General features: G+C 45.6%; 1 long non-coding RNA gene across 1 annotated transcript; it reads left to right on the forward strand.

The window, feature by feature from the left end:
• The first annotated feature begins 7,793 nt into the window (after positions 1 to 7,793).
• Positions 7,794 to 38,156, forward strand: LOC139263841 (uncharacterized). The gene is made up of 3 exons (XR_011593225.1): positions 7,794 to 7,964; positions 28,292 to 28,400; positions 37,330 to 38,156. It is a non-coding gene; the product is annotated as an uncharacterized lncRNA (long non-coding RNA).
• The last annotated feature ends 28,759 nt before the right edge of the window (positions 38,157 to 66,915 follow it).

The following is a 66,915-nucleotide window of genomic DNA, read 5'->3' on the forward strand; positions in this document are numbered from 1 at the left end:
GTTAGCCTGACATCAGTAGTGGGGAAAATGTTGGAATCAATTATTAAAGATGAAATAGCAGCGCATTTGAAAAGCAGTGACAGGATCGGTCCATGTCAGCATGAACTTATGAAGGGGAAATCATGCTTGACAAATCTAGAATTTTTTTGAGGATGTCGTTTCACAGTGATTCCTGGTTATCTGTAGTTCGCAGTTTGGTCTGGTCCAAATGTTTTCTGCATTTGCCCAGTACATGGTTTCACGATCAAACGCTCCATTTCATCACACACACTCCATTCCCCTCTTTGGCTAATACAGTGCTAGCGGCCCATCTGGGGCCTGAACATGGTCTATATCATTTATTCTGATGTCGCGTGGAAGAGCCGTGTAATCATGGTACATTCTCTGCTGATAGCTTACAGAAGGTTCGGTTCTGAGTGATTCTCTCTGGTGACTGTGTAGCACCCGGGATAGCCGGGTCAGTAGGGAGTCTACCGTGACACATGTGGTGCTTGGCTTTGTGATTTGGACTGCCCGCTCTGGACTATTGTCGCTGACCCTAAGGTCTGGCAAGCCTCGGATGGTCGATATGGCCTTGAGACTTTCAGTAGGGGCAGGAAGCCTCGTGGTCCCCGTGGATCCTGGGCCCCGGACCACCCACTGTTTGTAGCCTCCCTGCTTTTCTTTGCAACGTTGCAGGGTTGCCCCAAAGGGGGTAATCTGATGGGATGAGTCTTTCGTCTTTGCAACCGGATAAGCTGCAACATCCCGTCTAGCGGTTCACCGTTGGCAGGCGGTAACGTGGGATCCTGGCTGGTCCGGGTCCTAAACTGGGGTGCTGTTATGGTTGACCCCTCGCTTTCTAATACTTCCACGACAACAAGTAGGTCTGCAGGCTATGCCATTTCCATCCCGGTGGTGGGCAACGGTTGCCAACTGAGGGCATTAGCGCTGTTCTCAGTGCCTGGCCCATGGTGGATCATGTTACAGTGCACAAACAGTGTTAGACATTCTCAAAACAATGCATCGATAATGGTGCCTCTGCTCTTTCCAAAATTGTTTGATGGGCAACTTGTCTAACTCGAACAAATAATGGGACACTCTTTGATATGTCTCTTTTGTCCCGTGAACCCAAGCTACTGCCTTGGTTAACTTATTGGATACATGTACAACTGGTTGGGGCTCACCCGCTACTTTGGCTTGCTGCATAACACGCCCGACCCCGTGTGATAACATATCACTTGTTATAAGTACTTTGTCAGGTACATATACGACCGGTTGGTTTTCGCCCGCTACTTTGGCTTGTTGTAAGGTACCCCCGACCCCATATGATAGTACATCATTGGCCGCAAAAGTACGCTTACATGGGTTACATAGTGCAAACAACTTATTGGGACCTAGTGAGTTCCTGGCCTTCTCAGCGGCCGCCCCTTTACCTTTACCCCAAAACCAGTCGTCTTCCTTGCTGGGCAACACATGCCTCTGTTTCGTTGTGGCAACATCCCGTGGTCTGGACGTTCTCTCGTCCCGTGGTCTGGACACGCTTTCTTCCCGTGGTCTGGACGCACTTTCGCCCGTGGTCTGGATGCATTCTCGCCCCGTGGTCTGGACGCACTCTTGTCCGTGTCCATGACGCCGACTGCCGCGATCTTCCCCCTCAGCAATTTTGCCTCTGGCATCAGGAAGATGCATTTGGATTGTTTCAGCTGGAGTTCCACTCTGCATGGTCGAACTGGAGCCTCTTCCAACGTAGCAAAGAGGTCGTCGGCTTTGGGTGGTGGGTACTCGCCTGTACCGCTGCTCGGTTGATCTTCACCTCCTCATGGTCGTGATGAGTGGCCTGTGCCTCGGGGATTTGCAAATGGATCTGCATTTCGATGCCTGGTGGGGCTTTGCTCAGCCTTTGAGCAAGGGAGACGTCGTTCGCCGGAGAAGATATGCAGAGGTCTTCCCAGTTCCATCGAATCTTCCCCATCCACCTTCTACCAAGCAGCATTGGCCCATCACCTGAAACAGTGGTAAATCGTGCACCACTCCCCCATGGGATACTCTTATGTCCGCACTACCAATAACTGGTATCAGTTCCTTGTTGTAAGTGTGCAGCTTTGTCTGAATCGGGATCAGCTTGAATCGTGCTCTGACGCCTCACAACCTCTCGAATGCCTTCTGGCTCATTACTGATTACTCTCGTTCCATGGAGACTGGAGTGCCATTGATTTAACTTTTAACATTATCAGAGAGCTTTTGGTGGTGAAGGTGTGTATCCCATATACTTCCTCTTCATCCTCAGGTTGAGTTGCCTCTCCTGCTCATTCCACATGATCCTCGGTGGATTGGTCGTCCTCTCCTGACTCTGCTACGTGGTGAGTCACAGGTCATTTGCACATTCGCTGGAGGTGCCTCATTGTTCCACAGCCCTTGCACACATAGGGCTTGAATCGACATTGATGAGCTCTATGACTGCCCCCACAGCACCAACATGGTATTAATGTATACGCATTCACGCCCCACGGCGGACTCTGAATCACTCTCAGCCTAGGTCTGGCCTCTGCGGTCGTGTGGGCCCTGCCCTGTACAGTTCTGCCTGCTGCAAACATTATTTTATGCACAGTACTTTCCGGTGAGCTTCGATTCTGTGAAGATATCTGTTTCGTGTTGTCGTTCGTGGATATGAAGGCATGGGCTATCGTGATTTCCTTGCTCAGATCTAGTGATTCGGCAGACAGCAGTTTGCGAAGAATGATCTCATGGCCAATTCCAAGCACGAAAAAATCCCGCAATATTTCCCCCAAGGATCCTGCAAATTCGCACTGTCCCGCAAGGCGTCTTAGATCGGCGACAAAACTCGCCACGTCCTGGCCCTCGGAGCAATGGTGCGTGTAAAAGCGATACCTGGCCACTAAGATGCTTTCCTTCAGCTTGAGATATTCCCGAACCAGCGTACAAAGCTCTGTGTAAGTCTTGTCCATTGGTTTGACCGGTACCAGCAGACTTTTGAGGAGGCCATCTATCGAAGACCCACATACGGGGCCCAAGTTTCCACACGATAAAAAACGGGTGCCCCTCCGAGCTGGACGCCCCTTTTATCGCGCCTAAAACGGCGCCTAAAAAAAAAATTGCGATTCTGGAGCATTCTGCAGCTCCTTGTCTGCCTGGCGCGGCACCCAAGGGGGCGGAGCCTACACTCGCACCGATTTTGGAAGTGGGAGGGGGCGGGTACTATTTAAATTAGTTTTTTTCCTGCCGGCAACACTGCGCGTGCGCGTTGGAGCATTCGCGCATGCGCAGTGTGAAGGAAACATTGGCACTCGGCCATTTTTGTAGTTTTTTGTAGCTGTTTAATTTTTGAACATTTTTTAATAAAAGCACATTGCCATCAGCACATCAGCACTTGCAGCCTTCTCACTGTCTCCTTCTCCACCCCCCCCCCCGCGGGAAGAACGGGCGCCTCCTCCCCCCCCCCCCTCCCGCGGGAAGAACGAGCGCCTCCTCCTCCCCCCCCCCCCCCCCGCAGGAAGAACGGGCGCCTCAGGCTGACTGCAGCATTCTCCGTGCCTGAAGCACTTTCACACAGGTAGGAAGATGGTTTATTAAATCTTTTCTTTGCTTATAAATGTTTATTCAGGTTGGATTTATTTGTATACTATTTGTAGAAGTCTAAATAAGGATTTATTGTCGAATTTAATGACTTCCCTTCCCCCCCCCCTCCCCCACCACCTCGTTCTGGACGCCTAATTTGTAACCTGCGCCTGATTTTTTAATGTGTAGAACAGGTTTTTTCAGTTCTACAAAAATCTTCACTTGCTCCATTCTAAGTTAGTTTGGAGAACGTTTTCACTGTGGAAACTTTGAAATCAGGCGTCAGTGGCCGGACACGCCCCCTTTTGAAGAAAAAATTCTGTTCCAAAGTAGAATTGTTCTACCTGACAAGAACAGCAGAAAAAAAAATGTGGAAATTGCGATTTCTAAGATAGTCCGTTCTCCACCAGTTGCTCCTAAAAATCAGGCGCAAATCATGTGGAAACTTGGGCCCATGATGAGGAGAATCACCCTGCGCTTGATCGCCGTCTCAGACTTGTCCAGTTCGTTGGCCACGAAGTACTGGTTGATGCGCTCAGTGAAGGCTTCCCAATCATTACCATCAACAAATCTCTCAAGAATACCAACGGCAGCCATTACCGCATGAAGATTCGTAATCCCATCCTCGTCGCCAATTTGTTATTGTTCAGACTAAATCCACAGGACTGTATTGTAAGCTCAAACTGTTAGAAACATAGAAACATAGAAAATAGGTGCAGGAGCAGGCCATTCAGCCCTTCTAGCCTGCACCACCATTCAATGAGTTCATGGCTGAACAAAAAACTTCAGTACCCCCTTCCTGCTTTCTCGCAATACCCCTTGATCCCCCGAGTAGTAAGGACTTCATCTAACTCCCTTTTGAATATATTTAGTGAATTGGCCTCAACTACTTTCTGTGGTAGAGAATTCCACAGGTTCACCACTCTCTGGATGAAGAAGTTTCTCCTCATCTCGGTCCTAAATGGCTTACCCCTTATCCTTAGATTGTGACCCCTGGTTCTAGACTTCCCCAACATTGGGAACATTCTTCCTGCATCTAACCTGTCTAAACCCGTCAGAATTTTAAACATTTCTGTGAGGTCCCCTCTCATTCTTCTGAAGCCCAGTTGATCCAGTCTTGATAGGTCAGTCCCACCATCCCGGGAATCAGTCTGGTGAATCTTCGCTGCACTCCTTCAATAGCAAGAATGTCCTTCCTCAAGTTAGGAGACCAGAACTGTACACAATACTCCAGGCGTGGCCTCACCAAGGCCCTGTACAACTGTAGCAACACCTCCCTGTCCCTGTACTCAAATCCCCTCGCCATGAAGGCCAACATGCCATTTGCTTTCTTAACCGCCTGCTGTACCTGCATGCCAACCTTCAATGACTGATGTACCATGACACCCAGGTCTCATTGCACCTTCCCTTTTCCTAATCTGTCACCATTCAGATAATAGTCTGTCTCTCTGTTTTTACTACCAAAGTGGATAACCTCACATTTATCCACATTATACTTCACCTGCCATTCATTTGCCCACTCATCTAACCTATCCAAGTCACTCTGCAGCCTCATAGCATCCTCCTCGCAGCTCACACTGCCACCCAACTTAGTGTCATCCGCAAATTTGGAGATACGACATTTAATCCCCTCGTCTAAATCATTAATGTACAATGTAAACAGTTGGGGCCCCAGCACAGAACCTTGTGGTACCCCACTAGTCACTGCCTGCCATTCTGAAAAGTACCCATTTACTCCTACTCTTTGCTTCCTGTCTGACAACCAGTTCTCAATCCACGTCAGCACATTACCCCCAATCCCATGTGCTTTAACTTTGCACATTAATCTCTTGTGTGGGACCTTGTCGAAAGCCTTCTGAAAGTCCAAATATACCACATCAACTGGTTCTTTTTGTCCACTTTACTGGAAACATCCTCAAAAAATTCCAGAAGATTTGTCAAGCATGATTTCCCTTTCACAAATCCATGCTGACTTGGACCTATCATGTCACCATTTTCCAAATGCGCTGCTATGACATCCTTAATAATTGATTCCATCATTTTACCCACTACTGAGGTCAGGCTGACTGGTCTATAATTCCCTGTTTTCTCTCTCCCTCCTTTTTTAAAAAGTGGGGTTACATTGGCTACCCTCCACTCGATAGGCACAACTCCGGTGAACATTGGGATGATGCATAAGACATGAACGGCAAATGATGATTCATATATTTTACTGCAGCAAAGTCACAAAAACTCCCCCTTGCCAAAATAAAATTATACAATATACAATGTTATGTTGCGGGTACTGTTAAGTATGTATGTAAACCTCACCAATATATAAGGCTTGCCACTAAGAGACCTTAGTCTCTTTCTTCAGACTCCAGAGTGGAGAAGCAGCATGGTGAATCACCTTTTGTACCTGCTTGCCCCAGGGTGCACAGGTGAACCTTAGGTCTCCCACAGGTGTGCCCCTTAGGAACAGTGATACATTTCCAGACAGGATGGTGTGTGACTTGAAGAGGAACTAGGAGGTGGTGGTGTTCTCATGCGTCTGCTGCCCTTGTCTTTCTAGGTGGTAGGAATCACGGGTTTGGGAGGTGCTGTTGAAGAAGCCTTGGTGAGTTGCTGAAGATCATTTTGTAGATGGTACACACTGCAGCCATGGTGCGCGAAGGAGGGAGTGAATGTTTAAGGTGGTGAATGGGTACTAGTCAAGTGGGCTGCTTTGACCTGGATGGTGTTGAGCTTCTGGAGCTGCACTCATCCAGGCAAGTGAAGAGTATTAAATCACACTCCTGATTTGTGCTTTGGAGATGGTGGAAAGGCTTTGGAGAGTCAGGAGGTGAATCACTTGCTGTACAATACCCAGCCTCTGACCTGCTCTTTTAGCCACAGTATTTGTGTGGCTGGTCCAGTTAAGTTTCTAGTCAATGGTGACCCCAAGATGTTGATGGTGGGGGATAAGTTGCCACTGAATGTCAAGGGGAGGTTGTTAGAATAGTCATTGCCTGGCACTTGTGTGGCATGAATGTTACAAGCCTAAATGTTGTCCAAGTCTTACTACATGTGGGGACGGACTGCTTCATTATCTGAGCAGTTGCTAACTGATAACTATGCAATCATCAGCAAACATCCCCACTCCTGATCTTATGATGGAGGGAAGGTCATTGATGAAGCATCTGTACCTGTTTGGGCCAGGGACACTGCCCTGAGAAACTCCTGCAGTAATGTCCTGGGGCTGAGATGATTGACTTGTAACAACCACAACCATCTTCCTTTCTGCTAGATATGACTTCAGCTATTGGAGAGATTTCCTCTGATTCCCATTGATTTCACTTTTACTCGGGCTCCTTGATGCACACCCATCCAAATGCTGCCTTGATGTCAAAGAAAGAGAGAAAGAAAGTACGACTTGCATTCGTATAGCACCTTTCATGATCATCGGACATCTCAAAACACTTTACAGCCAATGAAGTACTTTTGGAGTGTAGTCACTGTTGTAATGTGGGAACTGTGGCAGCCAATTTGTGCACAGCAAGCTCCCACAAATGGCAATGTGTTAATAACCTGATAATCTGTTTTTGTTATGTTGATTGAGGGATAAACATTGACCAAGACACTGAGGATAACGACCCTGGTCTTTGAGATAGTGCCACGGTGCGCGGAGGAGGGAGTGAATATTTAAGGTGGTGGATGAGCTGCCAATCAAATGGGTTGCTTTGTCCTGGATGGTGTTGAGCTTTTTGAGTGTTGTTGGAGCTGCACTCATCCAGGCAAGTGAAGAGTATTTCATCATTCCTGACTTGTGTTTTGTAGATGGTGGAAAGGCTTTGTAGAGTCAGAAGGTGAGTCAGGAGGTGGATCTTTTACATCCACCTGAGAGAGCACACGGGGCCTCGGTTTAATGTCTCATCCAAAAGATGGCACCTCCGACAATGCAGCACTCCCACGGCACTGCACAAGAGTGTCAACCTAGAATTATGTGCTTAAGTCTCTGCAGTGGAACCTGAACCCACAACCTTCTGACTCAGAGGCGAGAATGCTACACTTAAAAAATATATATATTAATATTTATTGAACATTAAGAACAGTTACAACATCGTGATCACTCCATTGTATCATACTGTGATGTCTGTAAGTGCTGTAAACCTGTAATGCTTGTAGCTCCATACTGTGGATGTGGACGTATTGTGTACTGCAGCTGCAGAGTTATAATAAACAGACAGGCAGCTTCCGGTAGCTTCCAGATGAGAGCCTGCCATCTTAAGAAGCTGTGTGTGTGTGCTCTGTGAAGACATGACAGTTGGCGACTGAGGATGGAGATTTTTCGGATGTTTAAAGCTTAAATTTTGTTGGTGAAGGATTCAGCCAGCCAACAGAAGACTTTGGAAGTTTCTGTCTTTGAAAAAAAAGCTACAAAATCCGAGGTAAACTAAAGCACACGGTGAGAACAGCTAGAGATTAAAATGGCAGGTGTAATCGGACATTTGGGGAAATATAGACACGACCAGGAGCGTTTTAAAGAGTATGTGGATCGGATAGAAATGTATTTCACTGCAAATAACATAATCGAAGTTCCAGACAATGCAGTCTAGAACTGGGCTGTGTTGGAACGTAAGAAAGCGATCTTCTTATTGGAGGCAGGTCCTGCATTGAACGAAACCCTTGTAAATCTGCTTGTGCCTGACGAGCCAAAGGACACAATGCTTAAAGAGATTTTAATTAAGCTGGAGCAGCACTATAACCCCAAACCATCAGTCTGGTGAAACTTCACTGCACTCCCTCGATAGCAAGAATGTCCTTCCTCAAGTTAGGAGACCAAAACTGTACACAATACTCCAGGTGTGGCCTCACCAAGGCCCTGTACAACTGTAGTAACACCTCCCTGTCCCTGTACTCAAATCCCCTCGCTAAGAAGGCCAACATGCCATTTGCTTTCTTAACCGCCTGCTGTACCTGCATGCCAACCTTCAATGACTGATGTACCATGACACCCAGGTCTTGTTTCACCTCCCCTTTTCCTAATCTGTCACCATTCAGATAATAGTCTGTCTCTCTGTTTTTACCACCAAAGTGGATAACCTCACATTTATCCACATTATACTTCATCTGCCATGCATTTGCCCACTCACCTAACCTATCCAAGTCACTCTGCAGCATCACAGCATCCTCCTCACAGCTCACACTGCCACCCAACTTAGTGTCATCTGCCAATTTGGAAATACTACATTTAATCCCCTCGTCTAAATCATTAATGTACAATGTAAACAGCTGGGGCCCCAGCACAGAACCTTGTGGTACCCCACTAGTCACTGCCTGCCATTCTGAAAAGTGCCCATTTACTCCTACTCTTTGCTTCCTGTCTGACAACCAGTTCTCAATCCACGTCAGCACACTACCCCCAATCCCATGTGCTTTAACTTTGCACATTAATCTCTTGTGTGGGACCTTGTCGAAAGCCTTCTAAAAGTCCAAATACACCACATCAACTGGTTCTCTCTTGTCCACTCTACTGGAAACATCCTCAAAAAATTCCAGAATATTTGTCAAGCATGATTTCCCTTTCACAAATCCATGCTGACTTGGACCTATCATGTCACCTCTTTCCAAATGCGCTGCTATGACATCCTTAATAATTGATTCCATCATTTTACCCACTACCGATGTCAGGCTGACCGGTCTATAATTCCCTGTTTTCTCTCTCCCTCCTTTTTTAAAAAGTGGGGTTACATTGGCTACCCTCCACTCCATAGGAACTGACCCAGAGTCTATGGAATGTTGGAAAATGACTGTCACTGCATCCGCTATTTCCAAGGCCACCTCCTTAAGTACTCTGGGATGCAGTCCATCAGGCCCTGGGGATTTATCGGCCTTCAATCCCATCAATTTCCCCAACACAATTTCCTGACAAATAGGGATTTCCCTCAGTTCCTCCTTCTAACTCGACCCTCTGACCCCTTTTATATCCGGAAGGTTGTTTGTGTCCTCCTTAGTGAATACCGAACCAGAGTAATTGTTCAATTGGTCTGCCATTTCTTTGTTCCCCGTTATGACTTCCCCTGATTCTGACTGCAGGGGACCTACGTTTTTATTTACTAACCTTTTTCTCTTTACATATCGATAGAAGCTTTTGCAGTCCGTCTTAATGTTCCCTGCAAGCTTCCTCTCGTACTCTATTTTCCCTGCCCTAACCAAACCCTTTGTCCTCCTCTGCTGAGTTCTAAATTTCTCCCAGTCCCCGGGTTCGCTGCTATTTTTGGCCAATTTGTATGCCACTTCCTTGGCTTTAATACTATCCCTGATTTCCCTTGATAGCTACGGTTGAGCCACCTTCCCATTTTTAATTTTATGCCAGACAGGGATGTACAATTGTTGTAGTTCATCCATGCGATCTCTAAATGTCTGCCATTGCCCATCCACTGTCAACCCCTTAAGTATCATTCGCCAATCTATCCTAGCCAATTCACGCCTCATACCTTCAAAGTTACCCTTCTTTAAGTTCTGGACCATGGTCTCTGAATTAACTGTTTCATTCTCCATTCTAATATAGAATTCCACCATATTATGGTCACTCTTCCCCAAGGGGCCTTGCACAACGAGATTGCTAATTAATCCTCTCTCATTACACAACACCCAGTCTAAGATGGCCTCCCCCCCTAGTTGGTTCCTCGACATATTGGTCTCGAAAACCATCCCTTATGCAATCCAGGAATCCTCCTCCACCGTATTGCTGCCAGGTTGGTTAGCCCAATCTATATGCATGGTATTGTCATGATGCAAGCCATTGCCAGGTCTCATGTATGGTGGCCTTGAATTGACTATGATTTGGAATCATGTGTGCATCAGTGCAACACTTGCATGCAGCTTAGTAAAGCGCCAGCGGAATTGCCGCTGAATCTGTGGTCGTCGCCATCTAAACCATGGTCCAGGATCCACATCGACTTTGCAGGTCCCTTCCTGGGAAAGATGTTCTTAGTTGTGGTGGATGCTTATTCCAAGTGGATAGAATGTAGATGAAGGAATTGAATGTAATATCTCCAAGTTTGCAGATGACACTAAGCTGGGTGGCAGTGTGAGCTGTGAGGAGGACGCTAAGATGCTGCAGGGTGACTTGGACAGGTTAGGTGAGTGGGCAAATGCGTGGCAGATGCAGTATAATGTGGATATGTGTGAGGTTATCCACTTTGGTGGCAAAAACAGGAAGGCAGATTATTATCTGAATGGTGGATCGACGAGGCTTATATTCACTGGACTTTAGAAGAATGAGAGTGGATCTCATAGAAACATATAAAATTCTGATGGGATTAGACAGGTTAGATGCAGGAAGAATGTTCCCGATGTTGGGGAAGTCCAGAACCAGGAGTCACAGTCGAAGGATAAGGGGTAAGCCGTATCGGACCGAGATGAGGAGAAACTTTTTCACCCAGAGAATTGTGAACCTATGGAATTTTCTCCAACAGAAAGTTGTTGAGTCCAGTTCATTTGATATATTCAAAAGATAGTTAGATGTGGCCCTTACGGCGAAAGGGATCAGCGGGTATGGAGAGAAGGGGTATGGAGAGTGGGGTACTGATCATATTGAATGGTGGTGCAGGCTCAAAGGACCGAATGGCCTGCTCCTGCACATATTTTCTATGTTTCTATGTTTCTATGAAATGTTCAACTCGGGAACGGGATGCCCTGGCCCATCTCAATTTGTAAAAAGACCGTTATTAATAGCTTAAAGGGGGATATTGTCATGTATGTATGTCTGGTTTTACGAGCTACCAAGTGGCGCCAATGTCTGAGGTCATTAGGCTGTGTGTATGTGTGTGTGGCCCAGGTATAAAAGGCCAGCCATCTTGTAATGTAATCACTTTGGGCCTTAATAAAGTAGAGCCAGGGTTATACCTGTTCTGAGTTTACAGTATTCAGTCTATTGAGTTATTGCATACACAACATCGACACAACAGGTCAGTGCCTTTAAAACACTGCAACAGCTGCTGCAATTTCTTGTTCCCCCTCAGTCCATTCACATTAATTAAGAGCAATGTTATCATTGCTCCTAATAAAAGAAATGTGCCTGATAATGGCCCTATCATCATTTAATCTCTGGCCCTTCCCTCCTTTCATGCTCCTTCCCAGCTTTTGGGCAGCTGTTGCTTTCTCCTGCAGCCTCCGGCTTTTTTTCAGCACCTGTTTGAACTTTCTCTGCAGTTTCAGCCTCTTCCTTACATTAAATTTAGGCCGCAGAACTGCCCCTTCTCCCTCCTTCTGCCCCTCACCAACCTTTGTCTTTTGACATGATGCCCCCCCAACTCCCAATTCCATGTCTCCATCTGCCTCTGACTCCTCACTCTCGACTGTAATATCCCGTCCCTGTTCCCTGTCAGATACAGAGTCCCCCTTAGAAAGTCCTCCTGCTAACATGCTTTCTCCAACAGTGTCACTTCATTCGGCCTCACCTCCATCGCTGACCCTTGCTCCCCATTGCTTCTCCCTCTGGGATAATGGCGCATCTCCACCCAACTTGTCACCTTTTGGCATCTTTGTCCCCCTGCTCCTGTCCTGCTGCCCCTTTAAAGCTCCTGCAATTTGCACCCTCTCCTGGACTTGCCTCCTCCTGCTCTCCATGATGTACAACTCCCCGTCTTTCTTTGGAGTACTTACACTTACCTCGCAGCCCGCATATGCCTCTGCTCCCCCCACGGACACCTGAAGGTGAGTCATATTATGGCTCAACTCTGTCCCTGACCCGTGATGTCCTCCACTGACTTTGTCCTTTTCCACCGCACTTGTGTGTTTTCTACCATCTCCATCTTGTTTTCTGATCCACAATTTTCTGCCTCTTCTTGCGCTCTTTTCTCATTCTGTTCGGCAGCTGTGTCCTACCCCTGCTCCACTCTTCTGATCACTCCGCTCACACCTCCCGCTCCTTCTCCCATCTCCTCGTCGCTCAAGGAGCTTCCTTCTGCCTCACACTCACAGCGGGTGGGGCCTTTGCCACAAACCGCACAGCTCTCTGCCTTGCAGTTCCGAGCAATGTGTCCAGACTGCACAGTTATAACAGTACAGGTCTGGACAGCGTCATACTAAATGGTCGTGTCCAAGACAGTAACAGCAAACCTTCAGCTGGTTATCATGCAGAACCTGGAAGTACTGCACTCCTTCCATTGTCTCGAATTTCATGCAGTAGGGTAATAACTTCACCCCCTCTGGGAACCACACTTTTACATAACGGGTTCCATCACCTACCCGCGTTCCAGGATAGTATTTCCTCCATATTACTGAGCAAAGTTTAATGTCCCACGACTCCATTTTTTCAGCACATAGTTCGCAACATAAACCAGCAGATTTAAGAATTAAACTACCACCTCTTCAGAATACAGCAAAGATACATCCAAGTACTTCTCACCAACCTTCAGGCTCAATAAATGTCTTTCCACCTCCTCTCAGCCACTGATCGTCGCTTCAAATCCAACATTCAGCTTTGGTCGGCAAGCAAAGCAACTTCCCTCACCGCAGTACTCTTGTACTGCCTGGAGGATATCCCAAGCTTGCATCTCCTTAGCTGACAGTAAACCACCACTCTGTTTTCTTTTCCAAACCTCCTGGGGTCTCGGCTCAAATCATTGGGCCTTTTATTCTCCCTTCTCAAGACATTCTCTCCCCTGATTAAATTCACACTGAGAACATTGTCCTCTGAAGGGCCCCTCAGCAGCCATCTGGCTGATGTTTATGGGCCAAAAAGGTCCTAAAATTGAAAAAAAAAAACTAGAAACCCACCACCAACTTTTTACAAACTCACTTCAACTCCTGCAGTAATCAGCAGCACCTGCTCACTCCTCGCCCCACCCACCTGGAGAGTGCTACCCACTGAGCCACAGCTGACACTCTGGGACAGTCACTCTCACTTCACCTCTGGAATTCAGCTTTGGTCCTTGTTTGGAACCCATCAACATAGGCAGTCCCTCGGAATCGAGGAAGACTTATTTTCATTCCTGAAGTGAGTTCTTTGGTGGCTAAACAGTCCAATACGAGAGCCACAGACTCTGTCACAGATGGGGCAGATAGTCGTTGAGGGTAGGGGGTGGGTGGGACTGGTTCACCGCATGTTCTTTCCGCTGTCTGCGCTTGATTTCTGCATGCTCTCGGCATTGAGACTCGAGGTGCTCAGCGCCCTCTCGGATGCACTTCCTCCACTTAGGGCAGTCTTGGGCATGGAACCCAACTGAGCAACGGTGAGCAGGTTATTGGTGAGTCTTGACAGCACTCTCAATTACACCTTCCATCACGTTGCTGATGATTGAGAGTAGACTGATGGGACAGTAATTGGTCAGATTGAATTTGTCCTACTTTTTGTGGACAGTTTTCCATATTGCCAGGTAGATGCCAGTTTTGTAGCTGTGCTGGAACAGCTTGACTAGAGGCGCAGCTAGTTCTAGAGTCACTTAGAATCAACAAAGTTGGGGGTTTCCATCTGCAGCTCTAGACAACATTATCTCTGTCTATGTTATAAAATAAGCTGTGCTGACACTGGTTTGAGACCACCAGGCTGAAGCTATCTTGTTCCTATCTATAGAGTGCTTCCTACAGTTTTACTATCAGTACTTGCAAAGAGGTTTGCCAGCCATTGGGGAAGTTAAAGGATTAAAAGTAAATTGCGAGTTTGGAAAATATTTCAAGAATTGCACATGTGCGAGCCACAGCTCTTTTGTTTGCATACAATTTTGTTTTCAAAAATCTATTTGCTGTGGTAGCAAAATAAAGTGGAAGCTGGCAAGGATGATGGTACCACATGTAGGTGGTTCCATTATAGAACTTGCATTTATATAGTAGATTTAGTGTGAAGAAATGCCCTAAAGTGTTTCACAAAGAAGCACAAGGAAAATGGATGCGATATTAAGTGGGGTGACTGAAAGCTAGGTTGAAGAGATAGGTCATTAGCAGGTTTTTAAAGGTTGTGAGGAAGGGGGAATGACAAAGAGATTTAGGGAGGAGGTTCCAAAGTAACCAAAGTGGCTACAGGCTTTCCCAACAATGGTGGGGTAAAGGGATAGAGGGGTGCACACAGCAAGAATAACTTGCATTCATATAGAATCGTTAACATAGAAAAATGTCGGAAGGAGCTTCACAGTCGTAATCAGATACAAATGGATGCTGAGACAAAGGAGCTATTAGGAAGAATGACCCAAAGATTATTAAAATAGATGATTCTCAGGTCTAAGGTGGGTCCTAAAGGACAGGAGGGAGATGGAGAGATTTAAAGAGAAAATTTCATAGCATTGGGACCAAGATTCTATGTCTGGAGGTACGGCCACCAATATTGGGCTGAAGGGAGGGGGTGATGTATTAAATGCTACAATCAGAGGAACAGAGTGTTTGTGGTGGGGTGGGTGGTGGGGGGGGGGGGGGATGAGTTGTACAACTGAAGGAGGTTACAGAGACAGGGAAGGGTGAGGAAATGAAAGAACTGAGATACGAAGATGAAAATGTTAAATTTGTGGCATTGTGAGACTGAAGTTAATGTAGATCAGTGAGCATGTGGTAATGGATGAGCAGGACATGATGCAGGATCGAACTTTGGATGCACTGAAGATTATGGAGGCTAGAGAATGGGAGCTGCTCAAAGGAGGAGAAGGTGCTGAAGAAGCAGTGTAAGAGGCTAGGGTAAAACTTGATGGTGAAGATCACACCACTGCTTGATGCTTTGGCCTGAGCTGGTGGTGGAAAGTGCAATCGTGTTGGCAAGGGACTTGCCACACAAAAGCCATTTTTCGACCAGTGTCAGAATACCAATAGAATCATCTACAATGAGGCTGTGAATGGTCGGGCCTTGTTAGAAAGTGAGTGAACATTCTGAACTGATATATACATATAGAATAATGCTGATTGTTGTTCTGCTCGCAGGGTCAGAGGATGGCAGTAAGAAGTGATCAGGTGAGGGAGCAGATTGGAGAGAAACCACTCAACTGTCCAGTTTTAAGTGGGATTTCTTGATATTCATTACTACAAGGAGGGGGTGGGGTGGTTGTGGGTGGTATTGTGGAGGGGGGGAAGTTACAGTGACATTCAAGACCCCCTCATAGCATCATCATCATCATCATCATCATCATCATCATAGGCAGTTCCTCGAACCGAGGATGACTTGCTTCCACGTCAAACAGTTCACAGGTGTTTCAATGATAGACCTAAAATTGCAGGTCTGAACTAAATCTTGAAGGGTGGAAGATGCCTGTGCTTGGATTTTTTTAATGTGTGGTGACAGTTGCACACCAGCCACTACACGGGCTTGACAGAGCTAGGTCTTGGTCCAGTAGCAAGGATTAACCAAGACGACTGGAGACCTGCTCTGCTGCACGGACCTAGTGCCCACACATATTGCAGTGTGGGCTGGCCCACGCTGCCCCTGGGCCCTCGCCTCTTCTGGGCCCCGAACTCGCGCCTCTCCTGGGCCCCGATCACGTCCCTCTACAGTCTCTCGCTGCTCCTTCGCCCCGATCTCGGCGCTCCTGATGTACCTGCACACACTCCAATCACCGACCTGGACCTTGGTGACATCCCTTTTCATTGCCGTTGCTCTCCTGCTCCAGCACGTGCTGCTCCCTGGAGTGGTATGTTGCCACATTGCTCCTTCCGCTCCCGGCCTGCTCTGATGGTGCTCGCAGGCTGGAGGCCATGCAGACTGCAGGGCTAGGCTGCCACGCTGCACCACACCTCATAGCACAACGCAGTTGAGTTCCTGGTCTACAGAAAGTGCACTCCGACTGTTGTGTCTCTGCAAAGCATGCACTCCCATGTTCCGCCACCAGGGAGCTCATCCCCTGAAGTTCCAAGGGATCCCAGCATCCCAGCATCCCTCAGGAGCACTGTATATAAGCTGGCCCCTAAGGCCTGTTCCTCACTCTGGAGTGTCTTATTAAAGACTGAGGTCACTGTTACTTTAACCTTCCAGTGTGCAGCCTCATCTGTGTTAGGAACACAATAACTGGCGACGAGAATACGAATCCAACGCAAAGACGCAGCAAACTGTGGGCATCCTGGAGATGTTCTCGGAGGGTGAGGACTGGGAAGCCTATGTAGAAAGGCTAGACCAGAACTTTGTCGCCAACGAACTGGACGGAGAAGGAAGCGCTGCAAAAAGGAGAGTGGTCCTCCTCACAGTCTGTGGGGCACCGACCAACAGCCGCATGAAGAATCTTCTGGCTCTGGTGAAACCCACAGATAAGTCACATGAGGAGCTGTGTACATTGGTTCGGGAGCATCTTAACCCGAGGGAGAGCGTGTTGATGATGAGGTATCGGTTCCACATGTGCCAGCGATCTGAAGGTCAGGAAGTGGCGAGCTACGTCGCCGAGCTAAGACGACTTGCAGGACAATATGAGTTTGATGGCTACCTGGAGCAAATGCTCAGAGACTTTTTTGTACTGGGCATTGGCCACAAGACCATCCTACGAAAACTTTTGACTGTAGAGACACCGACCCTCAGTAAGGCCATTGCGATAGCACAGGCGTTTATGTCCACCAGTGATAACACCAAACAAATCTCTCAGCACACAAGTGCTAGCAATGTTCATAAATTAACTGGAACTGTGTTTGTGAGCAGAAATGTACAGGGCAGAACCCACGAGTCTGCAACTGCCAGCAGGCCTCAGGTGACCAAGACGACTCTGGGTCCGCAACAAAGGATGAATGCAAAGCAATTCACACCTTGTTGGCGTTGTTGAGGCTTCCATTCAGCCTATTCATGCCGTTTCAAAGGATATGTTTGCAAGAGCTGTGGAACAATGGGGCACCTCCAATGAGTTTGCAAACGAGCTGCAAGCTCTGCAAAACCTGCTAACCACCACGTGGCAGAGGAAGATCGGTCCATGGTGGATCAAAGCAATTTCGAGCCTCAGAGAAAGGAGGCAGATGCTGAAGTACATGGGGTGCACACATTTTCAACGAAATGTCCACCTATAATGCTAAACATAAAATTGAATGGCTTACCCATAGCCATGGAACTGGACACTGGCTAGCCAATCCATCATGAATCAAAATATGAATGAGAGACTGTGATGCAACAAGGCATTCAGACCAGCCCTGAGCCCCATCCACACGAAACTGAGAACGTACACCAAAGAGCTTATCACTGTCCTGGGCAGCGCCATGGTCAAGGTCACCTACGAGGGCACGGTGCACGAACTGACACTCTCGATTGTCCCGGACGATGGCCCCACACTGCATGGAAGGAGCTGGCTGGGCAAAATCCGCTGGAACTGATATGACATCTGAGAGGTATCACATGTCGATGAGGCCTCGTGTACCCAGGTTCTAAACAAATTTCCGTCCTTTTTTGAGCCAGGCATTGGAAACTTTTCCGGGGCGAAGGTGCGGATCCACTTGGTCCCAGAGGCACAACCCATTCACCACAAGGCTTGAGCGGTACCTCACATGATGAGGGAGAGAGTGGAAATTGAGCTGGACAGGCTGCAACGCGAGGGCATCATCTCCCCAGTGGAATTCAGCGAGTGGGCCAGCCCGATTGTTCCAGTACGCAAAAGTGATGGCACGGTCAGGATTTGCAGCGATTAGAAAGTAACTATTAATCGTTTCTCGCTACAGGACCAATACCCGCTACCTAAGGCAGATGACCTATTTGCGACACTGGCAGGAGGCAAGAACTTCACCAAGCTTGACCTGACTTTGGCCTACACGACGCCGGAGTTAGAGGAGTCTTCGAAGGGCCTCACCTGCATCAACACGCACAAGGGATTGTTCATCTACAACAGATGTCCATTTGGAATTCGGTCGGCTGCAGCGATCTTCCAGAGAAACATGGAGAGCCTACTCAAGTCGGTACCACACACGGTGGTCTTTCAGGATGACATATCGGTCATGGGTTGGGACACAGCCGAGCATCTACAAAACCTGGAGGAGATCCTCCAGTGACTGGATCGCATAGGGCTGCGGCTGAACAGGTCGAAATGCGTCTTCATGGCAACAGAAGTGAAGTTTTTGGGGAGAAAGATCGTGGCGGACGGCATTCAGCCCACAGACGCCAAGACAGAGGCTATCAGGAACGCGCCCAGGCCACAGAACATCACGGAGCTGCAGTCGTTCCTGGGGCTCCTCAACTATTTTGGTAACTTCCTACTGGGGTTAAGCACACTTTTAGAGCCCCTACATGTGTTATTGTGCAAAGGTGAGAACTGGATATGGGGAAAAAAACCAAGTAATTGCTTTTGAGAAAGCCAGAAACATTTTATGCTCCAACAAGCTGCTTGTATTGTATAACCCATGTAAAAGACTTGTGCTAGCATGTGACGCGTCGTCGTATGGAGTCGGGTGTGTATTACAACAAGCTAACGTTGCAGGGAAGTTGCAACCTGTTGCCTATGCTTCCAGGAGCTTGTCTAAGGCCGAGAGGGCTGACAGCATGATTGAGAAAGAGACATTAGCGTGTGTGTTCGTGGTAAAGAAAATGCATCAGTACCTGTTTGGCCTCAAATTTGAGCTGGAAACCGATCACAAGCCCCTCACATTCCTATTCGCTGAAAACAAGGGGATAAATACGAATGTCTCAGCCCGCATACAAAGGTGGGCACTCGCGCTATCAGCGTATAACTATACTGTCATGTATTTCACCATCTTGCAATGACTATAAGTATGAAACTGTAACTCATGCGTACTGTACCTTACCCTTGTAATGCACAGGGAGTGAGCTCCTCACCTGGGCTTCCAGGTATAAAAGAGGAGGTCCCACCCAGGATCAACACTCTTCAGTCCTGGAAATAAAGTGAAGGTCACAGAGTGACTGTGTCTGATATATTCATGCCTCGTATGAGTTTGTAACAAGGTGCAGAGACACTACATCTGGCGACGAGAAACGGGAATCACTGAACCACGAGGATGGCCACCGACAGCACAGAGGAACGCTACTGTGTGAGTGAGGACTGGGACGACTTTGTGGAAAGATTCCAGCAGAGCTTTGTCACAAAGGACTGGCTGGAAGAGGCAGCGGCTGACAAGCAGAGGGCGCATCTACTGACCAGCTGTGGTCCACAGACGTATGCGCTGATGAAAGACCTGCTCGCACCCCAAAAGCCAGCGAAAAAGTCCTTCGAGGAGCTCAGCCAGCTGATCAGTGAGCATCTCAAGCCGGCAAGTAGCGTACACATGGCCCGGCACCGGTTCTACTCTTACCGGCGTCGGGAGGGTCAAAACATCTTGGGGTTCGTGGCGGAACTGCGGCGTTTGGCCAGTCTCTGTAAGTTCTCCGATGCCTACAGGGGGGAGATGTTAAGGGACTTTTTCATCGAGGGCATTAATCATGCCAGCATTTTCAGGAAGCTCATAAAGACTAAGGATTTGACTTTAGAAGGGGCGGCATTGATAGCTCAGACCTTTATGGCAGGGGAAGAGACGACCAAGCGAATCTACGCACACAGCCCTGGTTTTAAAGTTGCGTTGAACCAGGGAATCAATGTTATAAAAATGATACAGAACCCCACAGACAGGCAAGGGTAAATCGACACTGTCCAGGCAGGCAGGCAAGGGCAATTCGACACCGTCCAGGCAGCTATTAGTTCCAGTAGCTCCAGGGTGGGCCTGCAACGGGGACAATGGAAAGGGGATCGGCAATTCATGCCATCACGAGGAACAATGCAACCTGTGATGGGACAATTAACACCCTCCATTAGAAGGATTAGAAACAGCCAAATGGGCCATCAGAGAGGAATGCCTGGGAATAGTCCTTTTGTTAACAGCAATCTCAGCTCTTGTTGGAGATGTGGGAGCAGGCACACTGCAAAAATCTGCAGGTTCCAACTGTACACCTGCAGGATTTGTAATGTCAAGGGACACCTGGGCAGGATGTGCAAAAAGGCAGTAGCGAGGCTAGTCTGCGAGACAGACGAACCAGACGAGAGGTCTGAAATGCAGGATGAGGCCTGGGGAACAACCATGGATGCTGAAGTTCAGAGAGTTCATGTGGCCAACGTCCACAGCTCATACATCAAAACGCCACCCATGATGATGAATGGCATTCCGGTGCACATGGAGCTGGATACCGGAGCTAGCCAGTCCCTCACGAGCGCCCAACAATTTGGGAGACTATGGCCACACATAGCTAGCAGGTCCAAATTGGAACGCATTTAGACGCAGCTACGTACATACACCAAAGAGATCATCCCAGTGCGAGGCAGTGCAAACTTGTTGGTAACGCATAATGGATCACAGAACCGGCTGCCACTCTGGATTGTTCTGGGAAATGGCCCTGCACTCTTGGAGAGGAGTTGGCCTGCTGAGATGAATTGGAAATGGAGGGATGTGCACGCTATTTCATCGGTGGAGCGAAGTTCATGCTCGCAGGTATTGCAAAAATTCGAGTCACTCTTTCAACCCGGTGTCAGAACGTTCAAGGGCACCAAAGTAGTGATACGCATCATTCTGGACACCAGACCAGTGCACCACAAAGCCAGAGCGGTGCCGTACGTGATGCGTGAGAAAATTGAAAGTGAACTGGACAGGCTGCTCAGAGAGGGCATAATTTCGCCCGTTGAATTCAGCAACTGGGCAAATCCCATTGTTCCCGTCTTCAAAGCAGATGGCTCGGTTAGGATTTGTGGCAACTACAAAGCCTCCATCAACTGAGTGTCGCTGCAAGACCAATACCCGCTTCCGAGAGCAGAGGACCTTTTTGCCACGCTGGCAGGTGGTAAGCTGTTCACGAAGCTGGACCTCACTTCGGCCTACATGACTCAGGAACTGGCTGAAGAATCCAAGTTTCTGACCACCATCACGACACACAAAGGATTATTTGTTTATAATAGGTGCCCATTTGGTATTCGTTCGGCAACGGCTATCTTTCAGCGAAACATGGAAAACTTGCTCAAGTCCATCTGTGGAACGATCATGTTCCAAGACGACATCCTAATAACGGGTCGAGACACTGAGGAACACCTCCGCAACCTGGAGGAGATGCTACGCCGATTGGAACAGGTAGGCCTGCGGCGGAAAAAGGCCAAGTGTGTGTTTTTGGCCCCAGAGGTCGAGTTCCTGGGCAGGAGGGTTGCCACAGACAGGATCCGGCCCACTGAATCAAAAACTGAGGCGATTCGCCGGGCGCCCATGCCCGGTAACATGTTGGAGTTGCGATCATTCCTGGGACTCTTGAACTATTTTGGGAACTTTCTGCCGAACTTAAGCACAATGTTGGAGCCGTTACACATGCTCCTCCGTAAAGGTTGTGAATGGTCTTGGGGGGATTGTCAAGAATGGGCTTTCAATAAGGCGAGGAACCTGCTGTGTTCCAACAAACTGTTGACTTTGTATGACCCCTGCAAAAAACTGGTTTTAACATGCGATGCATCATCCTATGGGTTTGGGTGTGTTTTGCAGCAGGGTAACGATGACGGCCAACTCCAACCGGTGGCTTACGCCTCCAGGTCGCTCTCCCAGGCAGAGCGTGGATACGGCATGGTCGAGAAGGAGGCACTCGCGTGTGTGTACGGTGTGAAAAAGATTCAGCAGTACTTTTTCGGTAGACGGTTCGAGCTCGAGACGGGCCACAAGCCGTTAACAACACTGTTGTCTGACAGCAAGGCTGTCAACGCTAATGCATCAGCTCACATACAGTGATGGGCCCTCATGCTGGCTGTGTATGACTACACCATACGGCACCGGCCAGGCACCGAAAATTGCGCTGACGCACTCAGCAGGCTCCCACTGGCCACCACCGAGGGGGCATCGGAGCAGAGCACCGAGATGGTCATGGCCGTTGAGGCTTTTGACACTGCGGGCTCCCCCATCACAGCCCGCCAGATCAAACCATCGACCAACAGGGACCCCCTCCGATCCATGATAAAGAAATGTGTCCTGACTGGGGACTGGGCGCCCGCACACAGGGCGTGCCCCGAGGAAGTCAGGCCATTTCAGAGACGGATGGATGAACTCTCCATCCAAGCCGACTGCCTGTTATGGGGCAGCCGGGTAGTCATGTCCCAGAAAGGAAGGGAAGCGTTCATCTGAGAACTCCACAGCGAGCACCCTGGCATCGTGTTAATGAAGGCCATTGCCCGGTCACATGTGTGGTGGCCGGAGATTGACTCATATCTGGAACACTGGGTTCGCAGGTGCACGACGTGTGCCCAGCTGGGCAATGCCCCCAGGGATGCCCCACTCAGCCCGTGGCCCTGGCCCACCAGGCCATGGTCACATATTCACGTGGACTATGCAGGCCCGTTCATGGGAAAGATGTTCCTGATCGTTGCCAATGCATACTTGAAGTGGATCGAGTGCATCATATTGAACTCGTGCACAACATCCATCACTGTGGACAGTCTGCATATGGTTTTCACGACCCACGGCTTGCCGGACATCCTGGTCAGTGATAATGGCCCGTGTTTTATCAGCCATGAATTCCAGGAGTTTATGTCGGGCAATGGGATCAAGCACGTCCGGACAGCGCCGTTCAAGCCGGCCTCCAATGGCCAGGCAGAACGGGCAGTCCAAGTCATACAGCAGGACATGCTACGCATCCAAGGACCCTCCCTTCAGTACCGCCTATCGCGCCTCCTGCTGGCCTGCAGGTCCCGGTTACACTCGCTCACGGGAGTCCCACCAGCGGAACTCCTCATGAAACGCAAGCTCAAGACGCGGCTGTCCCTCATTCACCCAGCCCTGTCAATCATTGTTGAGGGAAAGCGCCAGTCCGAAACTGAGCTCTGTGATCGAGGCTCAAGGGGGAGATGTATCAAAAAAGATGACCTGGTATTTGTTTTTAACCATGCTTTGGGACCCAAATGGCTTGAGGCACCGCAATTGGCAAAGAAGGAAACAGGATCATGGTGGTCAGACTAAACAATGGGCAGATATGCCGCAAACACTTGGACCAAGTAAAGACAAGGTTCAGTGCAGACACGGAGGAACCGGAAGAAGAGTATGATGAGATAGCACCCACACCACTGCCAGTGCACGAGCAACAAAGACAGCCTTCAGCATGCACATTCCCTGCGGCCAGCCCGGACAGGCTGGAATCACCTCAAGTGACAGAGATGCATGCTGAGGCTCAGCCACCAGAGTCACAACTGCGGCGCTCCACAAGAGAGTACCGACCACCCAATAGACTTAACCTCTGAAACTAAAAGACCTCAGGGGGGAGGTGATGTCATGTATTTCACCATCTTCCAATAATTATAAGTATGCAACTGTAACTCATGCTTACTGTACCTGTACCCTTGTAATGCACATCCTGTCCACAGAGAGTGAGCTCCTCACCTGGGCTTCCAGGTATAAAAAGGGAGGTCCTAGCCAGGATTAACACTTTTCAGTCCTGGAAATAAAGTGAAGGTCACAGAGTGATCGTGTCTGATATATCCATGCCTCGTGTGAGTTTGTAACAAGGTGCAGAGACACTACATATACCATCCGCCACAGGCCAGGCACCGAGAACTGTGCGGATGCTCTCAGTCGGCTACCATTGCCCACCACGGGGGTGGAAATGTCGCAGCCTGCAAACTTGTTGATGGTGGCACAGCCTGCAGACTTGTTGATGGTCATGGAAGCATTTGAAAATGATAAGTCACCTGTCACGGCCCGCCAGATTAGGACTTGAACCAGCCAAGATCCTCTGCTGTCCCAAGTAAAAAACTGTGTACTGCATGGGAGCTGGGCCAGCATCCCCGTTGAAATGCAAGAGCCAATCAAGCCGTTCACGCGGCGAAAGGACGAGCTGTCCATTCAGGCAGACTGCCTGTTGTGGGGTAACCGCGTAGTGCTACCAAAAAAGGGCAGGGAGACGTTCATCTCGGATCTCCACAGCACACACCCGGGTATAGTAATGATGAAAGTGATAGCCAGATCCCACGTGTGGTGGCCTGGCATCAACTCTGACTTAGAGTCCTGTGTACGGCAATGTAGCGTATGTGCTCAGTTGAGCAATGCGCCCAGAGAGGCACCACTAAGTTTGTGGTCCTGGCCCTCCAGACCATGGTCGAGGATCCATGTCGACTATGCAGGCCCGTTTCTCGGTAAACTGTTCCTGGTGGTGGTGGATGCTTTTTCAAAATGGATTGAATGTGAAATAATGTCGGGAAGCACTGCCACCGCCACCATTGAAAGCCTGAGGGCCATGTTTGCCACCCACGGCCTGCCTGACCTACTGGTCAGTGGCAACGGGCCATGTTTGACCAGTGTCGAATTTAAAGAATTCATGACCGGCAATGGGACCAAACATGTCACCTCAGCCCCATTTAAACCAGCCTCCAATGGGCAGGCAGAACGGGCAGTACAAACCATCAAACAGAGCCTTAAATGAGCCACAGAAGGCTCACTCCAAACCCGGCTGTCCCGAGTACTGCTCAGCTACCGCACGAGACCCCACTTGCTCACATGGGTGCCCCCGGCTGAGCTACTCATGAAAAGGACACTTAAAACCAGACTCTTGCTGGTTCACCCCAACCTGCATGATCAGGTGGAGAGCAGGCGGCAGCAACAAAATGTAAACGATGGTCGTGCCACTGTGTCATGGGAAATGGATCTGAATGACCCTGTGTATGTGCTGTACTATGGACATGGTCCCAAGTGGATCATGGGCACGGTGATAGCTAAAGAAGGGAATAGGGTGTTTGTAGTCAAACTAGACAATGGACAAATTTGCAGAAAGCACCTGGACCAAACGAGACTGCGGTTCACAGACTGCCCTGAACAACCCATAGCAGACACCACCTTTTTCGAGCCCACAACACACACCCAAAGGATTAATGATACCAAGCCGGACCAGGAAATCAAATCCATCACACCCAGCAGCCCAGCAAGGCGAGGCTCACCTAGCAGCCCTGCAGGGCCAACGACACGCCAGCCCAGCAAGGGCACAGCCAACACACCAGAACAGACACTTGTACCAAGACGGTCCACCAGGGAAAGAAAGGCTCCCGATCGCCTCACCTTGTAAATTGTTTTTACTTTGACTTTGGGCGGGGAGAGTGAAGTTGTGTATCTGTAAAGCATGCACTCCCATGTTCTGCCACCAGGGAGCTCATCCCCTTAAGTCCCAAGGGATCCCAGCATCCCTTGGGAGCACTGTATATAAGCTGGCCCCTAAGGCCTGTTCCTCACTCTGGAGTGTCTTAATAAAGACTGAGGTCACTGTTACCTTAATCTCCCTGTGTGCAGTCTCATCTGTGTTAGGAACACAATACCTACCCCATGTACTAATCTGAATTCTATCCTTTCAACATATTGCAGGTTAAGGTGCAAGGTACCATCATTTTGCTTCCATTCTTACACAGCTGCTTCCATAATAAAGGGACTATCAGTCAGTTCCTTCTCCATTACTTAGTTTTATTGGTGATTTACTACATATGCCCTAATGATTATCACAGCTGTGATTAAACAGCTGATTATGGTAAAAATCACATTCGCAACAAAATTACTATCCCACTGTCGTAACTAAAATGTTAAAAGTACCACCGATAGGATGATTTCACCACACTTTTTTTTGGGCATTGGCTTTTTTTCTTGGAAAGAATGGACATGAGGATGGTGAGTGAAACACAGTTTTCATTACTCTTTTCCCCTGGTCTCCAGTAATTCCTGCTGACAAACAATAATTGGCCCCCAGATTCTCAGGATGAACGAAGAGGTCACAGACCTTGTAACATCAATCAAATGAACGCAAAAAAAAGAAGAAAAGAAAAAAGGCTCAGTGGACCTAGTTAAGTTTGTCTGATCTTGGACAGCATTTGTTAATCTTTATATTTGATGTGATGTGCCTGCTGCTTTCTCTCTTTCTGCAGGTGTCTGTGGAACGTACCTTTCTATTGTTTGAAAAGACTTGCTCTTATGTAGTACATCCCATGATTATACCTTGGTGTCATTAGTTCCTTTGTTTCTGACATCCAGATTTCTTTATCACTGGGATAATCCAGTGCACTGACCCCAAAAAATCAATAGGGACAAGCCACAGCCGTTTGTCAATGCCCGTTGAAAAAAGGAAAATACAGAATATTCCTCACAATGCCATCCTTCATCCTTACTTCATTATTTATAATTTTTTTGTACTGAGATCTGGGAATACATAGCAGCATTTTAATCATCTAGTCAGAAACTTTTTCTGCCTGTCTCAGATACTTTATAGATAAACTTTACAGTTGATTGCACCAAATTGTGAATCTGATAATTGCAAATCCCTGCTAATTTAATTCATCAGATTATTACTAATCTGTAGTACTGTATTAAAATGATCCCCTTGACTGCATGCCATTTCTTTGGTTGAGAGAATCATCATGCTGTACACTTCTATTTTCTTTAACAACAAAGCTTATTCTAATGTTTTAAGAGCCTATTAACCAGCAAGCCACACATAAAGAATTCAACATTTCACATTAACTTCCGAAGGGTGTTTCTGTTATGTCATTTTTTTGAAGTTGCACATTGTGGAAAGTTGTCAAATCTAAAGTGACATGAGTGACACTCATTCAGTAAACTTAGCTCAGTTTAAGCACTCTCACTAAGTGTTCTACTTCTGTGGGCTCATAAACTCACCCTTTATCAAAAGTACAGCAGGCAGCTAAGAAAGCAAATGGCATGTTGGCTTTCATAGCAAGAGGATTTGAGTATAGGAGCAGGGAGGTCTTGTTGCAGTTGTACAGGGCCTTGGTGAGGCTACACCTGGAATATTGTGTACAGTTTTGGTCTCCTAATCTGAGGAAGGACATTCTTGCTATTGAGGGAGTGCAGCGAAGGTTCACCAGACTGATTCCCGGGATGGCAGGACTGACATATGAAGAAAGACTGGATCGACTAGGCTTATATTCACTGGAATTTAGAAGAATGAGAGGGGATCTCCCAGAAGCATATAAAATTCTGATGGGATTGGACAGGTTAAATACAGAAGAATGTTCCCGATGTTGGGGAAGTCCAGAACCAGGGTCACAGTCTAAGGATAAGGGGTAAGCCATTTAGGACCGAGATGAGGAGAACATTTTTCACCCAGAGAATTGTGAACCTATGGAATTCTCTACCACAGAAAGTTGTTGAGTCCAGTTCGTTGGATATATTCCAAATGGAGTTAGATGTGGCCCTTATGGCTAAAGGAATCAGGGGTTTGGAGAGAAGGCAGGAGTGGGGTACTGAGGTTGCATGATCAGCCATGATCATATTGAATGGTGGTGCAGGCTCGAAGGGCCAAATGGCCTGCTATTGCACCTATTTTCTATTTCTATGTTTCTATATTTCTGCACTGATATTACTGATGGAGTGAGATTTGACATACATATTAGCCTATTCTGCTGGATTGACATTATTTACAAAAATAATGTAAATAATTGTCTTCCATAACTCTACAAAATGCTGTGTGATTCTGGGTTGTAAAGTTAAACTGCATTTGAGAATATTGCATATCAAACTGGAAATGGCATAGTTAAAATGGCAGCCACATCATATTGTAATGCTTTCTGTGCAGGCTAAATCTCTGAAACATAAAGGAACATCTTTCTCAGTGAGCAGTTAATAGACTATCGGCTTTCAAACTGGGGTTTCTGGACCTTAAGGGAGATCCCAAGGTGTCCCTGAGGCCAACAAATTTTTGTAAGTCTGTGAACAGTAACAACTTACATTTATATAGTGACTTTAACGTAAAACAAGTCTCAAGGCATTTACAGAGGAGAAGAAAATCTGTCATTGGATTTTTGAATATTTTTGTATTTGCTGACTTACCAGCTTTTGAGTTATTTTGCGGTATATCAATAAAAGAATTTCTGCAATTATCACACTGCGTTCCTTTCGACAGATGACATTGGCTGGGAATTTCCACAGAGTGTTCCCGATCCATCGGAACTTTGCATGTATCCCCGGTGAGGAGCAGACCGAGGAAATTCCTGCCCATTGTCTTTCAGGAGGTAAGACGCAAGGGTCCCTGCGAGTGTGTCAACATTTTAATGGGTTCTTGAAACAGATAGCTTTAAGACCTTACTGTATTTCATTCGTAAGTTGGCAGCTATGGGTCATTTAGGACAATGTCAAGTTCTGTATTGGCTGCTGTGTGAAGTTTTTATTTTTCCAGGTGGTGGAAGGGAAGTCTTCATTGGAGTTGATGAGTATAAATTTACCAATATAAATATTCTTGAAAACCTCGGAATTCCATGACCGGGGGGGGTGGGGGAGACAAGGGAGTAGATCATTTTCACTTTTAGAGGATGGGGAACTAGCAATCATGGTTAGGTTACCCATTATGCACATTTCCCGATCTCCCTTTCCACTGAAGTGAATGGAAAGGGAAATAGGCACGGTGTATAACAGGCACCGATCCACCACCATAAGTTTCTGCCCCCACCAAAAATGTAAAATAGCCTCCATCTGACTGCTTTTTACAACACTAAAAAAGTGCATTAATATTGTCATTCAGCTTGGAAACAAATATATTTTGGGGTACTAATGACAGTAGTATTATTGTTTTCACATGTGCTAAAAGCTACTTTTATACTGCCATTTCTTTAGGATGGATTCTGGAAAATTGGAATTTGTGAGTTGACTCCCAGCATTGAAACTACTTTACAAGCACACAATGTTCCTTTAAGCAATAAAACATTTTCACAGAGCAATGGTGTTTTGCAAAAGAGTGCCTCAATGCATTACTTTTGTGCTAAGGAAGCCTACTTATTAATGTTCTCAATAGGTAATGCTGGTTTGTTGCTGACATAGTTTATGGGCCGTAATTTGCAGCCCCTATGGGTGCATACGATGTGCTCACATGCCCGAAGGGGCTACGCAAGTTCCAGGTTTAGGCATGTGTGCGCATGCACTAAAGCCCGGAAATTACAATTCGCTTGACGGAGCACACGTATCCCCAGCAAAAGGGTCTCCGCAGGCAGAGAGTTGAGTTATTTGCCCACCTTCTGCCCAGCAAATGCCCATGAAATTCTTATTCATAAGAGTTTTAAAAAACAGAAAAATAAAATGTTATCAATCATTTATACATTAAAAAACCCTGTGCAATATGGTAAGTTTATTTGTAGCCCTGTTAAAACATGTATACTTATTTTACAAAAAATTAAATTTTTATTTTAAATATTTAATTATATGCCATTTTAATTAATTTTAAATATGTAATGTTTTTTTTATTTATTTGATGTGTAGAGGTATTTTTTATGCGATCCACATTCATACTTATGAGAGTTCCAGAATCCCCATAGGCATGAATGGGGATTCCCTTCTTTGATTGGTTGGGCAAGCCCACGTGATCCCAGGGGCATTTCCGAAGCATGCGCCACTGGGATACGTGGGCCTCTACACAGGCCTATTCATAGAGGCCCAGGAGCGCTAGTGTCCGAACCTCCGTGACCAACAGGTAAGTGCGTAGATTTTTTGCAGGTCGGAGGCATTCGATTGCAGGAAGCCTCCAACTGCAAATTCAGCACCTATGTGTCTCATCACTGAATGTCATCAGCTCTACCACAGCACACAATCCCCATCTGATTTGTTTCGTCACAATGGCTGCTATTGTTCCTTATCTGAAAAAAAAAGCCCTTGCTATTTTTTTTAAAAGGAGCAAGAATCTTACACTTCCAGCGCTGGTGGCTTGTGATTATTTGATGACTATTAGATAAAACACATATCACACATCAAGAGGTGTAAGATATATGTGTTCTCTTCATCTACATGTTTTGCACACAGACTGAATGTTTTGAATGACACAACATATAGTGAGCTTATAGCAGTGATTTATGTTCAGTGGTTTATATTTCCATTGCCCTACATTTATTCAGAAAATTTTATTCAAATCATCTCCAATGTACAGATGTTGATTATTGTCATAAATGAAAATGTTGTGAATGTTAATTCTTTACCCAACAGGGTGCAATTGTAATTTATTTTCTAATCTAATGAATGTCAAATGTGTGACTTCACATAAAATAGGATTGAGATAAAATATTCACTGACAGAGTTTTATATCTTATGTATATATATGGGGGCCGAAATTTACCTCCGCCGGAAACGGGTTGCACCTTCCGCTCCTGAAGAGTATCTTCCGCTGCGTCGGATGAGGTCGCCACTTTCGGTAACTTCAGCTCTTTGTCATTCTTTTTGAAGCGGATGGGAAGTCGGTCATAATGGGGGTGGAAGTGGGGTGGTATGTACTCTAGAGGGGCAGAAGTGGAGGCGGTACAGAGTCTCCACCCCTGTCAGTCAGCAGCGGAGCGGAGATGACATCATGATGCATGTGCGTCACCATGCTCTCTCCTTCACTTAAAAGGGAGAGCCTTTGGCATTTTGAAACTTCGATCACTGAGCCACCAGGGAGGGTTTTGGCCAGGCCAGTGGTCTGGCACCCAAGGGGGGTGACAGGCTGCCTAACCCGGGGGGCATAATTGTTGGCCCGATCCGTCAGTCGGCCGACAGAAAACATGGCAGCCGCGGCAGTGCACCCTCCCCTTGAAGGGCCACTGTCGGAGGCACCGCACAGCGGATTAAAGATTTTTGGAGCTAAATTTCACGGGAGGTGCGATGGAGGTGCGCGGAATCGGTGGTGAGCCATTTGATGACACACTTAGGACGGTCGGCAGCAGTAGGATGGAAGTGTGGACCGCCAGAAAAATCCCCGAGCTAAATTTCGCTGGCGGCGGCCATTGGACAGGAAGTCGGCAGGTGCTCGACTCCTCTGCCTGGCAGTGGCAGTAAGAGGACTTTTTGGGGAGCTGAATTTCAGCCCCATGATCTCGTTCTCCAAGCTCTAATGGCAAGCTGTATACTTTGTCTGAAATGTCCATACAGCAGCTTCTCCAATGATCCTGACCGTATTGGGTTATGTGACAATGTGTCACACTGCAGTTTCCAGCTATTAACACACCAACACCACATACAAATGACAAATTCAAATAATTTTTCTTTTAATTCTAAAATATGTTTGTGCAGGTGATATGAATGGACAATTCAGACAAAGTATACAACTTAAACAGAACACATATTGGAAATGAATGGTTTACATTAAATAAATGCCTCCTATCATGAAGAAAATGCAGAGCCAATGCTATTCAACGGTTTATTTTGCACTAGTTGCTTATCACTTAATATGTATCCAACAACAACTTAAATTTATATAATGCCTTTTGTTATGTATGCAACTATGTAATACTTGCCACCAGAGGGCGCGACTGTTGGAGTCCTAATGGTCACCTGCACACACATGCAGGGCCAGTATAAAATGTTGGCTGCCATGTTGTTTAGGCACTCTGGAGTTGTAATAAAGCAGACTAAGGTCACACTAAGTTTAGCCCAGAGTACTCAGCCTCGTGGAGTTCTTGTATACATAATAATTGGTGACGAGCAACAGAATACGAACCTTCACGCAACCATGGCTGCCATTAGAATATTAGAGCGATTCATAGAGGATGATGATTGGGAAGCCTTCGTCGAGCGTCTCGACCAGTACTTCGTGGCCAACGAACTGGAAGGAGACACTAATGCAGCCAAGTGCAGGGCGGTTCTCCTCACCGTCTGTGGGCCTAAAATATATGGCCTCATCAAGAATCTGCTCGCACTGACAAAACCAACGGAGAAGGAATATACAGTATTGTGCACGCTGGTTCGGGACCACCTCAAGCCGAAGGAGAGTATCCTCATGGCCAGATATCGTTTTTACACGCACCATCGCTCCGGGGGCCAGGACGTGGCGGATTACGTCGCTGACCTGAGACGCCTCGCGAGACCTTGCGATTTTGGAGCTGCGTTGGGGGAAATGCTATGGGACTTTTTCATGCTGGGCATCAGCCACGAGGTCATTCTTCGAAAGCTGCTGGCTGCCGAAACCCTAGACCTGAGCAGGGCCATCGCGATCGCCCAGGCATGCATGGCCACAGATGATAACACCAAACAGATATCTTCTCAACATCGAAGCTCACCGGAAAGTAATGTGCATAAAATGACGTTGCTAGCAGGCCGAACTGCATATGGTAGGGCCTCTACGTCTGTGGCTGCAAGACCTGTGATGACTCAGAGTCCGCCATCGGGGGTGAATGTGAATCCATTAGCACCGTGTTGGCACTGCGGGGGTAATCATCGGGCCCATCAATGTCGATTCAAGCACTACATGTGCAAAGGCTGCGCAACAATGGGGCACCTCCAGCGAATGTGCAAACGTGCTGCGACACACCACGTGGCAGAGGATGATCGATCCGGCGCGGATCACGCAGCAAAGGCAACTCAACCCGAGGAAGAACTGTATGGGGTACATACCTTCATCACTAAGAGCCCTCCTATAATGCTGAAAGTCAAATTAAATGGAGTTCCTTCGGGCTCAAGTTTCGGCCTGAGTTGCTCCTGTTTTTTTGGAGCAACTAGTTTAGAATGGAGCATCTTAGAAATTGCAATTCTCAGCATTTAGTTTGCTCCACTTCGAGTGAGTTAGAATAGTTTCATTTTAGAACAGTTTTTTTTTTCAAAAGGGGGCATGTCCAGCCACTTACGCCTGTTTTGAAAGTTTAGGCAGCGAAAACTTACTCCAAACTAACTTACAATGGAGTAAGTGTAGATTTTTGTATGCTCAGAAAAACCTTGCCTATATGTTAGAAATTAGGCGCAGGGAACGAGAGATGGGGGGAAGGGAAGTTAGAGTGAAGTTAGGGAATTTTACAAGCATTTAGCACTTCACTTCTACAAATAAAGAGCCATCATGAAAAATAAATGATAAATAAAGCAAATAAAAAATACATTTAATTTTCCTACCTGTCTGAAGCAGAAGCAACAGCAGGCTCCGAGCTGTGAAGAAGAGTTAGGCCGTTCAGCCAGGGGATAGTAGGCTGATGTACAGGAGATCTTACCCATGTCGGCAATATCGAGCCAGGCATTCGTACCTGGACATGAGCGAGGCTAATTGTGTCAAAAGGCTGTGTTTCCGCAGAGCAGGTGTACAAAGCACCGGGAGGAAGAGCCAGCCAGCCAGCAAGTTTAAAAGTTTAAACGTTTAATTTGTACTTCAGGTATGGGTGCTACTTTATCAACACCATGGATTATGCAATGGTTCTCCTTCAATTTACTGCATAGGAGAGAATTGATTAGAGCTCACCGCACCAGGAACGTCATAGCCCGTAGGCTGATGTGCAGGAGATCTTACCCATGTCGGCAATATCGAGCCAGGCATTCGTACCTGGACATGAGTGAGGCTAATTGTGTCAAAAGGCTGTGTTTCCGCAGAGAAGTTGTCGTTGATATCTGTAACTGAGCAATGCAGCAAGGGAGGCGCCACTGAGTCTATGGTCATGGCCCCCCAAACTCTGGTCCAGGATCCATGTAGATGTTGCCGGCCCCTTTCTAGGAAAGATGTTTTTAGTAGTAGTGGATGCTTACTCCAAATGGATTGAATGTGTAATCATGTCATCCAGCACGTCCACAGCCACCATTGAAAGCCTCCGGGCCATGTTCACCACCCATGGCTTGCCCGACGTGCTTGTCGGCGACAATGGATTGCGTTTCACCAGCTCGGAATTCAACGAGTTTATGATCCGCAATGGCATCAAGCATGTCAGGTCTGCTCCTTTTAAGCCTGCATCTAACAGTCAAGCGGAGCGTGCGGTCCAAACAATCAAGCAGAGCTTGAAATGCGTGACGGACAGCTCCCTGAGACCCGCTTGTCTCGCATTCTGCTCAGTTACCGGACATGACCCCACTCGCTGACCGGGGTTCCCCTGGCAGAATTGTTAACGAAGAGAGCCCTCAAAACCAGGCTCTCCCTAGTCCATCCAGATCTTAATGATCACGTGGAAACCCAGCGACACCGGCAGAACATGTACCACGATCGCGCAGCTGTTTCACATGACATTGATATTACCGACCCTGTATTTGTCCTGAACTATGGTCATGGTTCCAAGTGGGTTGCTGGCATTGTTTTGGCCAAGGAAGGAATAGGATATTTATAATCAAACTGTTAAATGGCCAAAGGTTGAGAAAGCATTTAGATCAGCCCAAATTGCGATTTACTGACAACCAGGAACGACTTGAAGAGGACATCACCATCAACGATCCACCCACACACACGCAACCAGCAATCGACCTCACTCTCAATCACGAGGATGAACCCACCGTTCCTGACATTTCGGTCAGACCAGCCACAGTGCAGTGCAGTAATGGTCCGACCAACTCATATACGCCAGGGTTTGAACTTAGACGATCAACCAGGGAGCAAAGGGCTCCGGATCGCCTCAATTTGTAAATAACTTGTACCGAAGACTTTGGAGAGGAGTGATGTTATGTATGTAACCATGTAATACTTGCCACCAGAGGGCGCGACTGTTGGAGTCCTAATGGTCACCTGCACACACGTGCAGGGCCAGTATAAAAGATTGGCTGCCATGTTGTTTAGGCACTCTGGAGTTGTAATAAAGCAGAACTAAGGCCACACTAAGTTTAGCTCACAGTACTCAGCGTCATGGAGTTCTCCAGGCGGTTCACAGGAATGTTATAAGACAAATTTTTGACACAGAGCCACATAAAGAGAAATTAGGGCAGATGACCAATAGCTTGGTCAAAGGGGTAGGTTTTAAGGAGCATCTTAAAGGAGGAAAGAGAGGTAGCTAAGTGGAGAGGTTTAGGAAGGGATTTCCAAAGCTTAGGGCCCAGGCAGCTGAAGGCATGGCGACTAATGGTTGAGCGATTATAATCAGTGATGCTCAAGAGGGCAGAATCAGAGGAGCACAGACATCTCGGGGGATTTGTGGGGCTGGAGGAGATTACAGAGATCGGGAGGGACAAGGAAATCGAGGGATTTAAAAACTTTTAAAATCGAGGCATTGCCGAACCAGGAGCCAATGTAGGTCAGTGGGCACAGGGGTAATGGGTGAACGGGACTTGGTGCAAGTTAGGACACGGGCAGCCGAGTTTTGGATAACCTCAAGTTTACGTAGGGTAGAATGTGAAAGGCCAGTGCGTTGGAATAGTTAAGTCTAGAGGTAACAAAGGCATGGATAAATGTTTCAGCAGCAGATGAGCTGAGGCAGGAGCAGAGACAGGTGGTGTTACAGAGATGGAAATTGACGGTCTTCGTTATGCCGCAGATATGTGGTTGAAAGTTCATTTCGGGGTCGAGTATGACACCAAAGTTGCGAACAGTCTGGTTCAGCCTCAGACAGATGCTAGAGAGAGGGCTGGGGAATGGAGTTTATGGCGGGGACCAAAGACACTGGCTTCGGTCTTCTCAGTATTTAATTGGAGAAAATCTCTGCTCATCCAGTACTGGATGTCGTAGAAGCAGCCTGACAATATAGAGACCGTGAAGGGGTCAAGAAAAGTGGTGGTGAGGTACAGCTTATTATACAGCGTGGAGGCTCCGACCTACGTGAGAACAGCAGCGGCAGGTCAGGGCCATTAAGGAGCGGCGAGCGGCGGCCTGGGAACAGTGTGGAGGCCCCTTCAGGGAACAGCGTGAGCTGGTACAGGAGGGCAACGGCAGCGAAGAGTGATGTCACCAAGGTCCAGGTTGGTGATTGGAGCATGGGCAGATACAGCAGGAGCGGGCGAGGTAATGGTGAAGGAGCAGCGAGAGACTGTGGAGGAACATGATCAGGGCCCAGGGGAGGCCTGAGTTCGGGGCCAGGGGCACAGGGGCAGCACGGGCCAGCCCACACTGCACTATGTGTGCGCACTAGGTCCGTGCAGCAGAGCTGGTCTCCAGTCGTCTTGGGTAATCCTTGCCACTGGACCAAGACCTAGCTCTGTCAAGCCCGTGTGGTGGCTGGTGTGCAACGGCCACCCCATGTTAAAAAACCCACGCACAGGCATCTTCCACCCTTGAGGATGTAGTTCGGGTCCTTCATTGAAACACCTGTGGACTCATCCTTTTTTGGCGTGGAAGCAAGTCATCCTCATTTCGAGGGACCGCCTATAATGATTATAATGCCATTGATATGATGTATGGTGAGACTAAATATAGAAACCGTGCACTGAAAAAATGTTGCCTTGGATTTTTGGAGAAACAACATTTTTCTATGATCCTCCTCAGATCTCCACAATGATAAAGGCTGTTATTTTATTTGGCAACCTGTGTGACAGTTCTTCAGTTTCTGTTTTATGTTATTCTGATTTTTGTGAGTGTGAATCCCATTGAGAAGAATGCTAGCTTTCATCGGATGTTATGACCTACAAAGTAAAAAAGATGGAATCGCTATGCTGAACCGGAAAAATTGAGCTGCACAAAGGCTTTATGCCAGTACTTTCCTCCTCCCATTGAAAAGCAGGCAAGCACTGCTGTGCATGTGAAACACATACGGGAACAGTGAGTATGAAGTTCTGCTGCCCTCTTGCGCTACCATCATCTTAGATGGGAGAACAGTCCTAGATGTTTAATATAAGTATAATGTTCAAAATGTAATCAGGTCTGTCCTGGATTCTACTGAACATTCTGGGAATCATTTAGGAACCAGTTCCACTCTGTTTTCACATGCAATAGCACCATTAAAAATAATAAAGCTTGTTTGAGAATGTGCTGGCATGCCTTATTAAAATATTCCCTTTACATTTATTTTCTAATTACTTCAGTAGCAAAGGATGTGTGAACTCCATTTCCAATTGTGAATTCCTACTTTTGTGCCATGTCACATTAATTTTAATATCCTTACTTGAAATTTTAGCACAAGGATTACGGTAGAAACAGGATATAGATTGCTCCAACAATGTTGTGCTCAATAGGTAAATATAATTTTAATGGTGCACAAGTTGCATCCCCTAGTTCACAGGTTGTAACAAACCTGCTTGAGGGTTGGCTCTGTGCACTGGAATTTACAGTCTTATTATTAAGTCATTTGGATTAACAAATATTTTTTATTATCTTTAATTTCACAGCTGCAGTGGGATCCAGTCAATCATTGGATGGAACTTTCAATGTCGATGGAGGCTTAAAACTAGTGCTATTTCATTAGCCACCCATTATACACATCGCCTGATTTTTTGTTCCACTGAAGTCAATGGAAATGCTTAAGCTGGAAAACTTCAGTAATTACTTTAGTTGGGAAATTTTCTTTTTAGGTACATGGAAAGATAGGAACAGGAGGAGGCCATTCAGACCCTCGAGATTGTTCCGCAATTCAGTTAGATCATGGCTAATCTGTACCTCGACTTCATTTACCCATAATTAACCCATATCCTTGATAACCTTAGTTAATAAAAATCCATCGATTTTAGTTTTCGACAGTTCAACTAACACAGCAACCACAGCCTTTTGGGGAAGAGAATTCCACATTTCCAATCTCCTTTATTTCACTCCTGAATGGCCTCGCTCTAATGTTAAGATTGTGCCCCCTTGTTCCCTTGTTCAGGAAATAGATTATGTGTCAACTCGAGTGAATCCTTTTATCATTTTAAACACCTCATTTAGATCACCTGCTAAATGCAAGGGAATGAAACTTAAGTTTGTACAACGTGTCCTCATATTTTAACCTTTTAACCCTGGAGTCAGTTAAGAAACAATCAGGGATGCTATAATGAAGGAGGTGTTAGAATCTGTCTGGTAAACCTGCCAATCTATCCTTCTTGAGATGCAATGATTAGAAATGAATAATCCTGGTGGGGTCTGACCAAGGCTCTGGACAACTGAAGCATAACTTCCTCCTGTTTATATTCCTAATCGCTTGAGATAAGGGTTTGTTATGTCTCAAATAAAGCAATGTGAAGAGTACTGTAGACTTGAGTAAGTGTGACCTTAGTCTCTTTATTCTGACTCCAGAATACCGTACAGCATGGGAGGCCTGCTTATATGCAGTGCTCCCAAGGGATGCTGGGATCCCTTGAGACTCCAACAGATGCACCCTCTGGTGACGGTAGAATGCTGGTTACAAGGTGTTGCAAACATAACATCACTCCCCTCGGCAAAGTCAATAGTACACTTATTTACAGGGTGAGACCTTCTGGGGTTTTCCGCTCCCTAGTCGATCGTCTCAGTACAAACACAAGCCCAGGTGAGTTGGTTGGGCCTTTGCTGGGCTGCTGCACAGCTGGCCTTGCTGGGCTGCTGAGGATGATGAGTTCAGCTTCTTGGTCAACCGTGATGCCAGTTGCCACTTGTGTGTGTATTGGAGGGTCGAAGTTGGTGGTGTCCTCTTCAGGTTACTCATGGCTGTCTGAAACTCACAGTTTGGTTTCGTCCAAATGCTTTCTGCAATTTAGTCCATTTGCAAGTTTGACCTCAAACACCCTACTCCCTTCTTTGCTACGACAGTGCCAGCAAGCCATTTAAGACCAGGTCCATAGTTGAGTAAAAATACAAGGTCAATGAATTCAATATCGCGTGACAAATTTGCGCGATCATGGTAGATCAGGGTGGACTAAAGAGAGCCTTGTTTTCATGAGCAATTCGGCAGGGGGAACCCCGATGAGCGAGTGGGGTCTTGTGCGGTAGCTGAGCAGGACTCGGGATAGGCGGGTCTGCAGGGAGCCTTCTGACACGCGTTTCAAGCTTTGCTTGATGGTTTGGACAGAGAAACATACAAACATAGAAAATAGGTGCTGGAGTAGGTCATTCGGCCCTTCGAGCCTGCACCACCATTCAATAAGATCAAGGCTGATCATCACCTCAGTACCCCTTTCCTGCTTTCTCTCCATACCTCTTGATCCCTTTAGCCATAAGGGCCATATCTAACTCCCACTTGAATATATCCAATGAACTGGCATCAACAATTCTCTGTGATACAGAATACCACAGGTTAACAACTCTTTGAGTGAAGAAGTTTCTCCTCATCTCAGTCCTAAATGGCCTACCCCTTATCCTTAGACTGTGTCCCCTGGTTCTGGACTTCCCCAACATCGGAAACATTCTTCCTGCATCTAACTGTCCAGTCCCGTCAGAATTTTATATGTTTCTATGAGATCCCCACTCATCCTTCTCAACTCCAGTGAATAAAGGCCCAGTCGATCCAGTCTCTCCTCATTTGTCAATCCTGCCATCTCAGGAATCAGTATGATGAATCTTCGCTGCATTCCTTCAATAGCAAGAACATCCTTCCTCAGATTAGGAGACAAAAACTGAACACAATATTCCAGGTGAGGCCTCACCAAGGCCCTGTACAACTGCAGTAAGATCTCCCTGCTCCTATACTCAAATCCCCTAGCTATGAAGGCAAACATGCCATTTTCCTTCTTCACCGCCTGCTGTACCTGCATGCCAACTTTCAATGACTGATGTACCATGACACTCAGGTTTCGTTACACCTCCCTGTTTCCTAATCTGCTGCCATTCAGATAATATTCTGCCTTCGTGTTTTTGCCACCAAAGTGAAAAACTTCACATTTATCCACATCATACTACATCTGCCATGCATTTGCCCACTTACCTAACCTGTCCAAGTTACCTTGCAGCCTCTTAGCATCCTCCTCACAGCTCACACCACAACACAGCTTAGTGTCATCTGCAAACTTGGGAGATATTACACTCAATTCCTTCATCTAAATCATATTGTAAATAGCTGGGGTCCCAGCAGTGAGCCATGCCGCACCCCACTAGTCACTGCCTGCCATTCTGAAAGGGACCCGATTATCCCGACTCTCTGCTTCCTGTCTGCCAACCAGTTCTCTCTCCACATCAATACATTACCCCCAATACCATGTGCTTTAATTTTGCACACCAATCTCTTGCGTGGGAGCTTGTCAAAAGCCTTTTGAAAGTAAAAATACACCACATCCTCTGGTTCTCCCTTGTCCACTCTACTAGTTACTTCCTCAAAAAATTCTAGAAGATTTCTCAAGCATGATTTCCCTTTCATAAATCCATGCTGACTTGGACCAATCCTGTCACTACTTTCCAAATGCGCTGCTATTTCATCTTTAATAATTGATTCCAACATTTTCTCCACTACTGATGTCAGGCTAACTGGTCTATAATTTCCCCGTTTTCTCTCTTTCCTTTCTTAAAAAGTGGTGTTACATTAGCTACCCTACAGTCCATAGTAACTGATCCAGAGTCGATAGACTGCTGGAAAATGATCATCAATGCATCCACTATTTCTTGGGCCATTTCCTTAGGTACTCTGGGATGCAGACTATCAGGCCCTGGGGATTTATCGGCCATCAATTTCCTGAACACAATTTCCTGACTAATAAGGGTTTCCTTCAGTTCCTCCTTCTCACTAGACCCTCGGTCCTCTAGTATTTCCGGAAGGTTATTTGTGTCTTCCTTTGTGAAGACAGAACCAAAATATTTGTTCAATTGGTTCACCATTTCTTTGTTCACCATTATAAATTCACCTGATTCTGACTGCAAGGGACCTAGGTTTGCCTTCACTAATTTTTTTCTCTTCACATATCTATAGAAGCTTTTGCAGTCAGTTTTTATGTTCCCAGCAAGCTTCCTCTCATACTCTATTCTCCCCCTCCTAATTTCACCCTTTGTCCTCCTCTGCTGAATTCTAAATTTCTCCCAGTCCTCAGGTTTGCTGCTTTTTCTGGCCAATTTATATGCCTCTTCCTTGGATTTAACACTATCCTTAATTTCCCGTGTTAGCTACGGTTAAGCCATCTTCCCCATTTTATTTTTACTCCAGACAGGGATGTACAATTGTTGAAGTTCATCCATGTGATCTTTAAATGTTTGCCATTGCTTATCCACCGTCAACCCTTTAAGTATCATTCGCCAGTCTATTCTAGCCAATTCACGTCTTATACCATCGAAGTTACCTTTCCCTAAGTTCAGGATCCTAGTCTCTGAATTAACTGTGTCACTCTCCATCTTAATAAAGAATTCTACCATGTTATGGTCACTCTTCCCCAAGGGGCCTCACACAACTAAATTGCTAATTAGTCCTTTCTCACTACACATCACCCAGTCTAGGATGGCCAGCCCTCTCGTTGGTTCCTCGACATATTGGTCTAGAAAACCATACACTCCAGGAAATCCTCCTCCACCATATTGCAACAAGTTTTGTTAGCCCAATCAACATGCAGATTAAAGTCACCCATGATAACTGCTGTACCTTACTGCATGCATCCCTAATATCTTTTTTGATGCTGTCTCCAACCTCATTGCTATTGTTTGGTGGTCTGTACACAACTCCCACTAGCGTTTTCTGCCCTTTGGTATTCCGCAGCTCTACCCATACAGATTCCACATCATCCAAGCTAATGTTCTTCTTTACTATTGCAATAATATCCTCTTTAACCAGCAATGCTACCCCACATCCTTTTCCTTTCTGTCTATCCTTCCTGAATGTTGAATACCCCTGGATGTTGAGTTCCCAGTCTTGGTCACCCTGGAGTCATGTCCGTTCTTCCTGGCCGTTAGATGCGGGCTTGAACAGGGCAGATGTGACGTGCTTGATCCCATTGCAAGTCATGAATTTGTTGAATTCCGCGTTGGTGAAGCACGGCCCGTTGTCGCTGACAAGGACATCAGGCAGGCCATGCATGGCAAACATGGCTTGTAGGCTTTCGATGGTGGCAGTGGACGTGCTTACAGACATTATTCCACACTCAATCCATTTTGAATAAGCATCCACAACAACCAAAAACAGTTTGCCTTGAAACGGGCCAGCAAAGTCAACGTGGGTCCTAGACCAAGGTTTGGAGAGCCATGACCATAAACTTAGCGGTGCCTCCCTGGGTGCATTGCTCAATTGAGAGCAAGTGTTGCATTGGCGTACGCAAGACTCCAAATCTGAGTCGATACCGGGCCACCACACATGGGATCTGGCTATAGCTTTCATCATTACTATGCCTGGGTGGGTACTGTGTAGGTCGCGTTTCCCTGCCTTTCTTAGGCAAAACTATGTGATTACCCCACAAAAGACAGTCTGCCTGTATGGACATTTCGTCTTTGCACCGCTGGAACGGCTTGATCTCTTCATGCATCTCCGCTGGGATGCTGGAGCAGCTCCCATGGAGGACACAGTTTTTTTTACAAGGGACTGTAAAGGATCCTGGCTGGTCCAGGTCCTGATCTGATGGGCCGTAACGGGTGACTTTTCATTTTCAAACGCATCCATCACTAAGAACAAGTCTGCAGGCTGTGCCATTTCCACCCCGGTGGTGGGCAATTGTAGCAGGCTGAGAGCATCATCACAGTTCTCTGTGCCTGGCTTGTGGCGAATTACATAGTTATATGCAGACAGCGTGAGCGCCCATCTTTGGATGCGAGCAGAGGCATTGGTATTAATACCTTTGCTCTCTGAGAATAGTGATATGAGCGGCTTATGGTCAGTTTCTAACTTGAACTTGTGCATTTTTTTCACATGTAAACGCATGCCAGAGCTTCTTTTTCATTCATGCTGTAGGCCCTTTCGGCCTTGGACAAACTCCTGGACGCATAAGTGACCGATTGCAATGTTCCCGATTCGTTTGCTTGTTGTAACACACACCCGACCTCGTATGAAGATGCATCGCAAGCTAGCACTAAACGTTTACATGGGTCCTACAGAACAAGCAATTTGTTGGAACATAACAGATTTCTGGCTTTCTCAAAAGCAGTCTCTTGTGATTTCCGCCATACCCAGTCATCTCCCTTGCGTAGCAACACATGTAGAGGTTCTAGCAAGGTACTTAACCCGGGTAGGAAATTACCAAAATAATTGAGGGGTCCCAGGACCAACTGCAGCTCTGTCATGTTCTGTGGTCTCGGCGTGTTCTTGATGGCCTCCATCTTGGCGTCGGTGGGTCTGATGCCATCTGCCGTGATTCTTCTCCCTAAGAACTCGACCTCTGGCACCAGGAAAACACACTTCAAGTGTTTCAACCTGAGTCCCACATGATCTAGTCGACTTCGAACCTCTTCCAAGTTCTGCAAGTGTTCGATGGTGTCCCGACCTGTGATCAATATGTCGTCCTGGAAAACCATGGGACTGACTTTAGCAGACTCTCCATGTTCCTTTGAAAAATAGCCGTTGCCGATTGAATCCCAAACGGGCATCTATTGTAGATGAACAGACCTTTGTACGTGTTGATGCAGGTGAGGCCTTTTGAATATTCCACCTGCTCCTGCATCATGTCAGCCGAGGTCAGGTCCAACTTGGTGAACGTCTTTCCTCCTGCCAGCGTCGCAAATAGGTCATCTGCCTTGGATAGCGGGTACTGGTCCTGCAGCGAAAAACGGTTAATCGTTACTTTATAGTCCCCACAAATTCTGACCGTGCCATCGCCCTCGAGAACCAGAACAATCGGACTGGCCCACTCGTTGAACTCCACCGGCGCGATGATGCCTTCGCGCTGCAGCCTGTCGAGCTCGATCTCCACTTTCTCTCGCATCATGTATGGCACCGCACGTGCCTTGTGGTGGATGGGTCGTGTACTGGGAACCAAGTGGATCTGTACTTTCGCCCCAGAGAAATTTCCGATGCATGGCTCAAACAATGACGGGAACTTGCTCAAAACCTGGGCACATGAGGCGTCGTCGATGGATGAAAGCGCTCGGATGTCGTCCCAGTTCCAGTGGATTTTTCTCAGCCAGCTTCTGCTGAACAGTGTGGGGCCATCTCCTGGTACAATCCATAGTGGTTGTTCATGCACTGCTCCATCATAGGAGACTTTTACTGCTGCACTGCCAATTACAGGGATCAGCTCTTTGGTGTAAGTTCTCAGCTTTTTATGAATAGAGCTTAGCTTGGGCCTTTGTGCCTTGTTGCAACACAGCCTCTCGAAGGCCTTTTTGCTCATGATAGACTGACTCACACCCGTGTCCAGTTCCATGGATACTGGAATTCCGTTCAGTTCAACTTTTAATTAGTGGACATTTCGTGGTGAAGATGTGTACCCCATACACTTCTGCCTCCTCGGTTCGAGTCTCTCATTCAGTTTGATCCACCATGGATTGGTCTTCCTCTGCAACGTGGTGGTTTGCAGGGTTTGCAGCTCATCTGCACATTCGCTGGAGGTGTCCCATCGTTTCACAGCCTTTGCACGTGTAGTGTTTGAAGCGGCAGTGATGGGCTCGATGATCACCTCCGCAGCGCTAACAAGGTGTTGATTGCCTCGCATTCATACTTGATGGCGGACTCTGAGTCAGCTGAGGTCGTGCAGCTGCAGGCATGTACGTTCTGCCATATGCATTCCTGCCTGAAAACGACGTTACTTTGTGTGCAGCACTTGCCGATGCATCTTTATGCTGCAAAATTTGTTTGGTGTTATCTCTGGTGGACATAAATGCTTGGGCTTTCCTCAGGTTCGGTGTTTCAACAGTCACTAGTTTGCGAAGGATAACCGCATGGCCAATGCCAAGCACAAAAAAGTCTCTTTGCATTTGCTCCAAGAATCCACCCAATTCGCAATGTCCTGCAAGGCGCCTTAGTTCGGCGACGTAGCTCGCCACTTCCTGGCCTTCAGATCGTTGACATGTATAAAATCAATACCTTGTCATCAGAATGCTCTCCTTCGGATTTAGGTGCTGCCAGACCAGCATACACAGTTCTTCATATAATTTGGTTGTTGGTTTCACCGGAGTAAGAAGATTCTTCATGAGGCCATAGGTTGTTGCCCCGCAGATGGTGAGGAGAATCGCCCTTCATTTGGCAGCATTCTCATTCCCTTCCAGCTCGTTGGCCACGAAGTATTGGTCAAGTCGCTCCAGGAAGGCTTCCCAATCGTCACCTTCTGAGAATTTCTCCAGAATATCAAGTTCTCTGCATTTTCGCGTGATGGTTCGTTATCGATTACTCATCGGTAGTTATTATATCTCAAATAAAGCAATGTCTCAGAATACTGTAGACTTGAGTAAGTGTGACCTTAGTCTCTTTATTCTGACTCCAGAGTGCCGGCACAGCATCGGAGGCCTGCTTATATGCAGTGCTCCCAAGGGATGCTGGGATCCCTTGGGACTCCAACAGATGCGCCCTCTGTTGGCGGTAGAATGCTGGTTACAAGTTGTTGCATACATAACAGAGTTCACCTGAGATATTACTTTAAATTAAACTGTGGGAGTAGAACTGAAGGATACAGGTAAAAGCCAGAGAAGGGAACATTTAGGACAGATATCATATAACAGTTCCTATTGGACATTTGAGGCCATCAAACCACTATACAATAGCAAATTTCTGCACTCCTATCTCTTCCCCCATTCTAATCATGATGTATGATAGCCACTAACCGATCAAGGCAGCGGGCGGTCGATGGGGGTCGTTCAGCCTGACTGCCTGCTTCTCTGCCGCGGTTACATCCGAGCCAGGGTCTCCCTGGAGATGGAGCATGCGGTGTCCACCGGTCACTCGCAGCCTTCTGCGAGACGTGGGCGCCGGAGGGACTGGAGTGCATCATCACCCCCGGCAACCAAATTTTGATTTGATGTAAATTACTGTAAAAGTTTAATTTGAAATTTGTCGGTTCTGGTGCCCTTGCCAAAAGAGGGCACTTGATTTAAGTTCAACTAAAATAGTTGTAAGATAGAATAGTGCATATCAGATTTTAAAACCATTCTGACTCTCTGAAACATGTAGATGATTCAAGGCCTACTTCCTGCCAATGTGCAAATACGATTGCCACATCAAAACCCTCTTGCTCTGGGAGTAGGTGCATTCACACAGCACATTGCACATTGAATATAACTAAAAGCCTAGAAGAGAGAGCAAATTCAGTCTGCCCACAGGTGGCTTGACTAAACCAGCAAAAAAACAAAACAATGAATGTCTTCAGTATCTGCAAACAGACCAAACACATTTAAGATCGTTATTCTATCTGTTTTACATTTAAACATTTACTGTAGAATGGATTTTTAAAATGCTGAGGCTATGTTACTGAGAACATTATATAGATTATTTTTTAATTAAAACACGATTAAGCCAATAAACAGGATTATTTGACTGCCTTTCACTGAGTGAATGAGTTATGATCTCAACACCAAATTCATGTCCTTTGTGAAATAAACTCACTTCCAATACACATTCAGACATGATATAAATCTAATAAATGTCCACACAAAACTCCCTGAATTCTGCATTTTTGTAAGTTGTACCACTACTTGACAATCAGAATGGATGTAGAGTTAATTACTTCTTCTTCTGGTTTTCCCACTGATATTGTCACCTTACCTCACCTCATCTGAAGGTGGTGACACATGTATTGGGCTCTGCCTCCAAGGGCACCGAATGCGATCTCACCAAAGTGTTTGTTCTTTATGTGAGAGTCTGGGATGTGAGGGTTAGCACCATGGGCTTTTCACAGCCAAGCCTTATGATGTACTCACTTGAATTCCATGCATGCAGATATGCAGAAAGCAAATAGAAGTGGGAACCCTTTCCTTAGTCTGAGAACACTGCAGTCAATTATAACGGTTCTCAAAAAGTTCATGAGCATCTCAGCACAAAAGGAGGCCATTTGGTCCATTGTGCCTGCACACCTTGGAGTATTGCACTTGTAGCTATCAAATTGTGCCAGTTTGTCAAATCCATAAAATATATATTTACATACATCAAGTACCTAATGTGTTAATCCACATGCTTTCTGTTTCTAGTTTGCAAGTAATTTGGTTCTGCTGATTTTCAAAATTTGTGCCTGGTCTTGAAAATCTAACACATTTTTTGTGTCATCCATTCATTTTATTTTTCCATGGTGCATGGAAAATTAGGCTCTTTAAAAATTTTCAGGTCCTCAACCTTTCAGTCTCCATTCAAAGGGTGCATGAGCTTGATATAAAAGTCGGGAGTTTGGCAAATAGTGCAGTGGACTATATAAGACTTTAGGAGGACAGAAACAAATGAATGGAATGGACAGACAGTGGTTGGATGCAATTTAATGTGGAGCAGTATGAGGTAATACTTTTTGGAAGGTAAAACAAGGAATGGGAGTACATAGAATTGAATGTACATTGTAGAAAAAGCCTATTTGATCTAACTGGTCCATGCTCGTGTTTATGCTCCATACGAGCTTCCTCCTACCCTTTTTCATCTAATCCTATCAACATAACTTTCTATTATTTTCTCCCTCATGTGTTTATTTTTTTATGGTGCACAGTGATGTCTTAATGAATCAATTTCTATACACTCAATGAAACAAACTGAAGGGTATGGATGAAGACGTTCAAATATATAATTCCTTGAAAGTACGAGTGCAGGTGGATAAAACCATCAAAAGGGCCTATACTAATTTTGCTTTTTTAAAGTACAAGAACAATAAATTTTACCAAGGCCATGGTTAGGTCACAGTTAGAGAACTGTGTGCAGTTTTGGGCACCTCATTATTGAAAGTGCCTTAAAACCATGAAGAATGTAAAAAATAGGAATGTTGGCAATACAGGCAGCAGTTGATCCAAGAAATGTGATGACATTATTATACATTCAATCCATTTTGAGTAAGCGTCCATTGCTAATAGAAACAAGAAAGGGGCCAGCGAAATTTATGTGAATCCTGGACCACAGTTTAGAGGGCCATGAACACAGGCTGAGGGGGGGGGGGGGCCTCCCTGGGTGCGTTGCTCAGCTGTGTGCAAGTGTCGCATTGATGTACGCATGGCTCTAATTCGGAGTCAATGCCGGGCCACCAGATATGCGACCTGGCGATAGCCTTAGTCATGACTATGCTTGGGTGGGCACTATGTAGGTCGCGTATAAACATTTCCTAACCTTTTTGGGCAAAATCACACGATTCGCCCATAGGAAACAATCCGACTGGACTGACAGTTCGTCCTTGCGTCGGTGAAAAGGCTTAATTTCATCTTGCATTTCCCCCGGAACCTCCGACCAGCTCCCATTGAGGATACAGCTTTTTACTAGTGATAGCAGGGGGTCTTGGCTGGTCCAGGTCCTGATCTGGTGAGCTGTGACGGGTGACCCCTCGCTCTCAAAAGCATCCATTACCAGAAGCAAGTCTGCGGGTTATGCCATTTCCAACCCGGTGGTGGGCAATGGCAGCCGACTGAGGGCATCAGCGCAGTTCTCAGTGCCTGGTCTGTGGCAGATTACATAGTCATAAGCAGACAATGTTAGTGCCCATCTTTGGATGTGGGATGAAGCATTGGTGTTTATTCTTTTGCTTTCTTAGAGCAGTGAAGTAAGCGGTTTGTGGTCGGTTTCGAACTCGAACCGGAGACCAAATAGATATTCGTACATTTTCTTAACCCCATATACACAAGCCAATGCTTCTGTCTCAACCATATTGTAGGCTCTTTCGGCCTTGGATAAACTTCTGGATGCATATGCAACCGGTTGCAATTTGCCTGACACATTTGCTTGCTGTAACATACAACCGAGCCCGTACGACGACGCATCACATGCTAGTACTCAGCGTTTATACATGAGTCATACAATACAAGTAACTTGTTAGAGCATAGCAGATTTCTGGCCATATTAAAGGCTGTCTCTTGAGATTTACCCCAAACCCAATTGTCACCCTTGCGTAGCAACAAATGCAAGGGTTCCAGCAAAGTGCTCAACTCCGGTAGAAAGTTACTATAGTAGTTGAGGAGTCCCAGGAACGAACGCAGCTCCATCACATTCTGTGGTCTGGGTGCATTCTTGATGGCCTCTGTCTTGGAGTCCGTGGGTCTGATGCCGTCTGCCACAAACTTTCTCCCCAGACATTCAACCTCTGGCACCAGGAAAACACACTTGGAGCGTTTCAGCCTGAGTCTCACTCTGTCCAGTCACTGTAGAACCTCTTCTAGGTTGTGCAAGTGTTTGGTGGTGTTGCGACCAGTGATCAAGATGTCGTCTTGGAACACCAAGATGCGCGGAACTGATGTCAGCAGACTCTCCATGTTCCTCTGGAAGATGGCCGCCGCCGAGCGAATCCCAAAGGGGCATCTGTGGTACATGAACCGTCCTTTGTGCATGTTGGTGCACGTCAACTTCTTTGACGGTTCAGCCAGCTCCTGTGTCATGTAAGCGAAGGTTAGGTATAGCTTGGTGAACGACTTTCCACCTGCTAGTGTTGCAAATAAGTCCTCCGCTTTGGGTAGCGGGTAATGGTCCTGTAACGAGACTCGGTTGATTGTCACCTTGTCATCCCCACAGATTCTGACCGTCTCATCGCTCTTTAGTACCAGCACGATTGGACTGGCCCACTCATTGAACTCGACTGGCGATATGATTCCCTCTTGTTGAAGTCTGTCCAGCTTGATTTTGACTTTCTCTAGCATCATATATGGGACTGCTCAGGCCTTGTGATGAACGGGCCATGCCCCAGCAAAAGATGAATCTGCACTTTGGCGCCTGTGAAGTTGCTGATGCCTGGCTCAAGTAACACCGGAACGCTGGGAATTTGTTTAGCAACTGGGCGCATGGGGTGTCATCCACCGAGGACAGTGCTTTGATGTCATCCCAGTTCCATCAGATCTTGCCTAGCCAGCTCCTACCGAACAGCGTTGGGTCATCGCCTGGTACAATCCATAGTGGTAAGTCATGCACCCTTCCGTCATACGATACTTTCACTGCCGCACTGCCGATAACAGGTATGAGTTCTTTGGTGTAAGTGCACAGCGTAGTGTGAATCAGGCTCAGTTTTGGCCTCTGTACCTTGTTACTCCACAGTTTCTCAAAAGTCTTCTGGCTCATAATCGATTGACTTGCCCCTTTGTCCAATTCCATGCAGACTGGATGCCATTAAGTTTAACTTTTAACATTATTAGAGGGCTTTTGGTGGTGAAGGTGTGTACCCCATACACTTCCTCCTCATCCTCCGGTTGAATTGCCTCTCCTGCTCGTTCAGCGTGATCCGCGCTAGATCGGTTACTCTCTGCTGCCTCTGCCACGTGATGAGTCTGAGATCATTTGCACATTCGCTGGAGGTGCCCCATTGTACCACAACCCTTGCACACATAGTGCTTGAATCGACATTGATGGGCTCTGTGACTGCCCCCGCAGCCCCAGCATTGTGTTAATGGATTCACATTAGCACTCCCCAGTGGCCTCTGAGTCACCCTAGGCCTGGCCTCTGCGGTCGTGTGGGCCCTGCCATGTACAGTTCTGCCTGCTGAAGGCATTATTTTATGCTCAATACTTGCTGGTGAGCTTCAATTCTGTGAAGATATCTGTTTTGTGTTGTCGCTCGTGGATATGAAGGCCTGGGCTATTGTGATGGCCTTGCTCAGATCTAAGGATTCGCAGACAGTAGTTTGTGGAGGATGGTCTCGTGGCCAATTCCAAGCATGAAAAAGTCCCGCAACATTTCCCCCAAGGATCCTGCAAATTCGCACGGTCCCGCAAGGCGTCTTAGGTCGGCGACAAAGTTCGCCACGTTCTGGCCCTCGGAGCGATGGTGCATGTAAAAGCGATACCTGGCCATTAAGATGTTCTCCTTCGGCTTGAGGTGTTCCAGAACCAGGACACACAGCTCTGTGTAAGTCTTGTCCGTTGGTTTGTCTGGGACCAGTAGATCTTTGAGGAGGCCATATACCGACGACCCACATGCGGTGAGGAGAATCGCCCTGCGCTTGGTCCCTGTCTCAGCCGTATCCAGCTTGTTTGCCATGAAGTACTGGTCGAGATGCTCAATGAAGGCTTCCCAATCATCACCTTCAACAAATATTTCAAGAATACCAACGGCAGCCATTTCCACGTGAAAGTTTGTGATCTGCAACTCGTCGCCAGTTGTTAAGCTCAGAATAACTGTATGAGACTGTGTTTTAAGCTCAAACCATTGTGATCTCGATCTCTTTAATATAAATCCAAAGTGAGGCAGCAGTGTGGTGGACTACCTTTTATACCTGCTTGCTCCAGGGTACACAGGTGACCCATCGGTCTCCCACAGGTGTGCCCCCTAGTGGCAAGTCTTACACACAGGTGAGGTTCACATACATAACACTTTACTCTTGTGTTTTAGCAACAGGGATGGCTATTCATATATGAATCTCTAGCTGGGTGGGACTTCACTCACCTGGTTCCATTCTTATCGATCTAATTGTAAGCCAGAGAATCACCTGCAATGGCTTCACTTCCTGCCACCGCATCATTACCTCTGGTGTCCCCCAAGGATGTATCGTTGCCCCCCCCTCCTATTTCTCATCTACATGTTGCCGCTCGGCAACATCATCCAGAAACACTGTGTTTGTTTCCATATGTACACTGATGACACCCAGCTCTACCTCACCACCACCTCTCTCGACTCCTCCACAGTCTCTAAATTGATGCATTGCTTGTATTGGATGAGCAGAAATTTCCTCCAACTAATTATTGAGAATACCAAAGCAATTGTCTGCGGTACCCGCCACAAACTTCGTTGCCTAGCCCTGATTCCATCCCTCTCCTCAGGCTGAATCAGACTGTTCACAATCTTAGTGTCATATTTGACCCCAAGATGAGCTTCTGACCATATATCCGCACCATCACTGCGACCGCCTATTCTACCTCTGGAACATCATCCATTTCCATCCCTGCCTCAACTCATCTGCTGCTGAAACTCTTATCCTTCCCTTTGAAGCACTGGAGTCTGTATACCTATGATGCTCCCATGATGCTGTTAGAAAATTAATTCTGGAATATTGGCTCATTGACAAAGAAGGAATGGGGATATATGTTCAGGTCACTATCGTATGCAACTTGGAGAGGAATTTGGAGGTGATGGTGTTTGCTTAATACTGTTGCTCTTGTCCTTCTTAATGGTGAGGGAGGCATATACTATTGAAGTAACCTTGATAGGTCGCTGCAGTGCATCCTGTAGATTGTACAAACTGCAGCTGCAGTGATGTAGGTGGTGGACATTTAGCCTGGTAATGGGGTGCCAATCAAGGGAACTGCTCTGCCCTGGATAGTGATGAGCTTCTTGAGTGTTGTTGCAGCTGCACCAACCCAGCCGAATGGTAAGCATTCCATCACTCTTCTGACTTGAACCTTGGAGATGATGGATAGACCTCGAGGGGTTAGGAGATGAGCCAATTATCACAGACTAGCCAGTCTCTGTCCTGCTCTTGTAGCTATGGTCTTGATATGACTGATCCAGCTGAGTTTCTGAACAATAGTGACCCCCCCCCCCCGCAAGATATTGCTAGTGGGGGAATCAGCGATAGTGGTGCTGTTGAAGGTGAATGGCAGGTCATTGAGCTTTAGCTAGTTTGAAAAGGTAATTACCTGACATTTATGTGGTGTGAATGTTACTTGCTACTTGTCAGCCCAAGCCCGAACATTATACAGATCCTGCTGTAGACTGGCATTGGTTACTTCATTACTGGAGGAGTTGAACATGTGAAATCATCAGCAAGCAACCCCACCCTGACCTTATGACAGAGGAAAGGTCATTGATAAAGTAGCCAATGATGGTTCGGCTGAGAATGTTTCCCTGAGAAACTCCTGCAGTGATGTCCTCAGGCTGAGATAGCTGATCGCCGACATCCACAACCATCTTCCTTTGTATCAGGTCTAGTCACTTGAAAATGTTCCCTTTAATTCCCATTGATCTCAGTTTTATTTATGCTCTTTGGTGTCATACTTGGATGAATGCTGCCTTGTTGTTGATGTCAGCTATTGCGATTTCTCTACAATAGTCTGATATGTAGCCACCATATTTGTTTTATAGAAAAATTTAAAATTAATGTTACCCCAATAATTTTACATTTTCCTTTAAATTTCAGTAGCTTCCCTTTTACTGGTCACCTTGCTTAGTTTAGTGTCATCAGCAAATGCCATACCATTACTAAAAGTACTGCATTAACATTTATAAATATTGTAAGTATTAGGGGATTGAGAACTGACCAATGTGATCTGATTCCATAAGAACATAAGAACATAAAAATTAGGAACAGGAGTAGGCCATCTAGCCCCTCGAGCCTGCTCCGCCATTCAACAAGATCATGGCTGATCTGGCCGTGGACTCAGCTCCACTTACCCGCCTGCTCCCCGTAACCCTTAATTCCCTTATTGGTTAAAAATCTATCTATCTGTGACTTGAATACATTCAATGAGCTAGCCTCAACTGCTTCCTTGGGCAGAGAATTCCACAGATTCACAACCCTCTGGGAGAAGAAATTCCTTCTCAACTCAGTTTGAAATTGGCTCCCCCGTATTTTGAGGCTGTGCCCTCTAGTTCTAGTCTCCCCGACCAGTGGAAACAACCTCTCTGCCTCTATCTTGTCTATCCCTTTCATTATTTAAAATGTTTCTATAAGATCATCCCTCATCCTTCTGAACTCTAACGAGTAAAGACCCAGTCTACTCAATCTATCATCATAAGGTAATCCTCTCATCTCCGGAATCAGCCTAGTGAATCGCCTCTGTACCCGCTCCAAAGCTAGTTTATCCTTCCTTAAGTAAGGTGACCAAAACTGCACGCAGTACTCCAGGTGCGGCCTCACCAATACTCTATACAGTTGCAGCAGGACCTCCCTGCTTTTGTACTCCATCCCTCTCGCACATTCCATTCACCTTCCTGATTACCTGCTGCACCTGCTCCTTATTCTAGCCATGTCTGAAAGCTCCAACAGTGTGTAAAACCAGGAAGTAGATCACTAATATTGCCAACCTGCCCCTCCTTTTTGATCAATGCTCTGGTCGGCACAAGTGATATATCACAAGGCTGACAGTAACACAGTTTTTCTCTTTATATCCAGATGGAAATTACAATTGTGCTGGCACAAGAAATAGTGTAGCGAGCGGAACGTTCTCCACACTGTATGGTATTGTTTGCATCACACAGTGAGGTACACTTCAAAAAAAATTCTTACGAATTAATTAAAATTAATTAAATGCCATTTTGAAAATGGAAATTAATTAATCGGAATTGGTGCGGAACAAGAAGTACTAATGGAAAGCCGAACAGCTGCAGAGAACACAGCACGGAACCTGATGGGGTGTAATATGGTTGTGTAAACATGTTTCAGGGTAACATTTAAACAGTGAGATTTGCCAGAATTTAGCTGGATTATATATTTAAATAGAACTGCAGAAGAGGACAGACTAAACCAGAAAATGTGAAAAAGTGCACTAACACATGACTGACTGTAAGGTAAACCTGTTCTCAGAGGAGCATTAGTGAAAGAGTCTACCTTAGATTTCCCATTACTCAAGCTATGATGGCACCCCAGGGAGGCAACTTTCTTGCCATTTCACATTCAATATAAGCCAATCATGGATGAAAAGATGGCTAAATGAGTACGTCATTTTGTAATCAAATATCTCACAAACTGTTTATCTGATCAATGAGGAGTGCTATCACAAGCTGTCCAGGGTTAATGTGCACATTTCACTTAAATGGTTTCATATTGACTGCTGCAGACATGGGAATTCTGAAAGTTAGAAAAAAAATCTGCTCCAATTTCAAGCTTTAAAAAAAATTTGTAGACAATGTTAAGAAAAACTGGATTTACGGAATGGCAAGTTTCAGTGATTCCCACAAGGCACGTAATCAATAGAAGCAAGGCCCCTCTTGTTACAAGCAAGCAAAAGACACAGAGTTACAAAAGTTATATCCTTTGGATCATGTTTTTAAAGAAAATTCAAACAGCACCGTAACATATAACCATAAACTATTTCCCTATAGCATGCTGTGAAATAAAACCTGATATCACTGAAGTTTGTATTGCAAGGTACAGTAGCACTTCAGTTCAAATGCTGGAAACTGTACGTTTTTTGGACAGAGAAATAAAGACTTGCATTTATATAATGCCTTTACAGCCAATGAAGTACTTTTGAAGTATAGTCGCTGCTGTAATGTAGGAAACGTGGCAGCCAATTTGCGCAAAGCAAGCTCCCACAAACAGCGATGTGACAATGACCATATATATATTGTTTTTAGTGATACTAATTGAGGGATAAACATTGACCAGGCCACGGGGAAAAACTCCCCTGCTCTTCTTCAAAATAGTGCCATGCGATCTTTTACGTCCACCTAAGAGAGCAGATGGAGCTTCGGTTTAATGTCTCATCTGAAAGACGGCACCTCCAACAGTGCAGCACTGCACTAGGGTGTTACATTATGTCAGCTTTCCATATTGGAAAAACTATATATAACAAAGAAATTAAATGGGAAAATGGGTTAACATCTACAAAAAACAAAGGCTGGTTAATGTTTATGCCAATAAGTTATATTTAATATATTGCGGCTTATTTCTGGATGGATTCATACTGGTGATTCTTGACTGACATGAAGAAAATGAAACAAAATTGTGAACTGATAGGTAACACTCAGATGTGAGACAGGACATCAGTACATTCAGTAACAGTGCAGCACAAAGGAAATAATACTGTAGCTTCATATTCAATTCAGTATAAGAGGTATTTATAGATAGAGAAGACCCAGTAAAATATTTTTCTCAGTCCCCTACAGATGCAGGTTTTCATCAAGGGGTAAAGATTTCCTCTGTACAGTATAAGTGTAACAAAATCGTAAATCCATTCTTTGTCAACATGATTTACGATTTTGCTACACTTAATGCACAAAATGGGACTGAAATTCAGGTGCTCCAGAAAGCTGGCACACCTATAACCTTTTTAATGGCACTTACCGCTGGGATCCTTGATGCGGTCAGAAGAGCCATTTTCAGGATGTTGAAATATTTTCAAAGTCCCAGAGGAAATGAATCATAATGGGAGCAAAATTTTTTACATGGTTGCCGTGACAGTGGGCCCTCCCCTTTAAGAGCTGCTGCGTTGCCAGGCCGCACTCATTCTTCAGAGGGTGCACTGATACAAAAACCTGTTGGGGGCACCGTGCGGCAGGAAATCAACGAGTTCAGCTGAATTTAGGGAGGTAAATATTTTTCTTCATTAAAACCAGCGGTTATCAGAATCAGACGTGATCGGATCCAGGCCTAAAAATCCCCGACCTGAATTTCGGTCAGGTTGGCCAGTTGACTCCAAAGCGGCGGCCATTCGATTTTGAGACCCTGAATTTTGGCCCCAATAAATCTCCCCTTCGGCCTTATACTGGTTGAAATCAATCTGTCTGCGAATAAGCAATCTTCTGGCAATGTAATAGTAGACAGTAAGGGGTAGATCTTGACTTTGTACGATAGTGTATCATGGGTGATAGCGAATAGGCAGCCCGTTTAACATCTCTCCCTATTTTTATTTCTATTGCCTTCAATGGAAAGAAAATCAGGAGAGATATAAAAAGGGCTCCTGATTTGCTATTATCTGCTAATGCTATTGCACAAAGTCAAGATCGACCCCTAACTGTTATCAAGTCATGATTTTAACTTTAACAGAAGTAGAGTTTCCCCCATATTAATAACCAATTTCCAGCAATGGTGCAAACGTCTATCTAAATTGAATTATATGAAATTTTCTGTCCACTGTGATATTGTTAGTGAGCAAACATGATTAGTTCATTGGACAGCAGGCAAATGATGGATAATCAATTAACCGATGACAATGGCAACATGCTTTATTCATAATATGACTATTTTTCTAAAATGACAGAGTTTGACCACATTGTAGATAGTGTAATGTACTACCCAAATTCCCAACTCTTCAAGTTATGAAGATGCCAAAGAAATGTCTATCTGACATCAGTGTTGTTTTTAGACTGTGAGTGGCTTCATGCGACCTAATGGAAACTGGAATTCTTTTAAGATTTAGATGTCAAACCAAAGCTGACTAACAGGTTTGGATCTGCCTCAGCAATATAACCAAGGACTGACTGAGTTAATAATATACCTGCAATATTATACAAATTATTGGTTGAAGTCAGGACCAATATTCCTCTGATTTTACATAACACCACTCATTCTACCATGGCCTCCTTTCATTGTCCACTCGCAGGGCTCCCCTAATGCCCCCCCCCCCCCCAACCATTGATGCCTCATTCTTGCTTTAGATCTGATTCAGACCATCCCTCTCTCGTGACCTCCTTTATTTTCCAATTGGAGGCCATCCCCAATACCTCAGCCCTCCCTCCCCCCAATGCCTCCTGTCATGATTGCTGTGCTAATATTTGTCTGTCCTGCTGCCCATAACCATTTTTATATAGGGGAAGATGGTATGCTATTTTCTCTTAATGGATTGGTGCCTTTAGTTGATGTATGAAACACAGAGTTCTGAAAGTAATAAGGAAAGCATCGGACCTGATGAGGTCCCAGTATCTTAATAAGGTATCCAGAGTGTGATTCAGAGAGCATCTTCAAAATGGAAGCCTGATTTAGTGAAAGGAAATTGAAATTACAGGGGAGGTTAATTGGTGGTATAGGAAATGAGTAATATTAAAATACAAATTTTAATATTAATTACTTTTCATCATTGTGGACAGTGTAATGGACAGATGTGGTGGACAAAATGAGACAATAGAGAAGTCAAACAAAAAGGATCACTGCCAAAGATTAGAGGGGCACAATATTTACCATGAGCAATACCATGGAAGATCCATTAGTTTTCTATAATATTTCCAGCACTGTTTATTCTGATCCTACCATAAGGAGTTTTTTGTAAAGGAATGGTATATGATTGACATTGACAGTCAAGAATTTCCATTCAGTTGACCCATGATTATGTTAAAATTGTATCTATCACTGAAATGTTATCACTGTAAATATATTAAACTTTTACCTGCAGTGGATTAGTTAGAAATAACATTGTTCTATATATTATGAATCTTTAATATCTTTATGTGACTATCATGTATCAATGCCATAATGCACCTTACTGATTATAGTGTCTTAAAGACTGCTGGATTATAATTGGATAATTGCTAAGATAGTTATTAGACACAGGAAAGGCAAAAGGATTAGCTGATGTCCAAGAGGAAGGAGAAAAGCGAAAGCAGTTTGTTCATTCATCTGTACCCAAGAATGTGTTATAGTTATCATTACACTTACAGCATCTTTTAGTATATGCAGTTTTCAGTTTCTTTCCCTCGTCCAAGCTTTCAACATTTGTATTTTACAATTCGAGTTCCGATATTCTCTGCCATTGTTGGTGCAGAATTAATATAATCTGAACAGTGAGGAGGAATTTGGTGCAGAACTAGCTTCTAACCCTTCTTGACAAAATTCCATTGTGGATGGGAGTACTTCTTCTACCTGTGTCTTTCCAACATGATGTCACTTTTGGAGGCAGAACTGACAGGATGCTAGGCTCCCCAAGCACCTATTAGATGGTCAGTCATCATAGGCAGTCCCTCGAAATGAGGATGACTTGCTTCCACGCTGAAAAGGGATGAGTTCACAGGTGTTTCAATGAAGGACCTAATATTCCGGATCCCGAACTACATCTTGAAGGGTGGAAGATGCCTGTGCGTGGATTTTTTTAACATGTGGTGGCCGTTGCACACCAGCCACCACATGGGCTTGACAGATCTAGGTCTTGGTCCAGTAGCAAGAATTAACCAAGACGACTGGAGACCAGCTCTGCTGCGCGGATCTAGTACACAGAAATATCGCAGTGTGGGCTGGCCCTTGCTGCTCCTGCGACCTTGCCTCTTCTGGGTCCCGAACTCTCGCCTCTCCTGGGCACTTTGTCGAATGGCCAGTAGCAAGTACATAACAGATGTACTTATTATATAAGGGCTGTAAGTGAGCCCCACAAAGCTGTTTCCATTAATTGAGCTAAGAAAGATTTGGGATGTGACAGATCAATCACAAAGCAGCCAGGAGTCTGAAATTCCTTCAAGGGATGCTGAGGCTTGAAAAATCCTGCACCCAAAATGGCAAGATGCCACCCCAGGCGCCCATAAACACCAGTACTGATCCAAGTGCTGGCCTGTTTTAATCAAATTACTCTTTCCCAGGGACTTGGGACAGGGTCAAGGTGGGGGAAAACCGTTGGCCCGAAGTCCAATAGCTGAGCAGGGTTCCTGGAATTTTAACACTTTCTCTTTCTCTGCTCTCCTGACCATTGAGCTTTGCTGTGCAGATTCATAATGAATGAAAAACAGTGAGTTTTAAGACTATAATGATTACGTCATTAAGCTCATCAAGCCAGTTTCTTCAAAGGACTTTGCACAATTTAGTTAATCATCAGCTTTGCCAAACTCAGTCTGTTTCCTGCAGATTCAACCAACTACAGAAAAACATCCAGGATGATAAGCCCTGTCTTAAAAGGAATAGAACGTGACATATGGCTGTACAGTTGCATAATCTAGCATCCAATGAAAGCTTGCAAGCTTTATTCAACTGCAGTCCCATGTTCATTGTCAGTGATGACAAATTTGAACATTGTTTTGAAGCTTTATATTTCCATGCAACATAGATATCATACACCACTGATTAAATCCCAATGATATTGCATTGCTGTGTTTATCCAAACTCACTTTCTAAGATGGAGCTCCCCAACTCTTATGTACTATAAATGAGATCTAGGGCCGGGGGCTTACATGGATGGATAGGCAGAAACTAAAGGGGGAAAATTAGTAATGTGAAAAATGAGGAGGGAACACCTTTGTCTATAGGCAGGAATCAGTTATGTCAAACTGTAGAATCATTATGACATCATGAAGGTCGTGTGAATTGCCTTTGGTATAACAAAAAAAACCTGGCAGAAATAGCACATCATGTGCACCTTTAAATAAATGAGCTTCCAGTAGCTGCTCGACCTCTGTCTCTCTGTGCAGCCATTGATCCACAGGCTCCATAATGAACTCTAATAACAACTCTATTACTGCCGGCTCCCTGATTGGGGCACACCAATACAAAATTAGCTACAAAGGAGCCAGCCTGTCAATATTAATTCCACAACAGAGATTACTTGTTGTAGGAGAACAAAGGTGTTCTGCCAGTAACTGAACAACTTAACTCCTCGTCTCATAAAATTTAAGCCAATATTGATTGTCCTCTTGTATTCTAGTAAAGAGAAAGAGACACAGACACACATACACAGAGTTGTGCCTGTACACCAAATCACTCTGATGTTTTTTTCTCTTTGGTAGGAATCATTCAGGAACATGAGGCAAATTAAATCAATGAATTCATCTCAGCAGATGGGTGCTTTAACAGGCAGTTAGCCTTTAGATAATTGAGGCGTTGACTCTGGAATCATAAAACGGATGGCTCGTTTATACATTTTACTGAAATAGATCACTGAGGTTAAATAAATGAAATCCCATTTGTCAGCCGGTAATAAATGGCTCCTTCTGCAAACAGATCTGTTTGGCCTAATAAATACAGGGATGTTACAGTGCTCCTCCCTTGATAGGGTTACAGGTTAATGAAATGGTCTTTCCTTTGCTTGTTTTTTTGCCTCCTCCTGCACTGTGTGATAAGTAGCAAACCAACGAAGCTTGTAATTACAATCTTACAGAGAACCGGGCCAATCTGTATATAAATCTCGCCATCCAATTACAAGATGTAATAATTTTGCAGTCAAGCTGGTAATGAGGTCTAATACTCATGCATGTGATAATCCCCCCTGGATGCTGACTCTATCAGATGTTAGCTTTGTAATTATACTGGCAGAAAATCATTATTTCATGTTCAGCAAAAAAAATGAGGTTGGTGGGAAGTTAATTTTCTCCATGCTCTGTGAAGCATAGACAAAATTTTAATGATTTAATGATTACTATTATCCCTTTTGCAATTGACCCACATTACTTGTTCAGAAAAAACTTGCATTTAAAAAGAAAAGATGAGAATGTTTACATGCTGACCAGGCAGGTATTAAAATATATATTTTTTAAATGCGAACAATAAAGGACATTGGTTTAACATATAATCCTTTGACAATGCATCTAATTAAAAGGCAACATTCTTTGTTTAACCATGCAAGTGCAAGTGAATCTCAAACAACCCAGATTGATACATTGCTTCTTTCATTCAGATCTTGATCCTTTTGTAAAGATGTTTTAAAGAGCTGGTTTTAGGATGGTTGAAGGTTAATATGATGTAAGTGTTATATTGCACCATGTACATGCAACATAATAATGTATTAGCAACATGAATATATTTTTCCATCAAATTATTTACGTGCATTGCGAATTATCTGGACTGTGTGTAAGGAAAGCATTGCTGGAAAGTAACACCAATGACTTTCCCATGGTATTAATGCCCACTTACTGTTAAAATATACCATAGTCCATTATGAATGTATTATTTTTATATCAGAGGTTAATTTCCAGGTCAGGCAGTCTATGTACATGCACAACTAACCAATGCTCCAATTCTTGATAGTCACAGAATCAGGATCCGGAGAAAAAGAGTGCTGATCAGTGACATAATATACAAACTGCACCGTTTGTTTCCTCTTTTCTTTTTTGCCAATTATCTCCTCTCCTTCTTTCATGAGGCCATTGACTTCCTGCTAGAGTACAGTTCCATGAGTATTGGATGGCATCCAATGTCCACCTAAGTGGCCATTCTTCATGCACGAGCTTGGGCAATGAGTATTCAATAGCAAAGGGAGGGTGCTGAAGACAATTGTGACATTTTTATTGCTGCTTCAGCTGGGATTACTTAACGCAGCAACTATATCGAGGGTCAAACTTGTAAGACCTAGCTATTCATTGGCTTAACCAAAAAGCCAACTTTTAAAATTATTATGCATAGTCATGTGAAAAATATTCTTAGACAGCTTTGTGGAAAAGTACTTTCCAAAGTGTTCCCGTATAGCACATGATGAAACATGGAAAGCACTCTTATACTCATCATTGTGTCATTATTTCTTCTGATGGCTTCTGCTTCCACTTGAATTTCCATCTTTTTATGAAGCTTAATGTTTTTTCACTTTTCTATGCTTTGGTCTTTGCATGGTGACAACCCATTAGTTAAACTTTTCCTAATGGCAGTCAACAGTCTGCCCCTGGTTGGTGCTTGAGAAATGCTGAGAGTGAGTCAGTCTGAGTTTTTTACCTTCCCGCTGAAGAACCATTTAATTTGTACTCAGTGCTTCCTGACTGAGATCACAGAACTCATTCAGTTAAACTTCAGAAGCGTAGACCAATGTCCTACTTCATTGAGTCACACATAGAAATATTAAACTGCTGTGCCAACACAATACGCCATGATTTTTAAAAATCATTTGTGCTCAAAAAGGTAAGAACTATATATGCTTGTGAATGAAATTCTTTCACAAAGCACATAAACCCCAATATTAACTTCCCCCTGCCTGGTGGAAATCGGGCGGGGATAGTTAAAATGAGGAGACCAACTTATCCTGCTGCGATCCCGCTGACTTCTTGCCAGGTCATGCTAATATCCTGCTCTGTTGAATAGGCACACAGGACATCCACCCCAAGCTGATGTAGTCCTCATTAAATATGTCCAAAGATGTTCGAAGAAGAGCAGAGGAGTTGTTCTGGCCACTATCTATCTCTCAACTGCCATTAAAACAGATAATCTGGTCATCTATCTCAATTCTGTTTGTGGGATCTTACCTGAGCGCAAATTGGCCGCTACAGTTGCCATTTCTAAAAGTAGTTAATTGGCTATGTGGTACTACTATGTGACATCCTGAGGATGTGAAAGGCACTATATAAATGCAAGTTCTTTCTTTCAACATGCCAGATGACATCTGATTCTGTGTTCAGAAAAGAATGATGGAATAATAGTTCTTTTGCAGTGTGAAACAAAGGATTTTCCACATTTTATACCATGTAATTATTCAAACAGAAACCATTTACATTAAACAAAAGTGACACTAGTTTAAAATGCCTTTACTCCCATTTGGTGCAAGAGCCATTGAAGTTAAAAATCTGGGGTTATCACAACTCGATAAATCACACTCATAATTAGCCATCATTTGGAATCCAAGCTCTGCAGTCAAGCAGTAAACGCACTAAACTTAGTTCAACTCAAGCTTGCCAACTATTAAGTTAATGTATGATTTAACAAAATTCATTCAAGCAGGACCATAAGCACAAATTGCTTCAAATGGCAATTTATGCTCAGGAAATTAGTGGAACACTTTTTTAAACCTTTGATTACTTTTCGGCGATTTGTGTACTAATTCCCTTATTTTGGCTCTGATATTTACTCAGGGCTGTGAAGAGGGGAGGATTTCCAGATAGGAATCCCGGAAGTATAGGTTTCCCAGATGTCCTGCTGAAAGTAACAGCAGGACATCTTTTTAATTTTTTCTGCAGGTTTTTTGCCCAACATCCAGCCTGATTGACAAGCTGGCTGCCTGTCAGGCAGGAAAGCCCATGCCACAAGGCCACAGCTGATAAGCGAAGAGGAGGCAGGGAGGGAGAGATCAGGAGGGGGAAGGGAAGATCACTGGAGTATGGGATTGTGCAGGGGGTGGGGGGAGGTGGTAGGCGAGATCACTGGGGGGATTGTGGAAGGGAGATCATAGTGGGTAGACCATGGGATCATGGAGGTCGGGGGCAGATCATGGAGGTTGGGGTAGATCATGGAGGTCCGGGGTGTGGGGAGGATAGGGGAGGAGATCTTGGGAGAGATGTGGAGGGGGGGGGCGGAGGGGTGGGGAGGGGGTGGTGAGGTTGACCGATCACAGGATCTGTGAAGAGATTTGCTTGTTGTGCCTGGAGGAAACACTTCTACTCCTTCTGGACCACAAGCAGTGCTGTAAATGCAAGAATGTCCTTCCTCAGATTAGGAGACCAAAACTGAACACAATATTCCAGGTGAGGCCTCACCAAGGCCCTGTACAACTGCAATAAGACCTCCCTGCTCCTATACTCAAATCCCCCAGCTATGAATGCCAACATACCATTTGCCTTCTTCACAGCCAGCTGTATCTGTATGCCAACTTTCAATGACTGATAATCCATGACACCCAGGTCTCATTGCACCTCCCCTTTTCCTAATCTGCCGCCATTCAGATAATATTCTGTCTTCGTGTTTTTGCCCCCAAAGTGGATAACCTTACATTTAATCACATTATACTGCACCTAACCTGTCCAAGTCACCCTGCAGCTTCCTAGCGTCCCCCTCACAGCTCACACCGCCACCTAGTTTAGTGTCATCTGCAAACTTGGAAATATTACTCTCAATTCCTTCATCAAAATCATTGATGTATATTGTAAAGAGCTGGGGTCCCAGCACTGAGCCCTGCGGCACTCCACTAGTCACTGCCTGCCAATCTGAAAAGGACCTGTTTATCCCGACTCTCTGCTTCCTGTCTGCCAATGAGTTCTCTACCAACGTCAGTATATTACCCCCAATACCATGTGCTTTGATTTTGCACACCAATCTCTTGTGTGGGACCTTGTCAAAAGCCTTTTGAAAGTCCAAATACACCACATCCACTGGTTCTCCCTTGTCCACTCTATTAGATACATCCTCAAAAAATTCCAGAAGATTTCTCAAGCATGATTTCCCTTTCATAAATCCATGCTGGCTTGGGCCGATCCCATCACTGCTTTCCAAATGTGCTGCTATTTCATCTTTAATAATTGATTCCAATATTTTCCCCACTACTGATGTCAGGCAAACCGGTCTATAATTACCCATTTTCTCTATCCCTCCTTTTTAAAAAGTGGTGTTACATTAGCTACCCTCCAGTCCATAGGAACTGATCCAGAGTCGATAGACTGTTGGAAAATGATCACCAATGCATCCACTATTTCTAGGGCCACTTCCTTAAGTACTCTGGGATGCAGACTATCAGGCCCCGGGGATTTATCGGCCTTCAATCCCATCAATTTCCCGAACACAATTTCCCACCTAATAAGGATATCCTTCAGTTCCTCCTTCTCACGAGACCCTCGGTCCCCTAGTACTTCCAGAAGGTTATTTGTGTCTTCCTTCGTAAAGTCAGAACCAAAGTATTTTTTCAATTGGTCTGCCATTTCTTTGTTCCCCATTATAAATTCACCTGAATCTGACTGCAAGGGACTTACGTTTGTCTTCACTAATCTTTTTCTCTTCATATGTCTACAGAAGCTTTTGCAGTCAGTTTTTATGTACCCGGCAAGCTTCTTCTCCTATTCTATTTTCCCCCTCCTTAATTAAACCCTTTGTCCTCCTCTGCTGAATTCTAAATTTCTCCCAGTCCTCAGCTTTGTTGCTTTTTCTGGCCAATTTATATGCCTTTTCCTTGGATTTAACACTATCCTTAATTTCCCTTGTTAGCCACGGTTGAGCCACCTTCCCCGTTTTATTTTTACTCCAGCCAGGGATGTACAATTGCTGAAGTTCATCCATGTGATCTTTAAATGTTTGCTATTGCCTATCAACTGTCAACCCTTTAGGTATCATTTGCCAGTCTATTCTAGCCAATTCAAGCCTCAAACCATCGAAGTTACCTTTCCTTAAGTTCAGGACCCTAGTTTCTGAATTAACTGTGTCACTCTCCATCTTAATAAAGAATTCTACTATGTTATGGTCACTCTTCCCCAAGGGGCCTCGCACAACAAGATTGCTAATTAGTCCTTTCACATTACACATCACCCAGTCTAGGATGGCCAGCTCCCTAGTTGGTTCCTCGACATATTGGTCCAGAAATCTATTCCTAATACACTCCAGGAAATCCTCCTCCAGTGCATTGCTACCAGTTTGGTTATTGCATGCATCCCTAATTTCTTGTTTGATGCTGTCCCCATCCTTACTACTACTGTTTGGTGGTCTGTACACAACTCCCACTCGCGTTTTCTGCCCTTTGGTATTCCGTAGCTCCACCCATATCGATTCCACATCATCCAAGCTAATGTTCTTTCTTCCTATTGCATTAATTTCCTCTTTAACCAGCAATGCCACCCCATCTCCTTTTCCTTTCTGTCTATCCTTCCTAAATGTTGAATACCCCTGGATGTAGAGTTCCCAGCCTTTGTCACCCTGGAGCCATGTCTCTGTGATGCCAATTACATCATACCTGTTAACTGCTATCTACGCAGTTAATTCATCCACCTTATTCTGAATACTCCTCACATTGAGGCACAGAGCCTTCAGGCTTGTCTTTTGAACACACTTTTCCCCTTTAGAATTTTGGTGTAATGTGGCCCTTTTTGCTTTTTGCCTCCGGTTTCTCTGCCCTCCACTTTTACTTTTCTTCTTTCTATCTTTTGCTTCTGCCCCTATTCTACTTCCCTCTGTCTCCCTGCAAAGGTTCCCATCCTCCTGCCATAGTAGTTTAACTCCTCCCCAACAGCACTAACAAACACTCCCCCTGGGACATTGATTCCGGTCCTACCCAGGTGCAGACCGTCCGGTTTGTAGTGTCCCACCTCCTCCAGAACCGGTTCCCATGTCCCAGGAATTTGAATCCCTCCCTTCTGCACCACTCCTCAAGCCACGTATTCATCTGAGCCATCCTGCAATTCCTACTCTGACTAGCACGTGGCACTGGTAGCAATCCTGAGATTACTACTTTTGTGGTCCTACTTTTTAATTTAGCTCCTAGCTCCCTAAATTCGTCTTGTAGGACCTCATCCTGTTTTTTACCTATATCGTTGGTCCTTATATGCACCACGACTACTGGCTGTTCACCCTCCCTTTTCAGAATGTCCTGCACCCGCTCTGAGACATCCTTGACCCTTACACCAGGGAGACAAAATAGCATCCTGGTTGCGGCCGCAGAAACGTCTATTTATTCCCCTTACAATTGAATCCCTTATCACTATAGCTCTCTCACTCTTTTTCCTGCTCTCCTGTGCAGCAGAGCCACCCACGGTGCCATGAACTGCCCTCCCCTGATGAGTCATCCCCCTTAACTGTACCCAAAGCGGTGTATCTGTTTTGCAGGGGGATGACCGCAGGGGATCCCTGCACTACCT

Source organism: Pristiophorus japonicus, chromosome 5 (genome assembly GCF_044704955.1).
Source record: "Pristiophorus japonicus isolate sPriJap1 chromosome 5, sPriJap1.hap1, whole genome shotgun sequence".
In the NCBI taxonomy this organism is placed as follows: domain Eukaryota; kingdom Metazoa; phylum Chordata; class Chondrichthyes; family Pristiophoridae; genus Pristiophorus; species Pristiophorus japonicus.